This window comes from Xenopus laevis, chromosome 1S (genome assembly GCF_017654675.1).
Source record: "Xenopus laevis strain J_2021 chromosome 1S, Xenopus_laevis_v10.1, whole genome shotgun sequence".
Taxonomy (NCBI): Eukaryota; Metazoa; Chordata; class Amphibia; order Anura; family Pipidae; genus Xenopus; species Xenopus laevis.
The window spans coordinates 14,766,371-14,829,243 of NC_054372.1; the positions used below are offsets into that span (position 1 = coordinate 14,766,371).

The 62,873-nt window shown below is 39.9% G+C and overlaps 1 protein-coding gene across 1 annotated transcript; it reads right to left on the reverse strand.

The window, feature by feature from the left end:
- Positions 1–1,551: 1,551 nt before the first annotated feature.
- cpz.S (carboxypeptidase Z S homeolog) lies at positions 1,552–50,670 on the reverse strand. Its single transcript, XM_018243025.2, has 11 exons — positions 50,194–50,670; positions 41,484–41,513; positions 35,293–35,667; positions 30,259–30,474; positions 25,970–26,166; positions 24,546–24,707; positions 17,616–17,774; positions 13,795–13,930; positions 12,139–12,278; positions 6,753–6,852; positions 1,552–4,062 (listed from the first exon to the last, which is right to left on the reverse strand). The coding sequence occupies exons 1-11, from the start codon at positions 50,282–50,284 to the stop codon at positions 3,692–3,694; spliced, it is 1,977 nt and encodes a 658-aa protein (XP_018098514.1). The 5' UTR covers positions 50,285–50,670; the 3' UTR covers positions 1,552–3,691.
- Between the last annotated feature and the right edge of the window lie 12,203 nt (positions 50,671–62,873).

Consider the following 62,873-nt stretch of genomic DNA (forward strand, 5'->3'; position numbering starts at 1 on the left):
TTAAATAAAGTAAATAAGATTGTTTTGCCTCCAATAAGGATTAATTATATCTTAGTTGGGATCAAGTACAAGCTACTGTTTTATTATTACACAGAAAAAGGAAATTTTTAAAAATGTAGATTACTTGGATAAAATGGGAGATGGCCTTTTTTTTGTAATTCTGAGCTTTCTGGATAACAGGTTTCCGGATAACTGATTTTGGAATTTGTGTATTATATAGCAATACAGTTATATAATTATGAAATTGGAGAAACATGGAAATCTGTTGGGTTCAGATCACACAAGAGCCCCATTTTAGTCCCTGGATAACTAAGAGGGAAGCAAAGAAAAAACGCAGAGTTCAGAGTCTTAAGTGTAGTTCAATGTAGTTTATATAGTACATAAGGTACCCCCAGTGGTAAATTATGTCTGTTAAAATTCACAGAGGCTTTCCATGACCATACAGTATAAACACACAAGTCCAAAGCAAGGAACTAATATGGGGGCTGCCACTTAAAGGAGAACTAAAGCTTAACTAAATAAGTAGCTAGAGATGCTGTGCATTGTATTTCTTTTCCAGCCCAAGGCAACCCCAGCCCTTTAGCAGTAAAGATCTGTGTCTCCAAAGATGCCCCAGTAGCTCCCCATCTTCTTTTCTACATAGTAACATAGCAAGTAACATAGTAAGTAAGGTTGAAAAAAGACAAATGTCCATCGAGTTCAACCTTTTTTTTTTTTTATTAACTACCTATCTGCCAGTTGATCCAGAGGAAGGCAAAAACCCCATCTGCTGATTCACTGCACATGCTCTGTGCTGCTGTCACTTACTGAGCTTAGGGAGCCACTCACAATATTCAGTACACATAGAATAGAAATGTCACAATATAAGGCTGATTAGTAATTAATACACATAATTACTACATGGCAGCACAGAAACCAGTGCAATTAGCATCAGAATTTAATAATCAGCCCTGTAACATCAGTTTATATTACAGACCAACCTCATTTTCTGCTGGATAATTAGTGACGAGCCCTAAGCTTAGCTTCTCAACAGCCAATCAGAGCCCACTGAGCATGTGAGTGTCACAGACACTTTCCAAGATGGTGACCCCCTGTGACAAGTTTGAAGTCCTGGATCATTGCTGCTATTGACAAGCTCAAACTTTAGCCTCGTGCAATAAGTTCACTATATAAAATATGGCATTTTTTGTCATATTCATTTTTAGGGTTTAGTTCTCCTTTAAGGTCCGGTAGAGCTGTTGGGTCAGTTTGCATAGCAGATAAGCTACTTAGAATACAATACCATTAGTTGTTAAGTGGTGATAAACAGGGGTCAGAAGTCATTTATGCCCTCTGCGCAGCTGTAAGACGAAAACCTTTTAACACAAAATAGTACCGCTGTGGCTACTAATTATTTGCAGATGCTGAACAAACAGATGGATATAATCTTTATATTCAAAGAAAGTTGTTGCTGGTCTTCATGGCTCATTAAGAGGTTAAGGTCTCAAATTCATTCTTTAAATGTTTTCCCTACTCAAAAAAAAAAAAGTTTGAATATGCTGAAATCCGAAACATTGTAACAATCAAAACTTTAATAAGAACCAATGTTTCTGCCGTTAGGCACGTAAAACAGGCTATTTCATATAAAATACAGCATGTCGGCACTACACAAATAGAGAGTAAATCATATCCCACAGGATTGTACTGAAATGACAAAACAATACAATACAATACAATGCAGTTTTCAGTTTTCTGTTGTTTCTTTATAAACCGGATACAATGAAGCATCGGTTATAGTGTAGAAAAGCTGAAAATGTCAGGAGAACCCTGAAACGGAAGCAGTTTTTCTTCAGAGGCTTTCGTGCATTCATATACATGTACAGCAGACGGCACACATATAGGTGAATGTCAGACTGGACTATTTTGGGTTCTTTCAGCGAAGCGTTTTCAAGTAGCCCAAAAACATGGCTTTTAAGTCTCTGTAACTGCCCCCTGAAAAAACATAATGAAAATACCTTCCTCCTTATGTAACAAAAGGCACTAAGTTTGCCCAGGTGCAGTATCCCATAGCAACCAATAAAATTAAAGATGAAAGAATGTTAGTGGGTAACCTTGAGGAGGGCAATATTGGATTGATCCAAACTCTTGGTCCAAAGGCCAAATGACAGGGAAACAAGGACTGTATGAACATGGTCCTCACCCAACACAATTTTTAGACCTGCCCGATCAACATCTGGCTGATTTTCGGAGGGCAAAACAAACATGTATGTATAAGCATCAAACATCGCCAGTAGAATAACTCACCAAATTGAATATGTGGCACAGGTGCTCCTGCCCCAGACCCTCAGCTCAAGGGAGCGGACAAACCACATATAGGGAAGCAAAATGTTGGAGCAAGACACTCGAATAGGTCACACATGGATCAGACTAATGTTAAGTAAAAATAGACATTTTTATTTGTATAAACAACTCATGCCTGACGCATTTCATGTCTTGGACGCTTAGTCATAGACACGGAGGGCCCCATACATGAGCAGAAAAGGTGCTGAATCTGTCTTAAAGGAGAAACAAACCCGTAACATAAAAAACCCCTACCCTTTGTTGACCCCCCTCCCTCCTCCCCCCCAGCCGAGGTGGTACCCGGGGCAAATGCCCCTAACTTTTTACTTACCCCTCGGTGCAGATTCTGTCCCCCGCAGTTCACGGCAGCCACATTCTTTTCTTTGTTAAACTTCGGAAACAGACCTCCGTTTTCGGCACATGTGCACTAGGAGTACATGTGAACAACTGTGCATGCACCGAAAGTCACGAAAAATTTTCACAGAGTGGTAAGTAAAAAGTTAGGGGCATTTGCTCCAGGTACCACCTAAGATGGGGGGGAGGAGAGAGGGGGGTCTAGGGGTTTTTTATGTTACGGGTTTGTTTCTCCTTTAAGGGACCAAATTGGCAAATTAAATCTGTCCCTGTATGGACACTTGAACTTATTGGGTCATGTTGGAGACCAATCCTATAGCCAAAGATTCATGCAGGTTTATAGAACGAGCAAATGAAAGATTAAGGCAAAAGGCTTAACATCTGTATGGGAACAGAGCGGCTACTCTAAATAAACTGCACTTTGTATCGGGCCGAGTGACTTGCTGCCATTTGCATCCTTTCCCAGATAGTCCTTGGCTTGGGTATGGGCTTAGGCTGGATCTACACACAGTACAACAATTCTTGCTACCGTATGTTACAATATACTGAGCATAGTCCTACCCAAAACAGAACAAGAACTACCTGAGAAAAGAAAAAGGGGGGTGCTTTGCTCTCTAGCCAAGTACCCAGGGACAGTGCATATTTTATAGAAATGGCGCACTGCCCTGCAACACAAGCATTTGTACTCACTACTGGGCGCCAAACAAACTGGCCTCCCACCCATGACCTGAAGTTTCCTTGTCCTTCAAAGATACCACTGATACAATCCTTTCCCAGCAGTTCCCAATTATGATTTCATTGTTGACCCAGGGACAAACAATTTGATCAGCCCACTGTGGTCAAATCAAGGAAAGATCTACTTTTTTTTGGCAAGATCTTTTAGTGTACGCTCAGCTTTAGCTATGACAAATGCAACCCCCAAAATTTTGATGCACCAAAAAAAAAAAAAAAAATATTGGCACTTCCCAGAGAATTTGCCTTTTATTGTCCTTTAATAGAAATCAATGGTTAATACACTTTAATTTTCCTCATTTTTCAGAAGCCATGATGGCCTGTTATGACCCAGCATGCTGAAATAGGACCACCACCACGGTTTTTCCCCATTCCGCGAAGACGCTTCTTCTCCTTCGCTTGGCTCTGCCCCCTCATGCTGAGCGTGGGGGTTAAAACGGTCCAATGGGTCAAATCGTTCATATATGTCCTCGGGAATAACTTTAGGAAATTTGCGATTTCGAACTTCAACCCGCTTTAAGACAAAGTCCACATGCCCAGCTTTTAACATTTTAGCAGGGAGGGTTATTTTTTTGGTTACTTTGGAGTATCCGAAGGCTTCAGCAGAAACAATGTATGATCCGGGAATCAAAAGCCGGAAATAGTCTCCATCTTCACCTGTAAAAGCGTAACGGGAAGATTATGTTAGCCTCATGGTACAAGTGTTTGCTTTGTCAGTGGAGGAACAAATAAAGACAACCACTTATGGAACCAATAGTAACGTAAATTTTGGAATCAATCAAAATTTTGGTTTCCCTTCTTATGTCTTGCTGCAGAGTTGCAATATAATAGGGATGCACCGAATCCACTATTTTGGATTCAGCTGAACCCCCGAATCCTTCACGAAAGATTCAGCCAAATACCGAATCTGAATCCTAATTTGCATATGCTAATTAGTGGTAGGAAAGGAGGAAAAATGTTTACGTCACGTGACAAGAAGTAACGCAATTTCCCTCCCTGTCCCTAATTTGCATTTGCAAATTAGGATTTGGCTTCGGTTTGGCAGAAGAATTTGGCCGAATCCTGCTGAAAAAGGTTGAATCCTGGCCGAATCCCGAACCGAATCCTGGATTTGGTGCATCCCTACAATATAATAAAGTGGAAGAGTAAGAATCACAAGGCCAAAAGAAAGTAGACAGGCCCAATGGCATCAGGGACATTCACAAATTATGTTCATTGTCTTCATGTAACAGTTTTTTTGTTAATAACTGTCTTTTTAATGAGGGATTTTGTTTTTTAGTTTAATGATTCTGACAGAAGCATCTCTTACAGTTACAATTGTACAGTCTATTATTTGGAAAAATTACAGGATAATTCTGCTTTACAAAATAAATAAATGATAGTACTGCTGCTGAAACTAAAATTGAAACTACAATTGAAAATGTTTTTTTTTTAATTCGAGTTTTCAAGATTAATTGCAAATCAAAAGTAGAATGTGATTTTGCTGCATTTGAGTTGCCTCAAGCTGCACATCTGAGTTTGGCAAATTCTTTTTATTTTTGTCAAATTAAGGAAGTACTTGAAAATACTCAAATTAAATTTTTGATAAAACCACCTCCCCATTTGCCAATAGCTAGTTCTGTAGTTAAATTGGAAATTAGAGCTCACCACAGTAAAGGCTCTTTTTTTATTTCTAAGGGAGTCTTAGTTCCATCAGTGAATTTTCATGCACTGATAAAAACAAAACAAAAATTCCTGTAGAAATAAAGAAATTGCGGTGGAATTTTACTGTGGTGAGCTCTAATTTCAAACTTTGAAAAATTTGCCCCTAAGTCTTATTTTTCTTTTTTCATGGTAATACATTTTAAGTTCCATTTCTACATAGCACAACAGCACATAACAATTCACAATATAAAGCACCAAGATTTTAAGTGGATAATATATGTGAACGAAGAACTCAATAATTTTTTTTTAAACTGTTAATTATATCCATTAGTATATTAAACTAGCTCAACATGCTATTTTCTTTAAATACAAAAGCAAGTTTTAAGAAACCTGGAATTTTTCACATTTTACAGAATGTCTGCTTTTTACTGCAATTGAATTTTTTTTGCAGCAAAATCTGCAAAGTTGAGTTTCCCAAATTCAAATTTTGAAGATTTATTAAGTACAGGTATGAGACCTGTAATCCAGAATCCTTGGGACCTGGGGTTTTCTGGATAACGTCTCTTTCCATAATTTGGATCTTTATACCTTAAGGGTCAGATTTATCAAAGGTCGAATTTCGAAGTGAAATATACTTCGAAATTCGACCATCGAATGGCTATACCTCGGATATCAAAGTCGAAGTTTTTTTAACCGAATTTTACCGTTTTGCGGTCAAATTAAAACCTTTAATCGAACGATTTCAGCGATCGATCGAACGATTTTACTTTGACTACAAAAAACTTAGAGAAATGCATTAGAAGTTCCCCATAGGTTAACATAGTACTTCAGCAGGTTTAATTTGGCGAACTATTGAAGTCAAAGTTTTTTTAAAGAGACAGTACTTCGATTATCGAATGGCCGAATATTCGAACCATTTTACTTTGAATCGAATTCAAAGTAAATTCGAAGTCGTAGTATCCTATTCGATGGCGAAGTATCCAAAAAAATATTTCGAATTTCAAATTTTTTTACTTCGAAAATTCCCTCGAATTCACTTCGACCCTTGATAAATCTGCCCCTAAGTCTACTACAAAATCATGTAAACATTAAATAAACCCAATAGGCTGGTTCTGCCTCCAATAAGGATTAATTATATCTTAGTTTGGATGAAATACAGAGGAAAAGGAAATCATCTTTATAATTTTGGATTTTTGTGGTTAAAATGGCCTTTCCTTAATTCTGAGATTTCCAGATAATGTGTTTTCAAAAAACATGAATATGAATTCAATTCTGATTTTGGAAATCGTTTCGAACTTTGGCAGACTCATTGAAACCGATGGCTGGAATTTCACTGCGTTTGAGCTGTTTTTCAAGTTTTTATGTATTCCAGTTAATTAATAATCAAGCACACACTTTTAAGACTTTAGAGTTTTCCCAAACTAGAAAAAAACATAAATAGAAAAATGAAATGTTTGATAAACCAGCTTCTAAGTCCTTAACATTACAAAATAAACATCTGCAAGAAAAGGAAACCATTTTGCAATTTGCAAAAATGTAATAAAAATGCATTGGAAAAGTTTTTGTAAATATTTGTGGTTTTTTTCCAATTTTTTTTTCGGTATGCATGAAATATGGAATATTGGTGACATTGTTGAAATACAAAACCATACAACATTTTATTATCTATTTAAATGGCTAAAGAATGAAACCAGTATTATTACCTGTGGTGATGTCATGCCGAATTCCTCTCACAGAGATTCGAGCCTTCTTAATTGGATTTCCATGTTCATCCTTCACAATACCTTTGATCCCACGATGGACCTGATTTCAAAAATATATAATTAAATAAATGCTAATATAAAAGTCAGCAGTATTTTAAATAGATGATATGAATTATTAACTCTATTTCCACCAAGATATTTCTTTTTGCTCATCTGGAAAGGAAAAGATATCAATCCGTTCTATCAAACTGCAGGGTCATATGTAAAACCCCCATTTTTGTTGCAGGAGGTCAAGTCCTTGTCAATATTAATTAAAAAATTGACTGAACTGAACACATTTCCCAACCCAGCGTTTTCAGGAAAAAGGGAATACTGAAAGGAAGGCAACAACAAATAAATACATTACAAGAATATTATTTGAGGCTATTCTCTAGGAAATACAGTTTAATTTCCACCCAGATTCTCCTTTCCAGTACAGTAACCCATTTTAGCACTTTATATAAAGGTAATCTCGTACACTTTATTTGACTACAGAGCTTTCTCAAACAATAAAAATATAGATATGAAATAATTACGTCAAATGGCTCCACCAAATTGCAGGATAATTGAATAGATAGGTGTTTCACTACCCCGAAAATATGGATCTGCTACACATCGACTTAGGAAATGTCTCAATTGGTCTTGACAAATTTTACCATTATCTGAAGTAATTCACTGAACATTATCTGCACATTTTATCAGTGTTCTGTATTTGCTCAGTAACACGGAGAAGCTACTCTTTTACAGTCTCTCCATTTTTCAAAGCTTTAATCTTGAAAGCTTAATGTGTAATGCGTATGGATTTTATTCCGTCCTGTTGGACTCGCCGAGAACAATTCTCACCAGAGAGCTATAAAATAAAATGAGTCTGGTGGTCTGAGCTTCACTGCTTATGTTCTAATAAAATGTGCCGCTGAAAACATCTACAGTCTGAGAAAAAAAGACGCGAGACATGCAAGCAAAACGGCCGATAACATCAATAAAGTAAAACTGGCTACTGTTGCCCAAAGGTCCCCAAGAAATATGAAAAAGTTTTTGCAAAAATATTGATAGTTGAAGAAATATAAAACTGTTTCTCAAGTTCAAGTTTTCTCTTGGTTTTTACTTTATACATAAGAGAAGTCAACAATGTCCTCAATCTATAAATAGCCCCTTTTCCTGATATTGTAAGCAATGATGGTCATCTATAAAGGTAAACGTTAAAGTGAAGATATACCTACGTGATAACTTACCCAAATGAAGCAAGTGATGTTGGCAAAGGTTTCAACTGTAACGTGTTAAAGAATAAGCAAATGTAAAATTGATGAGGGGGCTATTCTAAGCACTTTTGTAATTTTCATTCATTTTTTATTTTCTTTAAATTCCAGGATGATAAGGGATATGTGTGCTGTTAATTTGAATGCATTTTGTTACAACAGCAACACCTTCTGGACAGTTTCTGACCACCAAGTAGTCAAGGAAGTTGTCAGGAGAAAGACAAAGGCTTCTCTGATGTTTTTCTGCATTGGAAAAAAAATAGAAAACTTTCTCAAATCTTTCCTAAGCAGAAGAACATCAGAGCAGCCTTTTTCTTTCTCCTGACAACTTCCTTGACTACTTGGTGGTCAGAATGGTCGGAAACGGACCAGCAGGTGCCGCTATAGGAACAAAATTCATTCATATTAACAGTACATGTATCCCTTAATATCTTGGAATAAAAACAAAATAAATAATGAAGGTACATTGCAAAATTTGTAATAGCACCATCATCAATTTTACATTCACTTATTTTAGAGGTTTACTCATCCTTTAAAGAATAAGTAAACCTTTTAAATAAGTGAATGTAAAATGTATGAGGGTGCTATTCTGAGAACTTTTGTATATTACATTCATTATTTATTTTCTTTAAATTCCAAGATATTAAGGGATACATGTACTGTTAATTTGAATTAATTTTGTTACAACAGCTCCACCTGCTGGTCAGTTTCTGACCAGTCTGACACCAAGTAGTCAAGGAAGTTGTCAGGAGAAAGAAAGAGGCTGCTCTGATGTTCTTCTGCTTAGGAAAAAAAAATAGAACATTTTCTCAAATCTTTCCTAATCAGAAGAACATCAGAGCAGCCTCTTTCTTTCTCCTGACAACTTCCTTGACTACTTGGTGGTCATAATGGTCAGAAACTGACCAGCAGGTGGCGCTGTTGGAACAAAATTCATTCATATTAACAGTATATGTATACCTTAATATCTTGGAATAAAAACAAAATAAATAATGAATGTACATTACAAAATGTATAGTAATAGCACAATCATGAATTTTCCATTTACTTATTTTAGAGGTTTACTTATGCTTTAATGCAGCATTTTTCCCCAGAATTCCAATTTGTGTATTCAAATTTCCAGTTTGATAGCTATACTAAAGTGTTTCCATTTAGACGGGAGCAAAACATTATTTTTTTTACCTTCGCAGACATTTTTGTCCGTGAGGAAACATGACAATTATAGAGGAACATTATGAAGAATGAAGGAAAATGTTCCAGGACTTCTTGTAATTTTCTTGCCTGTAGAATTTTGTGGATTCAAAATAATGGGGGTTTTTTTTTTGTTTGTTTTCAATGTTTTGTTTTTTTTTTTAAGTAAGAAAGCAAAACAATAACCGCCGTACCGTTTAGCCAGCCTTATAACACGCCTGTATGCAGAGGGGATCTATAAACTGTCCCACATAATGGTAATGGTCCAATTGGAGGTGATCTATTTACCGTGAGCTTTACAGAGTTTATGTGATGAAGCATCACTTAACCTTTTGCGCCCCCAACGAGATATTTACAACAGATTTACAATACAAACAGCACCATTAGTATTGGCGAATAGTCGTAGGATTAAAATATGGCTGGTGGAACTGGGACCCTCTTCAGTCATATTCACAAAACCTCAAACCATGTCTAGACTGGGTGGAAGCAGCCGTTAGAATGAGAAAAGCATAAAAATCAGAGCTGTAAGCTGATCCAAGGGCATCTGTGCTCACTATGAAACCTTAGCAAGGTGCGGCTGGAAATTGTGTTTTAGCAGCAAAACAGCAACAATGGCAATTGCTCATCTTTTCTATTCCTCTCTAACTAACCACCATCCTTGATCTGATTTATGCTGGATATTAAATTGTGACCTTTTCTTCCCAAATGTATTGTCAAACTACAATTCCCATAACCCTCAGTTGTCTGGTGCTGACACCAGTGCAGCAATAATAATAATGGAACTAGAGTAGATTTATCCCTGAGAAATATGATAGGCCTTTATTTGAACAGCTCTTCAGAAAGCACATGGCTAAGTCAAAAAAAATAATTATCTTCACAAATAGTGACGGGCAAATAAATTAGCCTGGCGCCAATTCTTGGCGAAAAAATCCGCCTGGCTCAAATTCAGTATTAAATAAGTGAAACCCCCGCGAAAATTTGGCAACGACAAAAAATTCGGAAAAAAAAAACTATTCGGACACCTATTGACTTTAACGCCGGTGTAAAAATTGACACAAGCAACTTTTCGGACACGTGTCCAAAATTAACGTGGGCATCAATTTTCGAGTTTCACAAATTTTTTGCTATTTTGCAAATTTTTGGATAATTCACACATTTTTCGGCAAAACGTAATGGGAGAAATTCACCCATCACTATTCACAAACTATGCAAAAAAATAATATTTTTAACAAATACATTTTTGGTAACATTACTTGTTTCCCGTGTAAGGGCTACAGCACCAGGGATGCCAATATGTTTTGGTTTTACTATTACTCCCTACCATTATTCTGTAATATTTGTATGTATATTCCTTTTTTAACAGTGTTATCTGTACATTGCCAGCTTTACTCCTGCCTGTCCTGACCTCTATCAGACTTTTTATTAGGCCACCAATCCTGACCTGTGATCAGCCTGCCTACAAATTTGCCAACTCCTCTGGTATTTTGTAAATTCACTGTTTTTTAAGTGTTTTCACGTATGTAACAAACTCAGCCAAGATTGTAACACTGGCATGAGAGCTAATAAGGGAGAGGTGTTATATGTCTTTAGCAGCAAATAAAAAAAAAGAGAAAAAAGTCCAGTTCATAAGAATAGCAAAAACAGTAAAGTTCAGAAGAATAGCAAAACAGTTCCATTCTGAATAGCAAAAAAGAGTTCCTTTCCTAATAGAACAAATAGTTCAGAAGAACAAAAAACAGATGAAAATTTCATTCAGATGAAAAGCAAAACAGTTTGGTTCAGAAGTATACAAAAACAGATCAGTTCATAAGAACAGAAAAAACTATTTAGTTCAGAAGAATAGAAAAAAACGATTTTGTTCAGAAGAACAGCAAAGAAGAGCAAAAAAAAAAAGCTCAGTCCCAAAGATCAACAAAAAGAGGCTATAAAAACAGTTCAGTTCAGAAAAGCAGTAAAATTAGTTGCGTACAGAATAGCAGAATGGTGTGGTTCAACAACAACACAGTTTGGTTCAGAATGACAACAAAAACCATTCCGTGCAGAAGAACAGCAAAAACAGCTCAGTTCAGATCAGCAAAAAAGATTCTGTTTAGAACAGCAAAACAGCTCAGTTAAGAATAATAGAAAAAAAGTTCAGTTCAGAAGAACAGCAAAACAAAGATCAAAGTTTTTAATATTTACACATTAATAATCCTTTTGATGCTCAGCTCTCCTACAAAAAAAGGTTTTGCTGTTTTATTCTCCTTTTCACTTGTGAAAAGAGTTCAGAAGAACATCAAAAACAGTTTTGTTCAGAACAGCAAAAACAGCTCAGTTCAAAAGATCAGCAAAAAGAGTTCATTTCAGTACAGAAGAATAGAAAAAACAGTTCCATTCAAAACAGCTCAGTTCAGAAGATCAGCAAAAAGAGCTCGGTTAAAAAGAATATGAAAACATTTCAGTTGAGAAGAACAGCAAGAACAGCCCGTTCAGAAAAATAGAAAAACAGTTCAGTTGAGAACAGCAAAACTGTTCCATTCAGAAAAGCCAAACTAAAGTTCACACTTACATATTTACACATTAATAATCATTTAATCATAAAAGTTGTGATGTTCTAGTCCTAGTTCTAACCCCATAGGCTGCAGTGTGCCAGAATGTGCCTTTGGCCATGTCCTGAATCACAGCGTAAGGAATGAAGAATGATGGAAGCCTTGTCTAGTGTGTGGGCATCACAACACAGGTTTCATTTCCCCCGCTCCATAGGATACCAGCACATAAGTCAAATATCAATGGAAAGCCAGAATATGGCATGGGTCATGCTAGGACTTCCCCTGAGGTTGTGCAAAACATGTTTTTCTGTTCTTAATTAGTGGCACCGGGGGAACATACAATCATTTTACATTTTCAACTGGACACAGTACCATTTCAATTAAACTCAGCATCGCCTCTTTGTTGTTCTGCCAGATGGAGTACAGTTCGTCCTCAGTGGGGAATTTTTCACATCCTAGTTCTAAGGTAAGTTCAAAACAATTTGTGTGAAGATAACTGAAATCCGCCATGCCTAGGGGGAAAATGTTGTACAAATGTTAGTGTTATTATACTGGCTGCTTGCATGCATAGCGCTGTACACACACTGTACACAGGGGCTCATTCATTAAGTAAAGGATAAGTAAACCTCTAAAATAAGTGAAATTGATGATTGTGCTATTACAATAAATTTTACAATGTACATTCATTATTTATTTTGTTTTTATTCCAAGATATTAAGGGATACATGTACTGTTATTATGAATCAATTTTGTTCCCACAGCGCCCCCTGCTGGTCAGTTTCTGACCAGTCTGACCACCATGTAGTCAAGGAAGTTGTCAGGAGAAAGAAAGAGGCTGCTCTGATTTTCTTCTGCTTAGGAAAGATTTGAGAACGTGTTCTATTTTTTTTCCTAATCAGAAGGACTTCAGAGCAGCCTCTTTCTTTCTCCTGACAACTTTCTTGACTACTTGGTGGTCAGAAACTGACCAGCAGGTGGCGCTGTTGTAACAAAATTCATTGAAATTAAAGGAACAGTAACGTCAAAAAATAAAAGTGTTTTAATGTAATGAAAATATAATTCAGTGTTGCACTGCACTGGTAAAACTGCTGTGTTTGCTTAAGAAACACTACTATTGTTTATATAAATAAGCTGCTGTGTAGCAATGGGGGCAGCTATTCAAAGGAGAAAGGCTCAGGTTACACATCAGAAACAGAAGAAAACAGATCAGTTTTACCAGTGCAGGGCAACAGTACATTATATTTTCATTACTTTAAAACACGTAAATTTTTTTGGTGTTACTGTTCCTTTAACAGTACATGTATCCCTTAATATCTTGGACTTTAAAGAAAATAAATAATGAATGTAAATTAAAAAAGTGCTTAGAATAGCCCCATCATTACATTCACTTATTTTAAAGGTTTACTTATCCTTTAAGGCTGTGAGGTTCATCTTTGAGGTTGTCAAGGTTGGTGTAAAAAATAGTGACCTTGATTCTTGGGTGATTCCAAAACGCTCCGCCTAATCTGGCTCTAATCTGCTGGTGCCATATAATGGGCAAGGAGTACAAACCAAACATATCTTTAAAAAATATGTTAAATATATTTAAAAAGGGGGTTACAGAGGGTGTTGCAGTCAGGGGCCCCATGAAACGGGGGGGGTCCCCAATATGGAAAGCCAGGTTGCTACATGGGTGGGGTTTGAGTGGGGGGCCCTATTTTACTTTACCACCTAGTGGGCCCAGGGCAGATATTGGGCTAAGAATTTGGGTACTTTTTGGACAAGGTTCTATGATTAATGATGGCAGTCCTGTAAACAGAAAAAGTAAATAAACAGTAAATAAAAGATTGGGCATATCCGGGTGTGGTTGGGGCACATAAGAGGCATGAAACTGTTTGTATGGGGCAATTTATGGGGGCCCCATTTTGCTTTACCACCTAGTGGGCCCAGGCAACTATTGGGCTAACAATTTGGGCACACTATGGGCAAGGCCCTATGATTACTGATCGCAGTCCTGTAAACAGAAAAAGTAAATAAACATCAACATACCCCCGCTGAAGCTGTACCACTCTGCTCCATTTATTATGCCACCTTTACTATTGAAATTTCCTCCGCATCTGCCGGTCGACTTGTCGGACATTACGGGGTGGGCGGCAACATATGTTTTAGCGAGCATCTGGAACACCTGCGCAACAGCCATGAGGGGTCACATTAATCCAATGCACTACGTATACACTGTCATATTGCTAATAGATGAGGCCTACAGGGATAACCAAGCCTTAAGAATAGGAGAGGATCGTTTCAGTGCCCTTAAAGGGGAAGTAAAGTCTAAAATAGAATAAGGCTAGAAATGCTGTATTTTGTATACTAAACATAAACATGAACTTACTGCACCACAAGCCTAATCAAACAAATAATTTATGCTTTCAAAGTTATCTACAGGGGGTCACCATCTTGTAACTTTGTTATACATCTTTGCAAGACTAAGACTGTGCACATGCTCAGTGTGGTCTGGGCTGCTTAGGGATTGTCATAAATTATCAAAACAGCACAAGTCAAATAATATCTGCCAGAAGCCGATACAACAAGACTGATTAATAATCAGAATATACAGACTGCACTGGGTCCTGTGTTGTCATGTATATAATGTAATATAATGTGGATTTTATAGTTTTTGTATTGTTTGATACAAACTTTCTCCAACTCTGCAGAACCAGTGGCTGCAGCAAAATAATCCTCCAAATAGAATCCCAGTTTATCTGTTTAAATTTGGCTCCATGATCTTTGTCCCTGCATCTGGAGTTGGAAACAGTAAAGGCAAAAATAAAATCCAATACAGATCTGTACACAGTCGCCGACTGCTCTACAGGGAAACAAATGAAGCTGCTTGAGTTCTGCATGGCTGGGAAGTAAGGCGGGGTCTCCCCCTGCTGTTCATAAGTATGATTGTTTCCCTGCTCAGCAGTTAGGGACCGTCTGACAATTCCTATCCACAGCAGTAAATGAAGGGAGAATTTCACTGCATACAGTCTGGTTTCTTATAAAAACGGTACACATTTTTTAATTAAAGTATATTGGAGATATATGAAGAAAGTAAAAATGGGATTTTATTTTTTGCCTTTACATGCCCTTTACATGCTAAAAAAAGACCCCCTTATCTAGATAACCTGTGATCTCAAGTGTTCTGTATAACAGATCCCATGCCTGTGCACAAGTGCATAAAAATACTTTTTTAAATGGGCGGCAGTACCCCTTTAATAAATGAACATCAGTCCCCTTAATCAATTTAAGGTTCGAAGAGTTCCATGGCACAAAATATGCTAACACTTCCCCAAGTGTAGACACTGATTAGCCCCATAGAACGATGATGGCAAGCAGAGCCTCCATTCAGCAGGAGATGGGCCATTCATTAAGGAGCAAGTTGCCATTCCAATGTCATCCGACACCAGTAGATCTATGTCTTCAGCAACCACATCACAAGGTGCTTCTGAAACATCTAGATCAGCCCCGGTGCTTCCGGGTGGAGCTCCTATTTGAAGTTCCTTCAGCTGACACTGAGCTATGCTCTGAATATCCATCATCATTGCACGGTGCCTGCTGCTGCTGCCTACAATCACCCTGCTCAGCATCTTCTCAGTCATCTACTCACCAACCCAACCACATGTGTTGTGCAGCAGGCTCTGCATTTTTACAAATACTAAGCATTGCAAAACCTCAAAAGTACAAAGAATAAGGACTATGGACTCCTAGGGCTATGTCACATGGGCAGGTTAAATCTGTCCCTGATGTCATTGACAAGAATGAATGGTGGCACCACTGTTCTTGATCAAAGAACCACAGAATGATAAAATGACCATATTTCATAAGCCCTACAGGGATAATATACCGTATCTAGGTAGCAGCTGCTTCTCAGTTATTTTCCCTCTAAAAGTCAGAACATTTGAAGCCATAACCTTGTCTCTGCATTTTTCCATATTTATATGTTGGGGCTGCCATATTGCTTGACTTCATGAAATCATTCTCCATAGACAATAGGACAACAGGGCATATATGAGATGACTTGTGTGTTCTTTCAGCTTTCTACTATGCAAGTTGCTTAGCAACCCCATAGCAACCAGTCAGATTGCAAATTTTGCAGTTTTCATTACAGCGCTCCCTAGGAGTTACGTGATCCTAAAGCAACAATGACATGATCCTAAAGGTGTCTAGGGTTGTTTTAGTAAAGAATAAAAAAACAGTGATTTTTAGCAAAAAAAAAAAAAGGATCAATGAAAAACTAAAAAAGGAAAAAAAGTGCAAAAAAGTAGATGATAAAAAAAATGGTGATGTAACCCTTTCTAGTGAAACATTTTCTGTTCTAAAGCCGCGATAACTACAGCCATTTCTACAAATGATCCTGCCCAGTGACACTGCTCACAAGCAAACTCTACTAACAAAAAGATCAATTAGTAAGATCAATAAAATTTGACGGTGAAAAATTTTGCTGTGACAAAAAAGTCGCTTGTGTAAAAATTGACGCGCGTCAAATTAATTTTGACGCCCATTTACTTTAATGCACTTGGAAAAAAAGTCACGAGTGTAAAAATCGTCACACATAAAAATCGACTTCAATTTTCTCGTATTTTCGCAGTTTCACGGATTTTTTCAGAGTTTTTTCAGAGTTTCGCCAAATTTTTCGGCAAAGCGAAACAGGACAGATTTGCCCATCACTAGTGATAATGGGTGTTCAGCTTACAGCTTACAGCTAACTGATGACATCACTAAGCACCATCTATAAAAGATATATAGTGTTGGATATTTAGGGATCTTCTGCAGAACCCAATCAGAGGGTCATGGAAGGATAATGGAAATTCAAGGCCCAAATAAACTTTGCTCACACTATGCATGTAAATAACAGCAAGCATCTGAAAGCCAGATAAAGGGGTAAATCTACTAAGCAGCGAAAATTCTCCAGCGACGGCTTAGCAGCCATTGCAACACTTCCCCATGCAAAGTTGCATCCAGGGTGCCGAACGCTGGCGAATTTTGCGTTCAATTCTGCCTAGTGCAACTTCGTTAGAGGTCTTTGCTCAGGCTAATTTGCATACGGTACCGTTTTTATGATGATCCCTAAGCAGCCCAGACCACACTGAGCATGGGCACAGTCTTAGTCTTGTAAAGATGTTTACCAAAGTTACAAGATGGTGACCCCCTGTAGCCAAATTAGGCTTGTGGTGCAGCAAGTTCATGTTTATATTTAGTATACAAAATACAGCATTTCTAGCCTTATTCTATTTTAAACTTTACATGCCCTTTAATAAAGACAATAGAGTTGTTATAATGCCCTACACATGAGCCCACTGTATAGTTTATGTTCCATATGTTAGAAATGTATGGGGGAACCCGGTTACCCAAAAAAAATGACTTTTGCAGGCTATCACTCTGAAAAAAGGAAAAGACGCCAGTGTTTTTTGGACTTAGAAACTCTCTCCACTATAAAATATTATGTAAGTAACAGAAGAATGAGGAAGATCTATGGCATATGCACTCCAGTGCACTTCTGGTCTGAGCTGGCGAAGGCAAGTCTGGAGACAGATAACGCTCAGTAAAATCTGCATCTTAGTGAATTTGCGGAGTAACGTTCCTTCACCAGAGGGAAAATTCACCTGGCCATAGAGTGCGAATCACCGCTAGCGTCTCCTTTGCTAGCGAAGTGACGCTTGCGCCCGTTAGTAAATTAGCGATGTCCCTGAAACCGGTAATCTTCGCCAGCGTTAATGAATGAATGATATGTATATACAGAAACAATAGTATCAGAACCAATGAATGAATGATATGTATATACAGAAACAATAGTATCAGAACATCTAAGGAGGCTGCTTCGGCGTTACCTTCTCGTCTGGAGTAGGAGAGAACATCTTCTCTTCCAGCGGGTGTCGAGAGAAGTCGTATGGGTAACTGACTACCAGGTCCCCTCCATGGAGACTGCCAGAAATGACGAACGGTATGGATCTCGACCACTTCATAACAGCTTTGGTCTCAGGTGCGATCTGCAACAGGAGAGAAATTAGGATAATGAATAAGGCCGGTGCTTTGTATTAATCATTTAACAATATAACAGTGAGAGATGAATGACATCACTTTTAAGGGACCATTATGGAGATCAGCACAGAATTCATTTTTAATGATTCAGCTGAATGTGAATTGTAGAGCCCATAAAGCATTTTAATTACATAATAAAGCAACCAGGGTCCCTCACATACACCCCACCTCCCTCTACCCTTGCTCTCCCCCAACCTCCAACCTGGACATTCATTTTCCCTCCATTGCACCCCCCTCCCACCCCCAAATTGCACCCAAGACATATGCCTTTTCCACATACCCCTAGTTCTGGGCCTGACAGCAACCTGAGCCAAGGCCTAACTGTCAGTCTCTATTACAGGCATAGGACCTGTTATCCAGAATGCTCGAGATTTGGGGTTTTCCAGATAAGTGATTTTTCCGTAATTTGGATCTTCAGATCTTCTCATAGACTTTTCTAAGTCTATTAGAAAATCATGTAAGCATTAAATAAACCCAATAGGCTGGTTTTGCTTCCAATATGGATTATTTATATCTTAGTTGGGATCAAGTACAAGCTACTGCTTTATTATTACACAGAAAAAGGAAATCATTTTTAAAAGTTTGGATTCTATGGATAAAATGGAGTTTATGGCAGATGGCCTTCCCATAATTAGGAACTTTCTGGATAATGGGTTTCCGGATAATGGATCATATACCTGTGCTGGCCATTGGAACTGATCAGACACATAGATACTATTACTATCCAAAAATATGGAGCAAACTTCAGAAACAGCAGTGTAATGCTCCAGGTCTACTATCTCACTCACGACAACCAATGAGATATTTGCTTTCAAGCGGCAGTCAAATAAAATGCTGACAGCTGATTGGTTACCATAGTTTATTAAACCTTGATACAACTTTGCTGTTGCTTTCACATTCCTCCTAGCAATTACATTGGTTTCTAGGCTGCCATTATACTAGGAGTTGGAGTTCAGTGATGGAAATAATAGTTATTATTCTTTTTGTATTATAAGACCAGGGTCGTTCTGGGCCGGCGGGATACCGGGAGAAAATCCGGTGCACCCAGCCCTTGTGGGCCCCCGCTGACCCAGATTTTCTACCTAATCAGTATAGACCGTACCTGGGGTTTTCCAGATAACAGATCTTTCCGTAATTTGGATCTTCATACTACTAGAAAATCATGTAAACATTAAATAAACCCAATAGGCTGGTTTTGCTTCCAATAAGGATTAATTCGATTTTAGTTTGGATCAAGTACAAACTACTGTTTTATTATTACAGAGAATTTTTAAACAAAAAAACGTTGGATTATTTTAATAAAATGGAGTCTTTGGGAGGTGATCATCCTGTAATTTGGAGCTCCAGGTTTCTGGATAATGGATCCCATACCTTTATAAACCAGGACGGTACAGTTCATGTCCGTGTATAAAGCAAAAACAAGCAGACATAACAGAATTTATATATACACAAGTATGGGATCCGTTATCTGGAAACCCGTGATCCAGAGAGATCCAAATTACTGAAAGGCCATCTCCCATAGACTCCATTTTATCCAGATAATCCAAATTTTTTAAAATTATTTTCTTTTTCTCTGTAAGAATAGAAGAATACCTTGTACAAGATCTATACTAAGTTATAATTAATCTTTATTGGAAGCAGAACCAACCTATTGGGTGTATTTAATGATTACATTATTTTATAGTAGACCTAAGGTATGAAGATCCAAATTATGGAAATATCCATTATCCAGAAAGCCCCAGGTCCCCAGCATTGTGGATAACAGGTCCCATACTTGTATTTCTATTATCTAAGGACATGGCTGACACCTTGTGGCCAAGTCTATTTCCCATGTATAAGGCAGCAGTGGCATCTTGTGGTCAAGCAATATAATGCAATCGTATAATCAGCATTGTATCTTTGTACATGTGCTAAAAATTATATGTAATTGAATGAAAACAGAAAGCCGCTCGTGCTAATAAACTGATTTTATAATCTCATGTTTATGGTGATCAGTAAAACTATCAAGCTGTGACATTATTCAGGGAACTCTTTGTCATGATGTGCTATGAACAGCTTATTCCTAAACGTCACTGGAAACACATTGCTGAGCTGTTGCCGGGTGACTCAAGTCGCCATATGCTTTTCTTTTAATATTGTAAGGCAATTAAAAAGTATGTTGTCGGTCGTGACAGCTCAGATCTTAGTGAATAAATTAAAAATTAAAAAAAAAAAGAAAGTTGAATGTAAGAACATACGCACCCAGTCACCACCTACAGATATCTCAGTTCCTCTGCATGCAGCTACTACATTTCTAATAGTGATTAACCCATGTAGGCTGGTGTTGCCTTACTTGTTTGAGGTATACAAGGAGTGGACAAAATAATGGCAACACTTAGGGGCACATTTACTATTGGTCGAATATCGAGGGTTAATTAACCCTCGATATTCGACCATCGAAGTAAAATCCATCGAATTCGAATATCGAAGTCGAAGGATTTACCGCATTTAGTTCTATCGATTAAATCCTTCAAATCGAACGATTAAATCCTTCATATCGAACGATTCGAAGGATTTTAATCCATCGATCGGAAGGTCCCCATAGGCTAACATTGGTGCTCGGTAGGTTTTAGGTGGCGAAGTAGGTGGTCGAAGTTTTTTTTAAAGAGACAGTACTTCGACTATCAAATGGTCGAATAGTCGAACGATTTTTAGTTCGAAACGTTCGAAGTCGTAGTTGAAGGTCGGAGTAGCCAATTCGATGGTCGAAGTAGCCAAAAAAAACTTCGAAGTATTTTTTATTCTAATCCTTCACTCGAGATAAGTAAATGTGCCCCTTAATTATATTAAGTATGTAATAAGCAGTAGGGCCCCACCCTAAGGGCAAGGCCAGGCGTGGCATTTTTTCGCTGCGCTTTTAAAAAAGCTCCGTTGGATGTACATACGCATAAACTGCATTAACACTGAAACTAATGGAAAATATACTATGGCAATTCCCACAGGACGCTTGCAAGCCGAAATCCGCCACGGGACGCCAGTATTGGCGTTTTTCAGCAGAAACGCCAATACGTCAATAAACTACCAAATCAATAAACTCTATGGTCTCTGCACATTTGAAACCACACTTTAGGTAGATACGCAGGGTATTTTAAATATGGCATCCAAATTCTAGCGAGATAAATTGTGCATATACATTTTTACGGCCTATCGTTGCGTATTGACGATCATTCCTGCTCCATTTTGCATCCGTTATCCAGAAAGCCACAGGTCAAAATTACCATTCCCAAAAGGGCAACGTGGAAAGCAGCACATTGACTTTAATATCCTTGCATGTGAATACTATTAAGAGGAAATGAAAGTGACAGCGGTTAAATTTCCACAGTTATTGTTTCCCCTTCACTTGAATCATTTCCATAATTGCTTTTAATGATCACAAAATTGCTTTGAATGTCGCACTGCTGCTCAGCAGAAATAAAACTCATTAAAATAAATTTTTTAACTTGAGACACTTTTCATACAACTCTAAAGAGAGGCTAAAGGGGCGGGGAAAAAAACTTGTGACCCCTTTTATCTAAAGGCAAATGAGTGTGACCGTTTGAACTAGACTGATCCAAATCATGGGCTTCTGTGTTGTGGCCTATTCCTGGCACAGAGAGAATCACTGTCTGAGCTAAAACCCATTGGTGGTAGCAGTAATTCTGTTTATATGCATCCAGTGTATAATCTACATAGTACGGTCTGGTGATTACACTTTAAAGGAGAAGGAAAGCTACTGAAGCAGTTTATTGCCAATAGAATAGAATACCACAACAGTGCAAGCTATAACACTATATTTATATTATAAAGAATGCTTTACCATACTTGAGTAAACAGCTTTAGAAGTTCTCTGTTTGTTTAGGATAGCAGCTGCCATATTAGCTTGGTGTGACATCACTTCCTGCCTGAGTCTCTCCCTGCTCACTCATAGCCCTGGGCTCAGATTACAGCAGAGAGGGGAGGAGGGAAGGGGAAAAGGGAGAGGGAGAGAGGAGCAAACAGAGCATGCTCAAGCCCTAGCCCTAGAAGTTCAAGCTGAAAACAGGAAGTCTGATACAGAAGCCCATGAGTACACAATAGAAGGAAAGAAATGTAGTGTTTCTTTTGACAGAGGACTCAAAGCAACATTACTTTGAGGGTTTACTGGTGTATTTATATAGACCATTCTGATAAAGCTTACTTAGTTTTAACCTTTCTTTCTCCTTTAATTACATGAACAATCAGAGGTGTTTAGATCAAATCTGGTGCAAGTGCTATGACCTATAATTTAGGCCCATTTTCATCAGGACAACAAGAGGTACACCTTATCCATCAAAGGGGCAAATTCACTAAAGGGCAACAATTTGCCAGAAATTCCATCCACAGGGACATGGCCAATTCACTAACAGGCGTAGAGGACAAATCGCTGGTGAACCAGACAGTCACTAACGTTCGTTGGCACCCTATCGCCAGGTGACTTTTTTTGCTCTAGAGAACGGTCGTTCACTAATATGCGAATGTAACTGAAGGTTAACTCTGAGTTTACTTCGCCACCTCAAACCAGGCGAACTGATAAAACGAAGCTACATCCTCCTCAATCTTATGTCAGTGACATCATATCCTGTCTGCCGGAAATGCATTAAAGTTTCTAAAACCACTGGCGACTTCTTTTTTTTAAAACGAAATTGCCTTCAGAAGTGCAAACTATTGAATATTTAGTCTGCAACTAATTTGAGGGGCATGTCACATTTATATAAGGGTGGGCTCAAGTCTAGGGCATTGGAGGATCTCTTCTGTCTTTAATATGGCTCATTGGACGTGTTTTTTTATTTGCAACAACAATACTAATAACGTCCATATGACTTTTAGGTAACCGCCCTATTCAAATTCAACTAAGCTTAAGAGTGCTGGCGAAGTTTCGCTAGGCATTCGGCTGCTGAGATGCAACTTCGCATTGAAGTGAATTTGCTCCAAAGTTGGGACAAGCAGCCTTGGCAATCACTACTCCCTGTTGTACCACCACACCATTACCTCCCGTATGTCAGAGATCACCTTGTGACATCACTGCATCACAATCAGCCAAGAGGAACCTTGCTGACTATGTTGACTATGTTGTAGAATACACAATGTACATTGAATCCTAAATGCCTGGAGAGTGCTTTGACGGTGATAGATACAGTAGAGTAGCATTTTACAAAGGTGTGTTGCCCTACTGACATTTGCATGGACTATAAAAGTCAAAGACATTTTCTGCAATTGTGCCCCCTACATTTTCCAAACTGGTTGTGCCCTAGGATGGTGCCTCTATTGCTGTACTTCTCGTCCAGGCTCTGTTGTCCATAAGTAACTGTAGGCCCTTCTTTATCAAGGATTTGCCTAACTTGGCTTCATTAAAGGATAAGTAAACCTTAGGAAGGAAGTGGTCAGGAGAAAAAAAGAGGCTGCTCTGATATTCTTCTGCTTAGGAAAGAGGTGAGAATTGTTTCTACTTCTTTTTCCCTAAGCAGAAGAACATCAGAGCAGCCTCTTTCTTTCTCCTGACAACTTCCTTGACTACTTGGTGGTCAGACTGGTGGGCAACTGACCAGCAGGTGTCACTGTTGTCACCAAATTCATTCATGTTAAAGGAAAACTATACCCCCAAAATGAATACTTAAGCAACAGATAGTTTATATCAAATTGAATGACATAGTAAAGAATCTTACCAAACTGGAATATATATTTACATAAATAATGCCCTTTTACATCTCTTGCCTTGAACCACGATTTCGTGACTCTATCTGTGCTGCCTCAGAGATCACCTGACCAGAAATACTACAACACTAACTGTAACAGGAAGAAGTGAGGAAGCAAAAGGCAGAACTCTGTCTGTTAATTGGCTCATGTGACCTTACATGTGGTTTGTATGCGTACACAGTGAATCTTACGATCTCAGGGGGCGGCCCTTATTTTTTAAAATGGCAATTTTCTATTTATGATTACCCAATGGCACATACTACTAAAAAAGTATATTTTTATGATAATGGTTCATTTACATGAAGCAGGGTTTTACACATGAGCTGTTTTACTCAGTATCTTTTATCCATTGTTTGGGGGGGGGTATAGTTTTCCTTTAACAGTTCATGTACTGTATCCCTTAATATATTGGAATAAAAACCGAATAAATAATCAATGTACATGACAAAAGTGCTTATAATAACACCCTCATCAGGTTTACTTATCCTTTAAGGATATAAGCAGTTCTGTGAGACAAGCTTAGTGACTTTAGTGTAATATTTGACACGGATTGCCTTAAACTTTTACAGTAAAGCTATGGACAAAGTTCTTAAGCCCACTATTTGGATCATAGGTGATCTGTTCAGATGGAGAATACAGTCTATTGATACCTATGTGCTGGAGCTTGGAGTAGACACTAGCCCACACAGAAAACATGGGTAACACTCCTCCCCACCTTCTACCCCAAAGTCTGATCATTCAACCTGTTAAAAATGAGTGGATTAGAGCAATTTAAACAATTTGATTAATTTTTGTTGGCAAAAAATAAGGCATTCATCTGTTCAGCTGTTGGTCCAATCAGCTGGATAACCAAAAAGTGTCCAATGTGGTTGACTTAAAAGAAGGGTGTCCTCTAACAGAACTGCCCTCCCGAAATCCCCATTAATGCTTTACATCACTTTATAGCAGCCTTTAAACTCTGAAAACAATCAATAGAGAAGAAGACATACCTTATTATCCCAGTATGACTCTGGAATGGGCATGTGATCAAGTCGTGCCAATGGCATCCTGATTATCTTGTGAGCTTCCGATGTCAAATCAGGGAAATTACGGTTCAGATCAATGTTCTGGGCATTTAGTCTCCCATTGGTCCACCCATTGTACCCTGCTCCCTAAAAGTTTACGGGAAGGACAATGTTATGATGTGATTCAATCACATATAATCTTATCGCCTCTACAAACATGGTGATTAAAGGCAATATACCAAAATCTAGGGGGCAAATTCACTAAGCGCCGAAGCGACTAACGCTAGCGTCAATTCGCTAGCGTTGGGCATTTTTGTTACTTCGCAAATTCACTAATGAACGCTGGCGTAAATTCGCTAGTGTTACTTCGCACCCTTACGCCTGGCGAATTTTCGCTACGGACGTAACTACACAAATTCACTAAAGGGTGCATTGTACTGAACGCTACCTTTTACGCTACACTTCCTTCGCCACCTCAGACCAGGCGAAGCGCAATAGAGTAGATAGGGATTGCTTCAAAAAAAGTTCAAATTTTTTCTAAGTCCCAAAAAACGCTGGCGTTTTTTCTATATTATGGGTGATAGGCTGGAAAAGATCGAAAAAATTTTTGGGGCTCCCCTCCTTCCCCCCTACATTTCCTAACTCATGGCAACTTAACTATACAGTGCGCACATGTGTAGGGCAAAAAAAAAATTTATTTGATTGTACGTATTCCTCCATTGAAATTTGAATTTGGCGCCGTATGCAAATTAACCATCGCTAGCGTAACTTTGCTTCGCTTAGCGAATCAACGCTAGCGCAACTTTGCAACCCTACGCTACCCCTGAGCGCAACTTCGGATTTTAGTGAATTTGCGGAGCGCTGGCGAAACTACGCCTGGCGAAGTGTGGCGAAGTGCGGCGCAGTTGCGCCTGGCGCAACTACGAATCTTAGTGAATTTGCCCCCGAGTGGATTCACTATGTAGGATTAGATACTTTCTGCCTATATCAGTTGGGGTCAGTTAAAAATATCCAACAATGGAGTAGTCCCAATTCCCCCTCTTGGCTATGTGCCCAGTGCAGTTGAACCACATAATATTCCTAACCATCAGTATCTGTATAAGGGCTAAATTATTGTCTTAACTCATTAACACAACATAATGTATCCATGATAATTTTTGCACTTGCATTGGGCATCATTTCCTATTACTGTTTGAAAACAATCCTTTTTCTTAGAATTCTTTTTCTTAGAATTTACCAGGAAAGTGGAATTGTATACAGGTATGTACATCACTTAAGCTCAGAGCATTCCATTATCCATATAAAAAGCAAGGTGTGTATGCGCAAGCTGAATAATTGCTGTGCGGTCCTTTCCAAGGACTTTCCCTTCTCGTTGTGCAGATTCCTAGTTATAGAACATTTCGCCTCACCTCTTCTGCCGCATGCTCGTAGCCATCTGGATTCATCGACGGTAGAAGGTGAATTCGAGTCGTATTGATCAGCGTCTGGATCCGTGAGTTTCCGAGAAGATATTCGGAGCACAAGAACTGCGCCAGGTAGATCAGCAATTCTCTGCCCGCCACTTCGTTCCCATGCATGTTGCCGATATACCTGAACTCAGGCGTCACTAAGAATAAATAACCAATAAAAACTCAACAGATGCTGGAAATAATTGCTCATTGAAGCATTAGGGCCAACCACACACACATGCAACGTTCTCTGCTGGAACATCTGAGATTGTGGAGAAACGTCCTCTGTGCCGGCCGACATAGTCATATATGGAACCCGCCAGTTATCGTCTGTGATAGGTGACTTTAGCTCCAAAAAACCCCTTGTAAATGCAAGTTTAATGCTTGTCACAACTGGTGATTCCATTAATGTGAATGACAAGCATCATATAAAGGTTTTGAGCATTTTCCCATCAACAGAATACAGCAGGGGAGAAACATTATAGGGTTTGAACAGGAAAACAAGGTGCACAATTGTAAATTTTGCTCACTGCCTTTTTGCCTTAATGAATTGCCCACCCCCATGAATACAACACAACCTCCATTCAGCAGCACTCGGGGGGGTGCAAGGCATGTTAGTACTCCACCGTATCATTAAAAAGCATATGGTAGGAGGCAGTGGTGGACACAGGACCTAACAGGACCCTGAGACTCTGCAATTTGGAATAGAGCAGCCAGACCCTCTGTTTTAAATGACCCCTTACAAAGTGTATTTAGTCTTATACAATATTTACTGCTAGAGTTGGAGATTAACAACAGCCGAAGAGCGAAAGGTTGGACAATCCAGTCTATTCAGTAAAAATATAATTCTCCTGTTTCAGAAGGACCTTTGGGTTTTTGTAGATAACAAGTTGTCTAATTCTGGGCAGTGTCATTCTGTGGCTACTAAAGCAAATAAAGTTCTGTCTTGTATAAAAAAAGGGCATTAACTCAAGGGATGAAACATAATTATGTCTCTTTATAGGTCCCTGGTGAGGCCTCATCTGGAGTATGGGGACAGTTTTGGACTCCAGTCCTTAAGAGGGATATAAATGAGCTGGAGAGAGTGCAGAGACTAAGTGCAACTAAACTGGTTAGAGGGAGGGAAGACTTAAATTATGAGGGGAGACTGTCAAGGTTGGGGTTGTTTTCTCTGGAAAAAAGACTCTTGAAAGGGGACATTATTATACTTTACAAGTACATTAGAGGACATTATAGACAAATAGCAGGGGACCTTTTTACCCATAAAGTGGATCACCGTACCAGAGGCCTCCCCTTTAGACTAGAAGAAAAGAACTTTCATTTGAAGCAACGTAGGGGGTTCTTCACAGTCAGGACAGTGAGGTTGTGGAATGCACTGCCGGGTGATGTTGTGATGCTGATTCAGTTAATGACTATAAGAGAGACTTGGATGATTTCTTGGACAGACATAATATCAAAGGCTATTGTGATACTAAACTCTATAGTTAGTATAGATATGGGTATATAGAATTTATGTGAAAGGAGGGGTCAGTGTGTATGGTTGCTGGGTTTTTATTTGGAGGGGTTGAACTTGATGGACTTTGTCTTTTTTTCAACCCGATTTAACTATGTAACTATGTAACTATGTAACAATATCATCATGTGCATGAAAGTGGCTGGATGACTGACCTGCCAGGATCACAGCTTTAAAGGGGAGGTTCACCTATAAGTTAACGTTTAGCATGTTACTTAATGGCTAATTCTAAGCAACTTTCAATTGGACTTCATTTTTTCCATTTCAATCATTTTTGAATGATTTGCCTTTTTCTTCTGATTCCTTGCAACTTTCAAACGGGGTTCACTGACCCCATCTAAATAAAACAATGCTCTATAAGGCTACAAATGTATTGTTATTGCTACTTTTCATTACCCATCTTTCTATTAAGGCCTCTCGTATTCATATTCAAATCTCTTATTTACATCAGTGTATGGTTGCTAGGGTAATTTGGACCCTAGCAACCAAATTACTAAGATTACAAACTGGAGAGCTGCTAAATAAACTAAAAAAACACAAATAATAAAACATGAAACCCAATTGCAAATTGTCTTGAGTCATACTAAAAGTTAATTTAAACTTATTTCAATAGAAATGGCAAAATAACTATAATAATCAGTAAGGTTGTGTGTATGTACTTACAGGCCTACTTACAGTTAGGCCCATAAATATTTGGACAGACAACTTTTTTTTCTAATTTTGGTTCTGTACATTACCACAATGAATTTTAAATGAAACAACTCAGATGCAGTTGAACTGCAGACTTTCAGCTTTAATTCAGTGGGTTGAACAAAAAGATTGCATAAAAATCAGAGGAACTAAAGCCATTTTTTTTAACACAATCACTTCATTTCAGGGGCTCTCCAGTTCAACTGCATCTGATTTTTTTTTATTTAAAATTCATTGTGGTAATGTACAGAACCAAAATTAGAAAAAAAAGTTGTCTGTCCAAATATGTATGGGCCTAACTGTATAAAACAGTAAAGAGGGAATTCTACACAAAGAAAAAACTATGACGAGAACACCAAAACCACATTTTCGTTGACATTTTGTGCGTGATCGTTTTTGGAGCATATTGTAGAGAATGTTCCCATCAGTGTTTAGAATGTCTGAATTGCTTGAGGGCTTTGCTCCTATACCCCCGGCCTCTGACCTATTGCCGTGACATGGCCCTTCCATCAGGAATTGTTGTGAGCTGCAAAGAGAGAAGGAAGGCACAGAAGGTTCTTACCTGCCGACTGAGCTCTTTCCTAAGCTGTTACACTAACGACGTATCAGAAATAAACACAGATATTACTCAAGCTCATGATTTGACAATATAAAGAGAACACTGGAATGCTAAGGGCAGTAATAATCACAACTGAACAGTAAGAAAATAAAAGGAGCCGAGACTATGCACTGTGTTATGTGATATATACAGGTATAGGATCCCTTATCCGGAAACCCGATATCCAGAAAGCTCCGAATTACGGAATGACTGTCTCCCATAGACTCTAGATTTTATCCAATTTTTTAAAAATGATTTCCTTTTTCTGTGTAATAATAAAACAGTATCTTGTATTTGATCCCAACTAAGATATAATTAATCCTTATTGGAAGCAAAACCAGCCTATTGGGTTTATTTAATGTTTAAATTAACTTCTAGTAGACTTAAGGTATGAAGACCCAAATTACGAAAAGATCCGTTATCCGGAAAACCCCAGGGTCCGAGCATTCTGGATAACAGGTCCCATACCTGTAATATCATTACCTTTATAATCAGCATGGAAGGCATGTCTGTGCCCTATACTGCCTGGTTGTTTGACCCAATAAATTCAAGTTTTCACTTTTTTTGCAACAAAGAGGTGGCGCAGTGGTCTTTTATTCCTGTATGTCTATGCAAACCCCTGGCAAGGGTTTCCGGACTTGTTTGCACCCAACCTACAAGCACACATAATATTCTCTATTTTGTGCCCGATACTTTAGGCGCAACTGACACAAGGCGCTGGAGGAACCCTGACACTATCACCTCCCATCCTGCGTCAATTGGGGCAGCAGCAGCATCTAATTCAAAATGGAAGGCAGGAATGACTGAAGAGTGCGGAGCACAACTATACGGTTACGTGCATTTTGATGGACGTACGTTTAATGAAAGTCATTTTAAAGGATATGTAAATGTAAAATTGATGAGCAATTCTAAGCACTTGTAATTTACATTCATTATTTATTTTCTTTTAATTCAAAGATATTAAAGGGATCCTGTCATCGGAAAACATGTTTTTTTCAAAACGCAGATAGCAGCTCTCTAACACAAGATAACAGCTGCCTGGTAGATCTAAGAACAGCACTCAATAGTAAAATCCAGGTCCCACTGCGACACATTCAGTTACATTGAGTAGGAAAAACAACAGCCTGCCAGAAAGCAGTTCCATCCTAAAGTGCTGGCTCTTTCTGAAAGCACATGACCAGGCAAAATAACCTGAGATGCACCTACACACCAATATTCCAACTAGAAAATACACTTGCTGGTTCAGGAATAACATTTTATACGGTGGAATTAATTATTTGCAGAGTAAAAAGTGTCATTTATAAATAAAAACGACACCATAAAAATCCCTTTAAGCTGCTCCATAGTTCCATCAAGAACTTCTGCGTTTGCAAGAGGTATAAAAATAAAGTCTGGCTTTGGTACTGACTCCTTTTTTAAATCATAATACAGAAGAAAGTTGACACTTACTTGCTTTATGTTGACCAGGGTTAGCTGAAAACTCAATCACAAGAAGCTCCTTCCCTTCGTAGCTGCGCCCAAGGCTGTAGGTTTTTGAGACCTGAGAGCACTTCGCTGCCGTCTTCTTCAAAACGCGGACCATCTCCGAGTAGCTGTGGTGAACGAACTGAATGAAAGTGCTGGGAGTTTCAGGAAGGAGGTCCTCGGAAGTTATTTCTATATTGGCTGAAAAAAGAAAAAGGTATTTGATCAAAGAAATGGCAACAATTCGGTTGGCTATTTATGCTGCTAAAATACATATTTTATTAAATGAATTTAACCAAGTGTAAAGCAGGAGTTAGAGAAAGGGGACCCTGGGAAAGCCCTAAAACCTGGTGCCCAATCTCTTGTTGTTAGGAGTTGCAGGTCAGCAACAAATGGAGGCTTATATGTTAGACCTCAGTCATAAAATATTCAACAACAGTAGCACAATACATGTCATCCTTGTACTTTTTATCTACAGTTTTCTCCTCTGAAGAGGCAAATGCCTATCCTAAAACCTGCCCTTTGCTTGGGACTTGAGATAGTTTTATAGACAGGGCAGCCTTTTCCTTGCCATACAGTAAAAACCCTCGGCTGATCTTTTCAGGGGATAAATGGCCTTTCCTTGACATTTGAATTTAAAAAAGAGGATCTACCTTTAGAGGAAAAGATTTTTTATTTACAGTAAGAGTTGTAAATCTGATAATGATTGTAAAGTTATTTGTAAATGAAATTGCAACTAAAAGCAGACTGATTGTATGCCATTGGCTTTGCAGGGCTTTAAGGTGGTCCCGGGCGTGCTAAACTTCCTGGATTAGCCAGGCCCCACTTGCGTCGCCGAAATCCACTGAAGTCCGCCGGAGTTTCCTAAAAAGCTTCCGAAAAAAGCGAACTCCGAAGAGCCGAAAGCCGCGGAAAGAGCCGAAATCCTCCGATTGGACCCGAAAGCCACGAAAAGAGCCGAAAGCCTCCAGTTAGACCAGAAGAAGAGGAGAATGAAGAAGATCTTTAAAGGTAAGTTCCGCTGAACACCAATGGTCTTTTTTTTAAACCCTGGCCACCGCTGGAGTCTTTTTTAACTTTTATGGCCACCAATGTTTTTAAAAAAGCTTTTATGGAAGACCCTGGCCACAAAATTGTTTTAACTTGTAGGGGGGCCTGATCACCAATGTTTTTTTAAAACTTTTATGGGGGCCCTGGCGCCAATGTTTTTTTTTTAATTTATGGGGGGGCTGATCCTCAATGATTTTTTTTTTAACTTGTAGGGGGGCCTGATCACCAATGGGTTTTTTTTTTAAAAAAAAACATTACTTTTAGGGGGCCCTGACCACCAATTATTTTTTTTTAACTTGTAGGGGAGCCTGACCGCCAATGTTTTTTTAAAGCTTTTATGGGGGGCCCTGGTGCCAATGGGTTTTTTTTTGTCATTTATAGGGGGGCCCTGACCACCAATGATTTTTTTTTTTTTAACTTATATGTGTTTACCGTTTTTAGTGCTGGTGTCTGTGTTGCTTTTTACTGTGGCGTGGGCGGGATCTAGGGGTAGGGCTTGGAGGGGACCCAGAAAATGTTGTTGTATACACGGCCCTGTGATTTCTGAATGCGGCCCTGTCAGCAAACACTCCTCCAGCCAAAACTTCATTTCCCACAATGCCTTGCTTCACTTCTGGTATTATCCTGTTAATTACAGAACAGGCAAGGCATTGTGGGAACTGGAGTCTTGACTGCAGGAGAGCTGACTACCGATTCAGTAGTTGCAATAGTCTGGGAAACAAGAGCTTCTCATTGAAATTCCATGAACACATACAGTAACATTAAAATCTTTGAGAATGTGTAAGGAATGTAGATCGGAAAGGCACAATTATATTTTCTTTCATTGTTTGGTTTTACTTTATAGAATTTGAAAGAAAATATACAGGCATTACAATCTCTTCTGAATAGCATTGGAATAATGAGGGTTCTCTTTGTATCAGACAAATTGTGATACTGACAAAGCTCTGGAGGATTCTCAGCACAGGGGCCTCTGGCTAATAACTGACAGGTTATAACAAGATGCAGGAAAGATTTCTCAGTAATTGTCTCAGTACATGTTCAGGCCGTTGCCTCTTGCTGGAAATATTATCTTTTATACCCTGTTCTTAGCGTCCAGATGTTCTAAGGCTGAGGGCTAAAAGGACCTCCCTAAAGCTGACACTTTAGACATTTTAGGCTTATGTTTGTTAGAAACTGACACAAATAGAAGGAAGCCTTTACATACAGGTATGGGATCTATTATCCAGAATGCTCGGTACCTTGGGGTTTCTAGATCAGGGATCTTTCCATAATTTGGATCAGAGTACATTGCCTACTAAAAATGAATTTTAAAACATTATGGGGCATATTTATCAAGAGTCGAATTTAGAGTTTATCGGAGTTATAAAAACTCCCGTAAACTCAAAACTGAAAAAAAAACCAGACCAATCTAAATTTATTAAAAAATTTTTACATTCGGGTGAATAGGATCGACCTGCAAACTCAAATTGAATTTGAATCTTATTCGATTCGAGTTTTTTCACCAAAAAACAAAGAAAAAAATATTTTTCATTTAAAAAAATTACATTTTCAAAAGTCCACCAAACGACTCCAAATTGTAGGATTGTAGGAGGTCCCACATAGGCTAAAACACCAATTTGGCAGGTTTTAAATGGCGAATAGTCGAATTCGAATTCTTAAAGGGATAGTACATGATAAATTTTAAATAAATTTTGTAAATTCAAATCAAATTTGGACTATTCCCTAGTTGAATTACACTAAAATAAAGTCGAAATTATGAATTTAAAAATTTAATAATTCGACCCTTGATAAATCTGCTCCTTAGGGTTTTTTATCTAATTCTAATTAAGGTCTAATTTCACATTTATGTGAATTTTTTTTTACTCTAATAAATTAGAATGTACTCACAACTCAAATGGTAGGTTTTTTATGAAAAAACACGAACGTCAAATTCCAATCAAGTTTTCCTCTGAAAAAAACTCTATCAGGTAGGCAATTAACATATTCAAATAGTTCAACCGAACCTCTGCCATTGACTTCTAAATGAACTCAGCAGGTGGCGAATATTCGAATTATAACTGTTTCCATGGTCGAGTGTGATAAATCTCCCATTCGAGTTTACATTTGAGTTGGTGCTGTGTCTCCAATAATTATCAGTTATATTTTAGTTGGGATCACATACAAGTTACTGTTTTATTTATACAGAGAAAAAGGAAATCAATTTTAAACTCAATTCAAATCATTTTCATAACTATACCAGCATCAGAGTTCCTTTCCACTGCCAAAACATTTGGGAGTATAGTTTTGAGACAGGGACAAGCAAACTCATTCATACAGAACTAAATTCAGACAAAATACAACAATTCTCAATTAGTGTTCAGTTTTTCCTGTGCTACTTCTTGCCTAAGTCTAAACAAATTTTGGACTTATTGGGGCAAATTCACTAAAGGGCAAATCTTTGCTTGCGAAGGCATCACCATACTTTGCACAACTTCGTCAGGCACAAATTCGCTACCACTACACGAATTCATTAAAATGCGAAGTTGCGTCTCGGCTGATGAATGCTAAAATAGTTTCACTAGCGTTAATTCATCAGCGCAAGCATTTCATAGCGAACTTTCACTATCACTCACTTCTGCCTAGTGAAACTTCATTAACACACTTACACTTAGGTCAATTTGAATAGGACGGGTACATATAGGTCATATATATGTCTTTATTAGAGATGTTGGTGCAAATGCTTGAAGTGGCCACTTATAATTAAAGGAGAAGTAAAGGTTAAAACTAAGTAAGCTTTATCAGAAAGGTCCACCTAAATATACCAGTAAACCCTCAAAGTAATGCTGCTCTGAGTCCACACCACATTTCTTTCCTTCTATTGTGTACTCATGGGCTTCTGTATCAGACTTGATGCATGAGCATGCTCAGTTTGCTCCTCTTTCCCCCCTCCCTTCTCTGCTGTAATCTGAGCCCAGAGCTATGAGTGAGCAGGGAGAGACTCAGGCAGGAAGTGATGTCACACCAAGCTAATATGGCAGCTGCTGTCCTAAACAAACAGAGAGCTTCTATGTATGGTAAAACATTCTACAGAAGAAATATAGCATTCTAGCTTGCACTATTGCAGCTAATCCATTGGCAATAAAATGTAAAAATGTCCAAGGAAGCAAAATAACGACAAAAGAGATCCTCTACTGTGCTAGGATGGATGCACCGAATCCAGGATTCGGTTCCGGATTCGGCCTTTTTTGAGCAGGATTCGGATTCTTTCTGCCCGGCTGAACCGAATCCGAATCCTAATTTGCATATGCAAATTAGGGAAGGGGAGGGAAATTGCATGACTTTTTGTCACAAAACAAGGAAGTAAAAAATATTTTCCCCTTCCCACCCCTAATTTGCATATGCAAATGAGGATTCGGTTCGGTATTCGGGGGTTCGGCCGAATCCAAAATGTTGGATTCGTTGCATCCCTATGCGCTAGACATGAGCCCACCCTACAACAAATGTAGAATGCCTCTCAAATGGTTAAAAAACAACTTTTAAAGACAATCCCACTTTAAAATATGAAAAAAAACACCAGCATTTTTTCTTTTGTATAACTTTCCTGCATACAGGATATGATGTCACTGACATATGATTGAGGAGGAAGCAGCTCCATTTAATAAGTTCACCAGGTCTAAGCTGGCAAAGAAAACTCTGGCGAAAGAGGTAACGTAATGGAAAATTTGCACTTTAGTGAATTTGCGTAGTAACGAAAGTTCACCTGAGCGAAAATTCGCCTTGGTGAAAGGGCATAAAACTTTGCTAGCGACGGTCTCTTTCACTAGCGAATTGTCCTCTACGCCTGTTTGGTGATGTCCCTGCGGATGGGAATTCTGGGGAATTTTCGCTAGCGACGGCCACTTTAGTAAATCTGCCCCATTGTGTCTAATTGCATCCAATGACAACCAACTAATACTCAAAGTGAAATATATTGTATGTGTTTATAAATACCTCTCAGTTTCTCCAGTGGGTCATGGCACTCCTCTTCCCCTCCCACAAAGAAACGATCACAGTCCAGAAAGTACGGCCAAGCCATGTCGATTGCATTGAAAGCAGGCAGGCAATTCTTCTTCAGCGTCTCGCACACCCTGCGACATGGCTTCACCATCTTGTTCTTCTCGCAGCGCGGTGCAAGGACGGCGCAACCCACAATGCGCAGGTCAGGATTGCATTCCCCTTGCAGCAAGTTGTGGATGACACTTAGTAGAATGTACTCCGCGCTGAATTCTATCTCGCCTCTTGACTGCTGATCTAGAGCATTTGGAAACATGGTTTTGGAATAGGGCAAGTCATTGCAGTAGCCCAGTATGTTGTCCACGCATGTTCCTGGAAACAGAAAATACATATGGAAAGTGAAATTTAACTGCAATATGGTGAAATGATAAGGGTGTGAGGTTTCTCCGAGTAATTGCAAATTAGCCCTATGTTCATAAATCAGCCTGTGTAATGTACAGTATATGGTCCTGAGCCAGTGTATAGGGCCACAGTGTAATCATCTGGGACTCCTCTATCTATTCTTTCTATGAAATGGAGCCATAATCACCTATGGTACAGCATATCAACAAGATAAAGGTTCTTCAGGATCATATGCAGTTTGTTTGCTTGCTGTTGTCTACTTGACCTGGGGCAAAGGTTGCATCTCTTATTGCATTTATCCCTGCCATTATTACCTGGCTTAAAGGAGAAGGAAAGGCTACAACTAAGTGAGCTTTATCAGAAAGGTCTATATAAATACACCAGTAAACCCTCAAAGTAATGCTGCTCTGAGTCCTCTGTCAAAAGAAATACAGCATTTCTTTCCTTCTATTGTGTACTCATGGGCTTCTGTATCAGACTTCCTTCTCCAGGGCTTGGGCTTGAGCATGCTCAGTTTGCTCCTCTCCCCTTCCCTCCTCCCGTCCCTGCTGTAATCTGAGCCCAGAGTTATGAGAAAGCAGGGAGAAACTCAGACAGGAAGTGATGTTACACAAAGCTAATATGGCAGCTACTATCCTAAACAGAGACAGTGTGGGACATTCACTAAGATTCGTTGTTGCGCCAGCGTCCGCTTTGCCGCACTTCGTCAGGCGTATTTATTTTTGCCAGCGTTACGCAAATTCACTAAAATCCGAAGTTGCGCTTAGGGGTAGTGTAAGGTTGCGAAGTTGCGCTAGTGTTCATTCGCCAAGCAAAGCAAGGTTACGCTAGTTTATGCTTAATTTGCTTAATTATGCTTAATTTGCATACGGCGCCAAATTGAAGTTACAATGGAGGTATATGTAGCAGCACTACACAAGCCTGGGAAACTTTCAAAACAGCAAATAAAATGTTTATTTTGCCCTACACATGTGCCCACTGTATAGTTAAGGTGCCATGAGTTAGGAAATGTAGGGGGGAAGGAGGGTAGCCCCAAAAAAATTTTCGATCTTTTTCAGCCTATCACCCATAAAAAATGAAAAAACGCCAGCGTTTTTTGGGACTTAGAAAAATTTTTAACATTTTTTTTGAAGCAATCCCTATCTACTCTATTGCACTTCGCCTGGTCTGAGGTGGCGAAGGAAGTAAAAGGTAGCATTCAGAATAATTTGCGCATCAGTGAATTTGCGTAGTTACGTCCGTTGCGCAAATTCGCCAGGCGTAAGGGTGCGAAGTAACACTAGCGAATTTACGCCAGCGTCCGTTAGTGAATAGGCGAATTAACGAAAATGCACTACGCTGGCGCATTCACGATAGCGTTAGGCGCTTAGTCATTTAGTGAATTTGCCCCAGTGTCTAGAGCTGTTTACTCCAGTATGGAAAAGCACTCTACAGAATAAAAATGAGGTTCTAGCTTGTACTATTGTGGCTAATCTATTGGCAATAAACTGCTTTGGTAGCTTTCCTTCTCCTATAAGGACCATTTTAGGAGCCTTGCCTTTTCTCTGACTTTTCTGCTTTTCAATAACTTTTCAATGAGCATCCCAAAATGTCATCCTTTTTCTGATCCCTTTCCTATTGAACATCTATCTACCTCACATCTTTTCCTGACATTTGCTTACATTGTTCGCTTACCCTGAAATCTTTTCATAAAAACTCTAAATCCCTCTTCCCTCTTTCCCCAAATATGACTCTGCCAGAAGTCTCTTAAACTGTCTGAATTATTTTGCACTTAGAAGCATTAAATTTGAATACCAATCCACTAGTGTTGCTGAATCATTCTTTGCACCCCCGGAATGTTTACCCTTGGTACAGAATGCACCCAGACTTGCTTTCCTACTCATTTGCGGTGTCACTGATAATTGCAATTAAATAAATACACCGCAATTTACTTGGCACCGTCACGTGCCATTCTGGGCCAAATTGAGCTGATCCAATTGTTTGGCCCAATGGATTATACCATATTGGGCACTTATTCAGGTCCATTGGGAAAAGACAGAATCAGTTGCACAACATGACCCCTGTCTGATGATATCTGGTTGCTTTTCAGCCACATATCTATCAGGGAGGGCCCATACATGGCAGGTAAGCTGTCAACTTGGTATGAAGGGGACATATTGGCAGTTTAAATTTACCCCTATATGGCAATTTTACATGGTTATGTGTCAATTCTGCTGAAGGCAATTTGCAGTAAGTCAAAGCCAGCCTTGAGTATCAAGCCCTCCCCATATTGTGAAACATGGAGGCACCCATATGTAAATAATGTGCATAAAACCACCACACAGATACTGACCAGCATTTAGTTTTATGGACTAAAATTATTTAGGTATAAACATAGATTGGGTAAAAATATTAAATGCAGACACTGCACATGCCAGTCCTTTAAGCACACAGGTAGATCCCCTTTAAACGCCCATTTAAAGGAGAAGGAAAGGTTAAAACTAAGTAAGCTTTATCAGAAAGGTCTATATAAATACACCAGTAAACCCTCAAAGTAATGCTGCTCTGAGTCCTCTGTCAAAAGAAACACCACATTTCTTCTATTGTGTACACATGGGCTTCTGTATCAGACTTCCTGTTTTCAGCTTAAACCTCCAGGGCTAGGGCTTGAGCATGCTCAGTTTGCTTCTCTCTCTCTCCCTCCTCCCTTCCCCCTCATCCCCTCTCTCCTGTAATCTGAGCTCAGAGATATGAGTGAGCAGGGAGAGACTCAGGCAGGAAATGATGTCATAGCAAGCTAATATGGCAGCTGCTGTCCTAAACAAACAGAGACAGTGTCTAGAGCTTTTTACTCAAGTAAGGAAAAGCATTCTAAAGAATAAAAATGGCATGTTTTTGCACTGCTGTGGCTAATCAATTGACAATAAAATCCTTCTCCTTTAAAGGCACTAGTCCTAGCAACCAAAGAGCAGTTTTGATCCCACCCTGAAATAAAAAAACAAGAGAAGAGGCCAACTGCAAATTTTCTTATATTAGCTCCATCATCTGTATACTACAAGTTTATTTCAAGGAGAACTTCCCCTTTAAATTGTGCAGTGGTGGACTAAAATATAAATAAATCTATAGGCACAGTCCCTCCTGGGTCCACAGCTTTAGTTACACATTGGATGAAATCAAGAAGAATACTTTGATGTGATTGTCATTCAACTGCCTTGGGTCTTGTAACCTATTTGACTGTAAGCGGAGCAATAAGTTTATACAGCGGAGCTCCCATCTACTAATCATGGCTGACTCCCCGGTGTGTAGTTACAACTGATTTTTTACATAATGGTATTAGTGCTTAGTGGGATGATGACTGACATGAGGGATAGGATATAAATGGCAGCGGACAGACAAGTACCCTTGTAGCGGCCGAGTCAATGGAAATCGAATTTGACAAACAGAAAAGAAATTGAGTGAATCGAGCTAGGGAGCTCAATACATGATAAGATGAAAGAGTGAAAAACTGAAACTCAAGCTGCCTTTGCTTGAATCATTGGGGGCATTGGGACCCATGTACGACAGCTAGAGGGGCTGGCAAGTCTATATAACCTCTATTATAGGCTCAAACTCCTAACTGTCACTCTAAACTGTCACCTCCAACGCAGAATACTTGACATTACCCTTCTGCGCACACAATACTTGATTTTTCCACTAGATACAAGCCTTTCGGATACCAAGAGATAAACCCAGGAGGGTCTCCATGGAAACATTTATTAGATTTTTATTAAAAGCTAAGAACTCAGTAAAGGACAAGTGGATTTCTAAAAATTGAGCTTTTTAACAATGCACAGAATAGAATTGTGCTAAAACAGACCCGACAAGGGATCTGGGATTCTGCTTTTGGCTGGAAAATTACAAGGAACTCATCATTGTATAGAAACAATCTTATATATCATTTATACGTATTTAGAATCAATTAGTGAGGGCAATGCTATTATAACAGCTAATTAGATATAAAAATGCACTATATACATGAATAAAGAAAAGGCTATACTTGGGAACAAGTTAGAGGCAATTGCAGAACTACTTCCCTATAGATTTAGGCAATTTAAGCAACATGGATGATACAGCAAAGTTTTGGCACAAATAAGGGCTAAAGACTATGGGCTGCGGAGTATGTTTCCCCAGCTGCTTTGTTACCTTCGGTGGGGAAGCAGAACAAATCGGCACTGGGTGGATAGTGGGTGGAGTCTGGGCAGAGTGGGTGGAGTCTGGGTGGGGAGTGGGCAGTGGGAAGTGGGAGGGATCGGAGTGCGCTGGGCCCCTCTGAAGATTTTTTTGCAGGGGGGCCTAACACACTCTAGTTATGCCACTGTCTAGAGGAAAGGAAGTATGAAGATAGAAAGTCCACAGGAATCATGAAAAATTTGAAAAATAGACAGAAAAATAGAAGAAGTTTCAACAGAAAAATGTAAAAAAAATAAAAGAAAAAACATTGGTCCTTCAATAAAATGTGAACCCTCAAAATAAAAAAAAAATAAAATGTATTTTTAGGAATCATTTTTACTTCAAGCTGACACTACGAAGGCACCACCTGCTGGTCATTTTGGCTGACAGGTTATGGTCAGCTGAAAATTAAATTCCTGAGAAAAGAAGCATCTTGTGATGTTGCTCTGCTTAGTGAAGTTAGTGAGTGGAAAATTATGCTTCTATGGTCAGTTCTTAGCAGAGCAACATAATTGCTCTGCTAACCACCAATAAAGCACCAATATATTCCACAGTGCTATAACATAACAAGACATTTTTTTTGTCAGGAAATTTATTTTCAGCCGACAGCAGGCAGCCAGTCAAAATAGCCAGCTGGTAGTGCTTTTGTATTAAATCTATTAAAAACTGCTAATATCCTGAAAACTAGAAAAAAATCCCTGAAAAGTACAAAAATGTTTGAAAGAGCATTCTGTACAGGTATGGGACTTGTTATCTAGAATGCTCGGGCCCGGGGGGTTCCGGATAATGGATCTTTCCATAATTTAGATCTTTATACCTTAAGTCTACTAGAAAATCATGTAAACATTAAATAAACCCAACAGGCTGATTTTGCTTCCAATAAGGATTAATTATATCTTAGTTTGGATCAAGTACAAGGTAATGTTTTATTATTACAGAGAAAAAGGACATCACTTTTATAAATGTAGATTATTTGGATAAAATGGAGTCTATTGGAGACGGTCTTTCTGTAATTTGGAGCTTTCTGGATAAGAGGTTTCTGGATGACCGGTCCCATACCTGTATTTTTATTAAAGCAAAGCAAAATAGATGTATAATAGATATTACAGATAACAATAAAGCAATGTCCTTGTATTATTAGCAAATCAAGAAATAAATCACAGGAAATGGTCAACAATAACAACCAGCAAGGATATTAGCTCACCAATAATAACCTGTAATTTTTATTGGTTTTAACAAAAATAAAAAGAAAAAAGAAAAGAAAAATTACAAGGTACATGTATAAACATTGGATACAATGTACAAATGTTTATAATAGCTGCAAATTTAAGCAACAACAGGGGTGGAACACATAAGTGGATTGGGCCCCTTGCACCCAGTGAAGAAGAAAAGCAAATATGAAGAGGAGAAGAAATGAAGACCCTCTTGAATGAAGAAATGGCTGGATGAGGGAGACCCTTAGTTACTAGTGTATTAAAGGAAGGTAATAATGGTGCCTGCTTTGTACATGGGATGAATATTGTATGAGAGTATGTGGGTATATATATACACTGTATATACTGTAGGTGCTAATAGTGAGAAAAAATTAAGAAAAATACCTCTTTCTTCTGCCGTCGGCATACACCTCCCTGCAGGAAAAAGAAAAAAGGACAGTGAATTCACAAATAAATGATATAAAACTGCATTTCAGATATTCTTTTGTATATTTTAATAAAAACTCTTTGCAAATATGCAGTTGCAAAGCCCCATGCGGACAGAGAGCACTGTGGGAACCCCGGGGGGCTGTTTCCTTTGCAGTTACCCCTCTGCTTTACCACATTAAGCCGGGGTCAGACAGGAGACGATGGTGGTTCCCACTGAAGTTAAAGGGGAAATATGCCCTTCTTTTTATCATGAGCTCATTCAGTTGGGCTTGTGCAGAAATGGTGCCTCTATCTGAACTTACATACCGTAAATATATGAAGGGACCCTAAGAATGTGACTGTTCCTTTACATATTCAGCCCTTTTAGTTGGGATACTTAAGGTGCTCCTTGAAAAACCCTGGATAGTTATTGAGCTACGTGATTCAAGAATGACTATATACAGGAGTTAAATAAAAAAGTTAATATGTTTGATAAAATCCCTGGGCTCCGATTACTGGCGTCGACTGATGGAGATTTCAACTGGTTGGTCCTTTAGGGCAGGGACACACGCTGCTATTTCGGGAGATTAGTCACCCAACGACAAATCGCTTATTTTTCGGGTGACTAATCTCTCCGAACTGTCTTCCCACCAGCGATATACATTCTAGCCGACGGGAAGGCAGTTCGGGAAGATTAGTCGCCCGAATAATAGGCAATTTGTCGCCGGGCAGCTAAATCTCCCCGAATCTCCATGTGTGTCTCTGCCCTTATTCATAAAGAGAATATTAATCCAAGCGAGTGTGAAAAGCCTAAGGCATAAATCCCAACAGTTTAGAAAATAGAAGGTGGGACAAAAACTTTTGCAGTGTGCAGCGCAGTGAAAATTTTTGACCACGCCCATTTATGGTGACACCCCTTAATTACCGTGTCCAATTTACATCTTAAATTGTAACAAATCACAGAATCGCATGCTCAACCGATGCCACGACCGGTCAGGTTGCCTAGGGTGTCTGGCCCGGCTCTAGTAACCCGGCTGGGTTCCACAACAAAGGTTTTGTTTTGATCCTCCCCACCTCTTTTTCCAGTTTTTAATCTTTTTGCGAAGATTTCGCGCCAGCGTGACGTCACTTCTGGTCGAATGTAACATAATTTCCGTGCGTGTCCACTGGATTTGAAGGTTAGTTGGTCTATTGCAGGTTGGGTAGCGGAAACATTCGGGACAATTTGCGGGTTGCGGATACAGATACTGGTTTCAAAAAATGGACCCGCGCAAGACTCTAATCTGAGTTTCTTCCAAAATCCCCCCAAACCCCTACGGTGTTAATAATTCCTTAAATTAAACTGTAACTAAAGGTCAGCAAAGCTTCAACATACTTTATAAACTTTGCGCAGGGCAGATAGGATCACACAGTGAATATATTTGCCCTGCACATGGTTCCATTTATAAAGCTGAATAAGAGGGTGCAAACAGAATTGCGATTTTTTTTTTCACACTGCGAATGTCTATAAGAGCTTTTTAAATATGGCAAAAGTTGCAAATTGCGAAAATTATGTGCACGCTCTGCGTTTGAATTATGCCACAACTTTGGTGGCGGAGAAAATATTTGCAAAACAGTTTTGCAAATTGCGAATTTAAGTTACCGTCAATGCTATTATCGCGCACAACAACCTCGCACTGTGGAGGGACTTACGCAAACACCTGTCTCATTTGCGAAAATGTATTCTCAACGCAAATTCACAAAAACCAGAAAGACGGGCCGGCCGTGCAATATTTTAGCGTTCAGGAAAAAACGTGGGCAATACAACCATTTGCGAATAAATATGCGCTGCGCAAACTTTACAAATGACCCCCGGTATGTTTTGTGCTTCTGTACCAGCCCAAGGCAACCACAGCCCTTTAGCAGTAAAGATCTGTGTCTCCAAAGATGCCCCAGTAGCTCCCCATCTTCTTTTCTGCTGATTCACTGCACATGCTCTGTGCTGCTGTCACTTACTGATCTTAGAGACCCACTTGCATTATACTGTATATATGGAATAGAAAAGTCATGATGCAAAACGACGTAATTAATTCAGACTTACAATTACATGGCGGCATAGAACACTGAATTTATTAATAATCAGCCCTGTAGCATCTGCTTCTGTTTGTCAATTTCTGAGAAAGTGTTGGTGGCTAAGCTTAGCGTCACAACAGCAGCCCAGAGTCTAATGAGCATGTGCAGTGCCACTGACACTCAAAAGCAGATCTAAGAAGATCCAAGATGGGGAGCTCCTGTAGATAAGTTTAAAGGCCTGGATCATTACTAATTTAGGGTTGCTGAATCTCTTGGCTGGTACTGTAGGATTACCATATATATCAGGCATATTCTTTGTTAACCTTTATCTCCTCAAAAAGGGGAACTATACCCCTGAATAATGTAGGTCTCTATGAAAACCTATGGACCCAGCACTACAAATGGAGCCTTGCTAAAAGCAATAGCACATGTTTTGCTTCATTGCCGACAATTAAATTGGGCGCAACTCTCTCTCACAGCTGCAATGGAGCTGGAATTATGGGTAAAACATGGCTAACTGCAGTGTCAGACCGGGGCTCACAAGGGCTGCAGCTTCAGGTCCCCCCCCAATTCCCCCAGGGTCCCCTGTCCCAACCATAACCCGTAACAGGGGGCCCCTGCCCTAACCGCAACCCCCCTATGCCCTACCCTCCCCCTTCCTCTTCTTGTGGCGGACAGGAGAGCAGAAGGCAGTGCAGCACAAGTCATGTCTGGGTCAGGCCCATCGGGTTGTTCCTATGGATGCACCGAATCCAGGATTCGGCTAAATCCTTGTGCCTGGCTGAACCGAATCCTTTAAATCATGTGACTTTTTGTCACAAAATAAAGATGTAAAAATTTTTTAGCTTTCTTTTTCCCTCCCCCTCGCTGATTTGAATATGCAATTAGGATTCAGATTCGGTTCGGTATTCGGTCGAATCTTTCACTAAGGTTCGGCCGAATACAAAATAGTGGATTCAATGCATCCCTAGTTGTTTCCCAGTGTCCCAGTCTGATTCTGACTAATCATACGTTATATACTTGCTGGGAAATAATAATCACCCGAGTCTATTTTAGTAAAAACGGGCAGGAGATGTGAGACTGGAAATGTATTAGAAAGCAAGCGCTCCTTGGCCACTGAACTAGGCAATGGATCTAAAAACTAGGTGACTTTATAGAATAAAATGGATGAAACAAAGTACATATACAGAGCAGAGTTAAACCACAAAGCTGCTTTTAGTGGAAAAATAAAGGAAACGTGAATTACATCTCATACTGAGCTGTAGTGAGACAAAAACATGCCTATTTGAAAAAATTGGAGTCACCTTTTTGTGGTTGGGGAGGAATTGTATTTGCTGGTAGTCACGTGACTGTAATTTTTTTTTTTTTAAATTCTGGCAGAAACACAGGAGCCCCATTTTGGTTTATAGCAGTGATTCCAGCAGGGGAGGAGGAATTATTAGTGTTCGGGGAGGCTGCTAATAAAAGGCTTTGCATTGGAGAACATATGAGGATATATGAACATACAGTAGCTGGTCCCTTTATGGGGAAGCACAGTCCCAGCCATAATGTCAGCTGTATCAGAATGCTTGTGTTGAGATGTTTGCTTGGGGAGGGGGCACACCCAAACCCCTTAAAATGCATTATGTCTCCAATGCTTAAAGGAACAATAACACCAAAAAATCTAAGTCTTTTAAAGTAATGCAAATATGAGGTACTGTTGTGCTGCACTGGTAAAACTGGTGTGTTTGCTTCACAAACTCTACTATAGTTTATATAAACAAGCTGCTGTGTAGCCATGGGGGCAGCCATTCAAGCACAGGATACACAGTAGATAACAGATAAGTACTACTATAGTTTATATAAACAAGCTGCTGTGTAGCCATGAGGGCAGCCATTCAAGCACAGGATACACAGTAGATAACAGATAAGTACTACTATTGTTTATATAAACAAGCTGCTGTGTAGCCATGGGGACAGCCATTCAAGCACAGGATACACAGTAGATAACAGATAAGTACTACTATTGTTTATATAAACAAGCTGCTGTGTAGCCATGGGGGCAGCCATTCAAGCACAGGATACACAGTAGATAACAGATAAGTACTACTATAGTTTATATAAACAAGCTGCTGTGTAGCCATGAGGGCAGCCATTCAAGCACAGGATACACAGTAGATAACAGATAAGTACTACTATAGTTTATATAAACAAGCTGCTGTGTAGCCATGAGGGCAGCCATTCAAGCACAGGATACACAGTAGATAACAGATAAGTACTACTATAGTTTATATAAACAAGCTGCTGTGTAGCCATGAGGGCAGCCATTCAAGCACAGGATACATAGTAGATAACAGATAAGTACTACTATTGTTTATATAAACAAGCTGCTGTGTAGCCATGGGGGCAGCCATTCAAGCACAGGATACACAGTAGATAACAGATAAGTACTACTATAGTTTATATAAACAAGCTGCTGCGTAGCCATGGGGGCAGCCATTCAAGCACAGGATACACAGTAGATAACAGATAAGTACTACTATAGTTTATATAAACAAGCTTCTGTGTAGCCATGGGGGGGCAGCCATTCAAGCACAGGATACACAGTAGATAACAGATAAGTACTACTATAGTTTATATAAACAAGCTGCTGTGTAGCCATGGGGGCAGCCATTCAAGCACAGGATACACAGTAGATAACGGATAAGTACTACTATAGTTTATATAAACAAGCTGCTGTGTAGCCATGGGGCAGCCATTCAAGCACAGGATACACAGTAGATAACAGATAAGTACTACGATAGTTTATATAAACAAGCTGCTGTGTAGCCATGGGGGCAGCCATGTTTTGTTATTGTGGAACTATTCCACCTGCTTCATAGTGCCTCTGTTTGTGGATTTTGTGCCTTTTAGAAATAGCAAATGTATTGTTAGCTTTTATGTCTACATTCCCATGTATTGTTGCTTGCTTTGTGTGGCTTCTGAGTGAGAAAGTATGGGAGTTTTTTTTTTTGTTTTTTCCTGAACGGATTTTATTGAGTTTTTTTTAATGATAAATAAGGTAAAATCGTGGATGGAAGTTTGGTCTGGCTTTTTTTATTGCTATAATGAGAAAAATTTGGATTTTAGTAAATAACCCCGAAAGTGTTGCTCAGCCTCTACGAATCACTATGGAGACCATCAGCCCCTGTAGAAACTTCTATGCATATTACTTTTCTTACTAATTGTTTGGGGTGTGGCCTATGGAAGAGGGTGGGGCTTAGGTGCATCCTACAGTAACTGAGCAGTAATATAGCTTATTCAGCTTTACAGAAGTCTCTGGCTTCTACACAAGTTCACCGGTCTGTTCCCTCCAGCTCAGTAACAATAGCAAAAAACAAAGTACATACTGGTCTATCAGAGAATCAAAGAATGTCCTGATGGGCAGGGCTGTATTTAGGTCCGATTCCACCCTATTAAACACGACTCTACGTTGCGCACGTCCTGTGTGCTGATGTCATGCGCTGGGCGTGTCACTTCCGCCTTCTTCCTCTGCCCCCCCTACCCCTCACCCTCTCAGCTCCGTCACCAGATTTCCTAAGGAAATCCGAGGCGGAGGGTGGGGAGGGTTTTTTAAAAAAACGAAAAAAATAGGCACCCCCCAAAATCGTGCTGCCCTAGGCACAGGCACTCGGGTGCCTATATATAAATACGGCCCTGTTGGTGGCCCCAGACAGGACTAGTGATGGGCGAATAGATTCGTCTGGCACAAATTTGCTGCAAATTTCCGTGTTTTGTCACCGGCGAATAAATTCGTGAATCTCCCACGAAAGTTCGCCGGTGAAAATTCGCCCGTCAACTTCCGTTTTCACTATTTTTTCGCGAAAACGTTCGAATTGGTGGATTTTTTAATGAAAACATTGCAAGATTTTTTAGTAAAAATGTTCGAATTGCACGATTTTTTCAATTTTTCGTGAGCTTTCCGATTTCGTGATTTTTTGCAAAAACGGGAGAAATTCGCCCATCACTAGATAGGGTCTAATTAGCACCAGCCTAGAACAATCCACCAATATATAGAGGTCCCTAACCTTTTTTTACCCATGAACCACAGCAACCAAAACCAGCAACCAAGCATGAGAAAAGTCCCTGGGATGCCAAATAAGCTCTATAATTGGATGTTTTACAGCCCTATGTGGACTGGCAGCTTACAGGAGTCTCTGTTTGGAAGTACACCTGAATATATACAACCAAGACTTGCCTCTAAGCCAGTCATTTAAAAATAAGCACCTGCTTTAGGGCAAATGAGAGCAACAGCCAAAGGTCTGGATGAACAACATGTTAATAGCGAGCCACTAGTTGGGGATCACTGACATACAGTCTCCGGTCTGGTCTTGGTTTAAAGGGATTGTTTACCTTAAAATTACCTTTTAGTATGATGTAGAGAGGGATATTCTGAGACAATTTGCAATTTGGTTTCATTTTTTAATATTTATGTTTTTTGAATTATTTAGCTTTTTATTCAGCAGCTCTCCAGTTTGCAATTTCAGCCATCTGGTTGCTAGGGGCCAAATTAACCTAGCAACCATGCACTGATCTGAATAAGAGACTGGAATATGAATAGGAGAGGGGCTGAATAGAAAGTCGAGTAATAAAAAGTAGCAATAACAATATGTGTGTAGCCTTACAGAGCATTTGTTTTTAGATGGGGTCAGTGACCCCCATTTGAAAGCTGGAATGATTCAGGAGAAGAAGGCAAATCATTCAAAAACGATAAAAAATAAATAACGAAGTATAATTGAAAAGTTGCTTCGAATTGGCCGTTCTATAACATAATAAAAGTTAACGTGAAGGTGAACCACCCTTTTAAGGACCCCGTCCCCATTACCCCGTCCCCATTAAACAATTACACCCAATCCATTGAAGCAATTAGGTAGTAGTAACTGTATTTGAAAAAAAAAAGAAAAACTCTGAGAACTCAGGAGAACCACCATCAGTTTAGACCAATTTGACATCTTATCTGCCCGTGTATGGGGGCTTCTGGTGGGTCTTTCCGATCGATATCTGGCCACGATATCAATCAGGAAGGTTTGATTTTTACCCGACCGACCCGTCGGAGCCCCTTCGCGCATAGTAATTCGATCGTTCGACCATATGGACGAACGTTCAGATTACCCCCGACAGGCCCGGACTGGCAATCTGTGGGTTCTGGCAAATGCCAGAGGGGCTGCTATAAGGTCCCATAGAAAGTCAGTATTTAGTGGGCTGGTGGAGGCTGTTTGGGCCTCTGTATGGGCTGATTGGGCCTCTGTGTACCTGAAATGGCAGGGCCTATTTTAATTCTCAGTCCAGACCTGACCCCGGATATAACCATGCCGTTAGTGGCATAACGATTCTTTGAGTCTGTGGCCAGCTTTATAATGGGGCCAGGACAGACTAAGTTTATGGTCAAGCTTTTGCCCAAGCCTTTATTTATTTTAGGGGTGCACCAAATCCAGGATTCGGTTCTGGATTTTGACCAGGACTCAGCCTTTTTCAGCAGGATTCAGTCCAATTCTTCTGCCCGTCTGAACCGAATCCGGAACCCTAATTTGCATATGCAAATTAGGGGCAGGGAGGGAAATCTCGTGACTTTTTGTCACAAAACAAGGAAGTAAAAAATGTTTTCCCCCTTAATTTGCATATGCAAATTAGGATTCGCATTTAGTTCGGTATTTGTACGCAAAGGATTCAGGGGTTCGGCCGAATCCAAAAATAGTGGATTGGATGCATCCCTAATTTATTAGCCTGGGTGGGCAACAGAATGAGCCTCTGGGAGAGACTTCATAGATAACTAAAGTTGACCATAGACGCAAAGATCCTATCGTATGAATCAAGGATTTGTACGATTTTCGGACCGTGTGTGGAGAGTCCTGACATTTTTCGTCTGGCGGAGATCAGTCACTTGGTCGATTGGACAGGTTTGATTTTGTCCCGACCGATCCCGCCGGAGCACATTGCGCTCTCATCGTAATTTGATCGTTCTGAGCGTTCAGATTACCCCCGATATAGCCATGCCCGTTAGTGGAATATCGGGGAAAGATCCGCTCGGTTGGCGATGTCGCCGAACGAGCGGATCTTTTCGTCTATGGCCACCATAAGGAGCGGGGGACCCCATTATTTGTACAAGTGTGAATATATATAGATAGTAAGTAATAAACTATGCAGATGTGTGAGAAGTGGGAGCAGTGTGACTTTTAGCACTTACCCTCCTGGGTAATATCCCTCCCCCACCCAACTCCTTCCTCCCAACTTCATATAAAGAGAATATAATTATACACGTATAAAAGGTACTGCTATGGTATCTGTTATCCAGATGCAGAAACTTCTGCATTACAAGAAGACAGCATTCCCTCTCCCCCATCATCCCATTGATGAAATAATTACATTTTTTATAAATTATTTTATTTTTTCTCTGTAATAATAAAACAGTCGCTTGTACTAGATCCCAACTAAAATATAATTATTGGACGCAAAACCTATTGGGTTTAATTTATGTTTAAATGAGTTTCTAGTAGACTTAATGAATGAAGAATCCCTTATCCGGGAAGCCCCAGGTCGGAGCAGGTCCCACAGCAGTGACAAAGGAAGTAGTTGTTAGTACAGTAGATATGAGATATAAGTACATGCTGGAGCTTACCCAGTGCCCGGTCCCCAGGGTGACAGTTGGGGGAGCAGTGGACGTGCCAGCAGCAGGCAGCGAGCAGCAGCAGCAGGAGAGCAGTTGGCATTGTTTGGAGCTGGAAGAAGAGACTGATGTGGCAGCCCGGGCTCCGCACAAAGCGCACGAGTAGTCGCTCCAGGCAGCGGTCAGATCGCTCACGTGTTGCCACAAACTCGTCCCTCGGCTCAGGTTACAGCGCGCCGCCTGGGAAAGGCTCCGGATGCCTCGCGCGTCTCCCGCTGGGACAAGACGCTTCCACCTCCCACAGACACACGGGCTCGTTACTCGCAGGAATTTATGGGCATTTCGGGCTGTTTCATGTGCCCAGAGCTGGGCCTGAGAGAAGCAACTTTTATTGGGGAGAGAAGGGACATTCTTTGCCTTACAGATCTGCCCCCCGTCCTGTGTGTTGCTCAAGAGCTATTTACTGACTCCCCCTAATCACACCCTGCCCGGCTGCACCGCAACTAATCCCTATCATTTACTCTGTTTGTGTATCCCCTGCACTGCTGCGACTACTGCCACTGCAACTACTGTTGCTGCCACTGCTGATACTACTGATGCTGCTGCGACCACTGCTACTACTGCTGCTGAAACTACTGCTGCTGGCCTGCTGCTGCCACTGCAACTGCTGCTACTGCTCCCACTACTGCTGCAACTACTGCTACTACTACTGCCACTGCTGCAACTATTGCTACTACTGCTGCTGAAACTACTGCTGCTGCTGCCACTGTGACCACTGCTGCAAATACTGCTGCTGCTGCTGCTACTGCTGCGACTACTGCTGCCACTGCTGCTGAAACTACTGCTGCTGCTACTACTGCTCCTGCCACTGCGACTACTGCTGCAAATACTGCTGTTGCTGCTACTACTGCGACTAATGTTGCCACTGCTGTGACTACTGCTACTACTGCTGCTGCCACTGCTGATACTGCTGCGACCACTGCTGCAACTACTGCTGCTACTACTGCTGCGCTGCGACTACTGCAGCTGCTACTGCAACTACTGCTACTACTGCTGCCGCCACTGCTAATATTACTGCTGCGACCACTGCTGCAACTACTGCTACTACTGCAAACTACTGCTACTACTGCTGCTGCTACTACTGCTGCTGCCGCCTCTCCGACCACTGCTGCTACTACTGCTGCGACTACTGCTGCTGCCAGTGCTGGGCCAAGTTGGCCGGGCACCCTAGGCAACCCAGCTGACTACGTCGCCCCCTGCTGAGTACGCGTGAGTGCACACGCACGAAAGAGTGCAAGCGCAGAGGACATGTGAATGTGCATGCACTGAAGTGCGCACACTGCCACAGCTTCTGGACACCGTTCCAAAACTAGAGGAAGTCGTCAGAAGAGGTACGTGCTGGTGCCCCTCTACCTTTGCGCCCTAGGCACATGCCTCTTCTGCCTACCCCTAGTTCTGGCCCTGATTGCTACTACTGCTGCTGCTGCTACTTTTACTACTGCTGCGGCTACTGCTACTGCTGTTACTACTTCTGCGACTACTGCCCACATACTGTATAAATGTGCCACAAGTTAAAGCAAATTGGTGGCCAGCCCCCTCAAGATAAAAAAAAATTGGTGGTCAGGGTCCCCCATTAAAGTAAAATAAAAGTGGTCAGGGTTTTCCCCCTTAAACTCAATACTGTGGCCAAGGATTTAAAAAAGAAAGAAAAAAAAGATCATTGGTGTTCAGTGGAAACTTACCTATAAAATCTGTCAGATGTCTTCTTCCTTCTAGGCCACAACAGCTTCTCATTGGCTTCAGCTCCCATTCGTCTTTTCAGCTTCGGCTCCCATTCTGAGGCTCCACTTCCCTGGCTCACTTAACCCTAGACTGACCGGCCCACCACGCATTTCCCAAACTGCCAAATGGCCAGTCCGTGCCTGAGTACAGGGGAACTCCAGTCCCTGTGCCAGAAGTGGACCCCAAGAGACAGGAAGGTGTGATTAGAGGGTTGCAAAGGGGGCAGGGCTTACAGGGAAGTGGGCGGGGTTTGGGCTAATCACTTTGTGCGTGAGGGGCATTTTTTTTTTTTTTTGCTGGGGATCTACTCTACTTGTGGGCTGAACCCATCACTCAGTACCTGTGACCAGTTGGCTAATAATTGAGTGGGACGTTCCTGATAACTTAGTAGTATGGTGCCCATAATTCAAAAGTTACACCTCTTTCCCTAGCCAAGGAGTGTAATAACAAGAAGTTGGCTGCTATAACCAGGGCCGGAACTAGGGGTAGGCAGAAGAGGCATGTGCCTAAGGCGCAAATGTGGAGGGGCACCAGGCACCGTACCTCTTCTGCGCCTTGCCCCTAGTTCGGCCGCTTCTTCCCCCACCTGTAGCAGCAATGGACGTCTTCCTAGGCGCGCACTCTTCCTAAACGCGAACAGATGTGCACCCTTCCTAGATGCACACTCTTATGCGCGTGCGCACGATCGCCTTGTGTGTTTGATCGCGCGCGCCTGTGCGTATGCTCACTTCAGAAGGGGGCGATGTAGTCGGTCGGGTTGCCTTGGGCCCCCAGCCAACTTGGCCCGGCACTGGCTATAACTGTCTCTACTCTCCTGGGAAAGTTTCCACCAGATGTTGGAACAATAAGACTGTTCTGGGAAGGAACAGCTCAGGCTCCATACGCATATCTCCTAGGTCAGGGGAGCAGCTAGCAAGCATGCTTATTATATATTGTATCACCTGGCCTTTCCTAACTGCCCTGATTGGCTGAACCTATCCAACCTAAAAGGTTGTGGGACAGATAGGAAAGGTCAGGTGATATATATTGAGGGCACTTTCTAGAAGCTCACCCGGCCTGGAGTACAGGAGTTCAGAGGTTTCTGGCTTGAATCTCAGCAGAGCCATACAGGAATATTTTTGGGATTTGCTTCCATTCAGTTATAAGAGCATTAGGCACTGATGTTGGGGATCAGGCCTGGCTTACCGTATTTTTAGTGTTCCTATTCATCCCACAGGTGTTCAGTTGGGTTAAGGTCAGAGTTTTTTGCAGGCCAGTTACATTCTCCCGTTACTCACTGCATACACAGTACAGGTATTGGACCTGTTATCCACAATGTTCGGGACCTGGGGGTTTCCGGATAACGGATCTTTCCGTAGTTTGGATCTTCATACCTTAAGTCTACAAAAAAATCATGTAGACATTAAACAAACCCAATTTGCACTTTTATATAGTTGCACAACAGAGAGCCACCCGAAGAGGCAGCCAGGGGCCCAGAAGTACAGGGAAGTCCTGTGTGATACATATTATAGTTTCAGCAAACTGTATATGTAAAACACATTGGTGCTCATTTATCAACACTGGGCAAATTTGCCCATGGGCACAGCATAGCAACCAATCAGTGATTAGCTTTTTATAGCCAGCTGCTAGTAGAACAATGAATGCAGAAATTTGATTGGTTGCCATGGGTTACTGCAAATTTGCCCAGTATTGATAAATGACCCCCATTATCCTCTCCAAGATTGCTTTCCTCTTCAAAGACTTTATATTCCATGTACAGAGAGAGAAATAACTGGCGTTATTCATGAATTATGTTACGTTTTTTTTTTTTGTAGTACCTGTTTCTTTGTGCATGTTGGGGGGATTCCAATTAACTTGCACCGGTGCTTGTCTGGATAATCGTCTTATTTACTCAGCAGCCAGGATAGAAGTGCCTGCATCATAAGTGCATTTGTGATTCCAAATATAATAATTAATGATGGACGAATAAAGTCGCCTGGCACGAATTTGCGGCAAATTTCCACGTTTTTCCGCCGGTGAATAAATTTGCAAATCTCCCTCCAGAATACGCCGGTGAAAATTAGCCGGCGTCAATTTCCGATTTTTACGTTTTTTCCGTGAAACGTTCGAATTGCTCGATTTTTTCATGTAAAACGTTCAAATTGCTAAATTTTTTTGTGAAAATGGTCGAATTTCTCGATTTTAGTGAAAACATTTGAATTGCTCGATTTTTTTGGTGAAAACTTGCGAATTGCTCAATTTTTTTTAGTGAGATTACTATGTAGGGTATTGCATGTCAACATTTCACTAATTTTAACCATCAGAAGGAAAAACTGTAGAATAAATGAGATGATGCCGAAAATACCTTTCCGTGACAGTGAAGGGAATCGCAGTGGGTAAAACATTTGGATCATGTCAACACCAAAAAAAAATGCCTTTGAAGGCATTTTTATGAGGTTACGCAATTCAAATGTTTTACCCGCATTCATTTCCACTAGTCACCTGCAGAATGCATGATTTTACCATCACCCTTAAAGGAGAAGTAAACCCTAAAAATTAATGTGGCTAAAAATGCCATGTTTTATATAGTGAACTTATTGCACGAGGCTAAAGTTCCAGCTTGTCAATAGCAGCAATGATCCAGGACTTCAAACTTGTCACAGGGGGTCACCATCTTGGAAAGTGTCTGTGACACTCACATGCTCAGTGGGCTCTGATTGGCTGTTGAGAAGCTAAGCTTAGGGGTCGTCACTAATTATCCAGCAGAAAATGAGCTTCCCTGGCTGTAATATAAGCTGATGCTACAGGTTTGCTGATTATTAAATTCTGATGCTAATTGCACTGGTTTCTTTGCTGCCATGTAGTAATTATCTGTATTAATTACTAATCAGCCTTATATTGTGACATTTCTATTCTATGTGTACTGTATATTGTGAGTGGGTCCCTAAGCTCAGTAAGTGACAGCAGCACAGAGCATGTGCAGTGAATCAGCAGAAAAGAAGATGGGGAGCTACTGGGGCATCTTTGGAGACACAGATCTTTACTGCTAAAGGGCTGTGGTTGCCTTGGGCTGGTACAGAAGCACAAAACATAATGTACAACATTTCTACCTACTTCTTTAGATAAGATTTAGTTCTCCTTTAAACAATAGTTCTGCCATTTTGCTCTATAGGGTGATAAACTGTTTAAACCTTTCCCAAGTGGCAACTATCATTACCAACCCGTAATTACCCCCTAATTAATGTCAAACCATATCATATTGGCTGATAAGGCACGACCCCTGTGTGTTACCTGTAAAGAGATTATAATGCAGAAGGAACGTGGCTGCAGATAAGGTAAGTTCTGATGGGCAAAGCCTGCAAGGTGAGTCATTCAAATCTTTATAAAACTCAGGAATCATTTATTCAGCTCTTAAGTAAAGTAAAATGAGAACTTTGTGTCTATTTTAGGCAGATTATTTTTTATGGCTATTCAGAAAATCTTAGTAGTATAACCTGGTTAATATGGGCGAATGGTGCTAAACCCCCTGTGCTGCATGCCTCGCACAATGTCCTTAATCTTTCAGTAAGTTGCAAGCTTCAGAGCAAATATCCATATTTTATGCCTTTTCCACTGCAGAGTTGGGTAACAATTTCATGTTATTCTTTCCAGCAGGTTCAGGAATTTTTATTGCTTGACTGAACTAGAGATTTAGCAGGTTTCATAGCCCCCCCCCCCCCCCCGAAGCTCAGACAGCCCAGCTCTGGCAATGTAACGCAACAGTCCCTATTATGTTTGTGCTAGAAATTTTAAAAACTTTAAACCAGATGCTTCTTTTTTTTCAGGAAAAGTTGAGTAATAAGTTGTATGTATTCAGAACAAGCAATGTTCTATAATGTTATATTTTATTGTTTACCAGCTGGGTAAGTGAGTTATAAAGTAGATTTGGACTACAAAGACAAAATAAAAAACACCCAACAGCATATTAGCTATAGTGAGTATCTAATAAGGAGTAGAAATACACTTTGTTTTCAGAATAATCCTTCTCGGAATGCTTTGAAGAAGATATCGGCCAACAAGTCTTCAAGTTGCGCACATTAAGGGTAAGGCCAGACGAGGAGATTCGGGGAGGTTTTGTCGCCTGGCGACTTATCGCCATGTCTTTCGCGCGACTATCTCCCTGAACTACCTCAGCGTTTTTTCCCCATAGGCTACAGCGCAAAATCGCCGCAGCGATGCATTTTAGGCAACTTTGGGCGACTATTGAAAACGCATCGCCGCGTGTGCATTAGCGCAGGCGATTTTGCGCTGTAGCCTATGGGGAAAAAATGCTGAGGCAGTTCGGGGAGATAGTCGCGCAAAAGACGTGGTGATAAGTCGCCAGCGACAAAACCTCCCCGAATCTCCTCGTCTGGCCTTACCCTAAAACAAGCAGGGTGCTCCCTGCGAATTGAATACCTTGTGTGCCGATATCTTCTTCTATTCATTGACTGGGAGGTTGCCAGATAGTGATGGGGGAATAAATTCGTCAGGCGCGAATTTGAGGCGAAATTTCCACGTTTCGCCGCCGGTGAATAAATTTGCGATGCTCGACAGAAAAGTCAAAAAAATCGCGTGGCAACATTATTCGGACGCCCATTGACTTTAACTGAACTGACGCCGGCATAAAAATTGACACCGGCGTCAAGATTAGATTTTTGCAAATTTTTCCCCAATTTCTTGGGAAATTTGCAAATTTTTCAGTGAAACGGGACAAATTCGCCTATAACTATTGTCAGATCCTCTAATATCGAGCAGCAGGCTAATCTGACCAAGGGTGTGCGACTGTTTGTTTCCTTGGGTGAGAAATTACATAACTATGTGCAGTTGGGTATTGGATCATTATTGAGAAGGGAAGCCACCAGTGAGGGATGAAGACATAGCACAGGTTATCATCAATTGGCCCGTCTTGCCTTAGGCCAGAAATTTTAGATTCTAGAATCTACAATGAACTTTTGTGTCCCACAATACAAGCATAATTAATTGCCCTCTACGTGAAAGCCTCAATAACATTGATGGCATCATTGAGGGCTAAGTACAGTATCCACCATGAATAACTGCATGTGACCTAGCCCTAACAGTATTCAAGGAGATAAAAAGGCAAACATTAACCAAATGCAACATGGACACCAACCAGAATGACCCTGCTCCTCAGTCCCAATCCTAAAAATGCACATGGAGTTTGCAGCCAACAAGCAGACCAATTGACTTGTGGTCCTTTGCTCTGTGGTCATTTATAAGCCATATGTTCCTTGTTTCATGTATACAGGCTTGGTCCAAAGAGCAGAGGACTAGTCAAGAATGTAGTCATGGCGGCCATGCAGTTCTGCATTTTTACCACCTGCAATTATCTGGGGGGTTGTACTTGCTGCAGTTTAGGAGAGAGGAAGGTGCTAGTGTAGAGGAACCTCTGGTTAATGTTTGTTCTTTGTAATTTGTGTAGATTAATATACAGATAAAGGACCTGTTATCCAGAATGCTTGGGACCTAGGATTTCAGGATAAGTGCTTTTTCTGTAATTTGGATCTAACATTTTTGAAACATTAAATAAACCCATTTGGATTTTTTTTGTTTTGCCTCCAATAAGGATTCATTATATTTTACTTTATTTACTCTAATTCTGAATATTGATTAGTGAAAAAGGAAATGATTTCTAAAAAATTTAATTATTTTATCAAAATGGAGTCTATGACAGATGACCTTTCTATAATTTTCGGATTTTTCCGTAATTTGGATCTTCAAACCTTAATTCTACTCTGATCCAGAATGCTCGGGACCTGGGGTTTTCCAGATAAAGGATCTATCTGTAATTTGGATCTTCATACCTTAAGGATCCATGTAAACATTAAATAAACCCAATAGGCTGGTTTTGCTTCCAATAAGGATTAATTATTTTTTAGTTTGAATCAAGTACAAGGTACTGTTTTATTATTAAAGAGAAAAAGCAAATCATTTAATAAAATTTGAATTATTTGGATAAAATGGAGTCTATGGGAGATGGCCTTTTTCGTAAGTTGGAGCTTTCTAGATAATGGGTTTCCGGATAACGGATCCTATACCTGTGTGTGTGTATATATATATATATATATATATATATATATATATATATATATATATATATGTGTATATATATATATATATATATAAGTTCAAGGGGAGCCGAAACGTTGGAAAAATATGAGTGATGATTTAATAAAATCATTTTAAAATACAAGTGGAGTGCTGGTCCAATTTGGACTTTGTATGATAACCTTTAGCCAAGCACCCACCACAGGACCACGACAGAGTGCGGTTACTTTTTGAAACAGTTTATATATATATATATATATATGTATCTCTGTATAATTTCTCATCTGTGATTTCGGTGCAAGGACACCATCTGCAGCAAAAATCTTCATGCCAATAATAAGAAACACTAATAAAACTTTTTATTGATCTAAAAGTCTACAGCGCACAAAGTACAGTTACAGTTTCCTAGAACCGAGAAAAACGCATTATTGACAATATATCCCCACCTTACAATATCGGTAACAAATACACGACTTGACTGTACTGTAGATTTGCAGCGGGAAAGCTTATCAATACTCTTTTGGCACAAAACATTCCAGTTTAATACAGATTTACGCATCATTTCTCTTCCACGGGAATATACTATACAGCGAACACAGTTTCGGCAGATTCATTTACAAATTGGAAAGTGTTTCTTTCAGGTTTCACGATTACATTGTATTCTGTAGCCTCTGAATGACAGAACACTAGAGCCACATCATATCGTATTGTGCCACCATATTGGCCAAACACAGTGTACTTTTCTGTTATCCAGACTAGGGCTGCATAACTTTCCTCCCAGTGTTTTACATTCAATTTTCTAGCAAAAGAGCCTCTTCCTATTTTAAGAATGTGTTACTGACCCCTAAAACATGGCGTTTTTCTTACTTTGTCAAGCAGAGTAGCGTAGCGGGGGTTAGCTGGTGGCATCTTGCAGTGCTTTAGGCACTATTCTCTGTGAGCACCGACACTGAGCATGCCCAGTTGATGCCAGGTCTGGACCAGCTTTGATTGCAAATCCTGTTGTTAGACATTTGCAAGAAGTGGACCTGAAGTAGCACAAGATGCCACCTGCCAACCCGTTGTGCTTTTAAGAGCAAGGAACAGCAACCAGTCATGTATAAAGAGTCCTCAGTGGTGCAGTTAGGGTAGAGGAAACGAGGACTCTGGAGAGGGGGCAGTTATCTTTCAGGCTTTAGTTCTCTAGCCAGGTTGTCTAATTTTGGGTCAGCGCACCGCATGTGGCCCTCCAGTAAATATTTATGTCCTCCAAACACAACCAAGATCTCCAAGTATAACACCATTATTTTACAATAATCTGTCCACAAAACATGCCCTAAAGGAATCATTGGGCAAACAGGTTAACCCAGGGGCCCCCAACCTTTTTTACCCATGAGCCACATTCAACTATACAAAGATATGTAGGTGCCAAATATTGGCTGTGATTGACAATTCAGTAGCCTCTGTGTGGACTGGCAGCCTATAGAAGGCTCTTTTTGGCAGTACACCTGTTTTTTATGAAACCAAAACTTGCCTCCAAGCCAGGAAATGAAAAATTGAGGCCATTGGGAGCAACATCCAAGGGGTTGGTTAGCAACATTTTGCTCATGAGCATGTTTTAGTAGCCAACCCTTGTGACTTGGAACATGAATATGTCAATATGTCCAGGCAACAGGCACCTGCTAGCAATTCCCCTTAAAAGTCATGGTATTGAAAATGCTGAAATTGCCCTGTGGCCTTAGCTCAAAGAAGTGACATAATGCCTCCTTCCCAAGCATTAAGAAATTGTATCAAATATATTGCTAATTGTACCTCTTGTAGAGAAAACTGAATGTATAATGCCTCAAGCAAAGCCGTGCAGCTCTAGTAAGTATAATGGAAATTGTCCACATACCTGGGGATATTTAGGGCAATTGCAGTGGTCAATGCCAACCCATTACTGGAAATGGAAAGGACACACCTTGGGTAATTGCTCCCAAGTGCTTTGCTCCCACTGTCATAGCAAGCGACTGACCCAAATTCTGCACATTTTTTGTTTGTTTATCACTACATTTTTCCCGAGAAAAGGAAACTATCATTAAATCATTTTCTCTCCAAAACTGAAGGCCATATAATCACCTAGTGCAAAAATAAGAGACTTAAATAAATCATTATATGGTATAAAGTTTATATCAGAAATACAATATGCAAAAGTCTGGAGGATCCTTACCAAATACAACTATAATAAAAAATAATAAATAATAAAAAAAAATACATTCAGTAGTTTATTGAAGATGAACAATCTTTGGACTGTAATTATATATATATGTTAAAAACAGTAAATTAAAATAAGCCTGAGATATTTCACTGCACAGAAAGTAATGTACACTAACTAAAAACAGCTGTGTTCACGGGAAATGTACTGTATGCCGTGATATTATTCATTCACTGGGTGTTTCAGAGTTTGATTAATGGCATAGGGGGTCAGAGGACAGGGTGCAAAGTGAAAAAAAGAGCAATTCTGCATCTCCTACATGAAAATAACAAAAGGGCCTGGATTGTGTTTATAAAGGGCCAATATATTGTTAATGCCAATGTTTAAAGGGTGATTATTATTTATTGTGTCTGTAGGTGTCCTTGCACAAAGGGATTTTTTAGGAGTTGGTAGCTTAACCATCAAACAAAGTAGCGTTGGGAACATATAGGCCATTGGTCAAGCAGCCAGCCAACAGATCACTAGCCAGGCTAAATATTGGCACACCATGGGCAACATTTTTGCCAAATGCACTTGAGCCAACAGGAGTTTTTCCTCTACATTTTTTCTTATGTTGAATGTTGTCAATGAGCATTTTTTTTAAGCAGGGAAGAAGCCATGGGGAAAGTTGGCTTTTTTTCTGCGCACAAACTGCATTTTTTTGTGAAGCAAAACTCTAATGAAGCCATTGGAGCATTTGGTCATTTTTTTTTTCATGGAAATCAAAATGTTTATTATTGATCCATTAAGCACATAGTCATACACACCTCTTGTACAATTACTAAAGAAATGGATTGCCCATCTGCTCGTTTGGACCCATACAGAAGGAAGATGGCGGCCAGGATAACCAAAAAAAAAACATTATTGGCCAAACTAGATGATTTCCTTCTGTCTGTTTGTATCCTGCTTAAAAAAATAAAGCCGTACCTTCCAAAACTCCATAACTGAAACTGTGCTCTGACCACATCACCTTATGATACACCGTAATCCACTGAATTCATGGCTAAAGAACAAGCTAACAATGCAATTTTTTGCATCATAGAAACAGTCTGCTATACTGAAATAATCTTCTACCACTTCCAAAAATCTAGGCCTTATTTCAGTGACATTATAGTGGTCATTTACTAATGCCCCAGATGCAACAGCCAGAGCACTATGGAGTGCAAAATTGCATATAAGGTATAAAATTAAATTGTATATATAATATATATATATTTATGTGTGTACGTATACAATTGTTTATTGGATAATGACTATTATATATTAGGAATGAGGTCCTTCAGCTCTTGTGGAACTGCAAATGCTGGAGGGTCAAAGGTTGGGCACAGATACTTGTCTTTGAACAGCAGATCCATAAATGCTACTGCTTATTGGTTGCTATGGGTAAATAGACCCTAAGCAAACTGTGATATGGCCCATGCTCTTAATATCATCCAGTTGCTTTCTATAGGTGAGTGTGGTGTGGGGAAACCCTTTTACATAGGTGTTAATAATGTCATCAAGGTACCTTGCCTCACAGCTGCACCATCTATTACTTGGAGAGTTAAGAAAACACGACCTAGTTTTTTCCACAACATAATGCATTTGACATTAAAAGGGGGTCTAAATGAATCTGAAATTGAGCTGAGAATACACCTGTGGTGGGTCAAAGTGGGCTTCACTGATATTATTGGGATAATAATGGGGATCTATGCAGACCTGAAGATAAACAGGCCAGTACAGTCCTGACCAATGGGATTTCCCAACCTGATATCTTTGCAAGTTTCAAACACATATCGATCAGTCGTCTGTTTAAGTTTTATTTCACAAGGTACCAACCTGATCTGAAGGGCCTGAATTGGCAGCTTGGGTTGGCATGTCTATGCCCAGTGGTAGGTTTTAATAACTGTCACTTATCATACACCAAGGATGCTGCTGCCATTGCAAAAACACTTTAGCGCCAACTCCCATCCCTATCCATTAGCTAACAATGGAGCATAGCTGGACAGTTGTACCATAAGGAGTATTATATGAGACTGGTTTCAACATGAACTAGTTTAGTAGCAACCCGTTTCTAGTTTGCTTCTACTAGGACCAAGCTACATGCTACAATTTTGAGCATACAACAGGGGTAGATTAAAGGGGTGGTTCACCTTGAAGGTAACTTTTAGTATGTTATAGAATGGCCAATACTAAGCAACTTTTCATTGGTTTTCATTATTTTTAATAGTTTTATAATGATTTGCCTTTTTCTTCTGACTCTTTGCAGCTTGAAAAATGGGCATCGCTGACCCCTTCTAAAATGTTAATGCTCTGTAAGGCTACAAATGTATTGTTATTGCTACTATTTACTAGTCATCTTTCTATTCAGGCCTCTTCTATTCATATTCCAGCCTCTTGTTCAAAGCAAATAGCTTCAAGGGATACTGTCATGGGAAAAAAAAAAAATTTCAAAATGAATCAGTTAATAGTGCTGCTCCAGCAGAATTCTGCACTGAAATCCATTTCTCAAAAGAGCAAACAGATTTTTTATATTCAATTTTGAAATCTGACATGGAGCTAGACATATTGTCAATTTCCCAGCTGCCCCAAGTCATGTGACTTTGATAAACTTTGATCACTCTTTACTGCTGTACTGCAAGTTGGAGTGATA

Coding starts and splice junctions, on each gene's coding strand:
- cpz.S (XM_018243025.2), bottom strand. CDS start 50,284: ATGCCAACTGCTCTCCTGCTGCTGCTGCTCGCTGCCTGCTGCTGGCAC. Junction 41,514..50,193: donor CCCTGGGGACCGGGCACTGG/GTAAGCTCCAGC, acceptor TTTTTCCTGCAG/GGAGGTGTATGCCGACGGCA. Junction 12,279..13,794: donor GTGGTACAGCTTCAGCGGGG/GTATGTTGATGT, acceptor TTTTCCCCCTAG/GCATGGCGGATTTCAGTTAT.